Source organism: Eublepharis macularius, chromosome 14, assembly GCF_028583425.1.
Source record: "Eublepharis macularius isolate TG4126 chromosome 14, MPM_Emac_v1.0, whole genome shotgun sequence".
NCBI lineage: Eukaryota > Metazoa > Chordata > Lepidosauria > Squamata > Eublepharidae > Eublepharis > Eublepharis macularius.
Window position 1 is genome coordinate 35,290,707 of NC_072803.1, and position 72,089 is coordinate 35,362,795.

The 72,089-nt window shown below is 41.7% G+C and overlaps 2 protein-coding genes across 2 annotated transcripts; both read left to right on the forward strand.

Moving 5' to 3' along the window:
• Positions 1–1,324: 1,324 nt before the first annotated feature.
• LOC129341883 (neuropeptide FF receptor 1-like) lies at positions 1,325–9,807 on the forward strand. The gene is made up of 3 exons (XM_054997243.1): positions 1,325–1,637; positions 7,376–7,475; positions 8,922–9,807. Exons 1-3 carry the CDS (start codon positions 1,325–1,327, stop codon positions 9,805–9,807), a joined length of 1,299 nt encoding a protein of 432 aa, XP_054853218.1.
• Positions 9,808–48,697: 38,890 nt separating this feature from the next.
• On the forward strand, positions 48,698–58,925 carry LOC129342665 (small serum protein 5-like). Its single transcript, XM_054998543.1, has 4 exons — positions 48,698–48,745; positions 53,921–54,014; positions 56,194–56,326; positions 58,757–58,925. The coding sequence occupies exons 1-4, from the start codon at positions 48,743–48,745 to the stop codon at positions 58,866–58,868; spliced, it is 342 nt and encodes a 113-aa protein (XP_054854518.1). The 5' UTR covers positions 48,698–48,742; the 3' UTR covers positions 58,869–58,925.
• Positions 58,926–72,089: the final 13,164 nt, after the last annotated feature.

Sequence of the window (72,089 nt, forward strand, 5' to 3'; positions counted from 1 at the left end):
AGATCTTGCATTTGTAACGTTCCCAACTGTATGGAGGTCCCCTCTCATCCTCTCACAAGAAGCCATTGAGCTGGAAGAGAGCCCAGATATCTGGTGTCATACGAAGAAATATCAGCTTTCCCCTTGAGATTCCTTCTCTGTCCCCAAAACTATCACAAGAGCTTGGGAGAGCCCTGGCCAAACAGCTGCCACCAACCCCTAACAACTCTCCCCCCAAAATCCCCTTTATGCCAGAGGTGGGGGATGACGACAATAAACCAGGTGAAAATGTTAGCGTGAGTGAGCAGTCAGACCTGTGGATAGGATAGAGCACAATCACGATTTTTTAAATAAGCAAGAGCTTTATATACTACTCAGTATCAACACAGAATAGTAGAACAATACCTGTTACAAACAGGAAATAGTGTCTAGCAAAAGAAAGTAAAACTCAGAAAAGTAATTCAGAGTTTTTCCAACATCCAACCTTGCCCCTGCCTGTCTCTCTCTCTCTCTCTCTCTCTCCCTCCTCTCCTCTCCTCTCCTCTCCTCTCCAGCTGCATCAGAGGTTGCAGGTCCAATCTACTCTCTGGGGGCTTGGCTCCCTGCAACCCACCAAAGCCTCCTCGGCCAACTACAGAGTGCAGAGTCCTGCATTAGTGCACTTTGCAGTATTACACTCAGGATATGAAAATATATCAATATGGTCTCTGGTGACATCTCCAGACTGGTTGTCTCCAAACCCTGCACGTTCTCACCAACCCACCATATCCTCCCTAAACTCCACCCTCCTCTGGCATCACCTTTAAAATCTCCTAGCATTTGCTGAGGTAGTGCTGGCAACCGTAGCTTGAAATATTTAGATTTTCTGATAGGTAGGTAAAAGTAGTCCCTGTGCAAGCACCAAGTCATTACTGACCCATGGGGGGACGTTGCATCACGTTTTCTTGGCAGATGTTTGTTATGGAGTGGTTTGCCATTGTCTTCCCCAGTCATCTACACTTTACTCCCAGGAAATTGGGTACTCATTTTACCAACCTCAAAAGGATGGAAAGCTGAGTCAACCTTGAGCCGGCTACCTGAATCTGGTTTCTTCCAGGATCGAACTCAGGTCGTGACTGAGCAGAGCTTGGGCTGCAGTACTACAGCTTACCACTCTGCACCACAGGGTTCCTAGATTTTCTGATATCCATATGCAAATTTAAAGACAGGAAAGCTAGGTGGATATTTCCAAGGTCAATATTTAAATAGGAGCTTTGGGGAAGTTTTTTTTCCCCTCCAAGCCAAAAAACTGCTACAGCAATAATTTGTGAAAGGGTTGCTTTTGTTGTTTTGTAGATGAAACAGCATGAACATTACAGAAGTTGTCCAGGAGGAAATGTTGGCCAATGAAACTGGGATACAGATGGGAGGAAGACACCTCAACCGTACCCTCCTTCCTTACTACCAGCATTCCCCAGCTGTTGCTGCCATTTTCATCATTGCTTACCTAATTGTCTTTCTCTCATGTATGGCTGGAAATTCTTTGGTGTGTATGGTGGTGATGAAGAACCAGCGCATGCACACTGTAACCAACCTCTTCATCTTCAACCTGGCTATCAGTGACCTGCTGGTGGGCATCTTCTGTGTGCCAACCACTCTGATGGATAACCTGATCACAGGTAAGAGTTGTCCTAAAGGAGAAGCCTGAGAGCTGGATTTTCGGAAGCTCCATGGTCATGTGAATCCAAATTTGGGTTGGTAGGACTGCATTGGCTCTTAAAGCACACAACATAAGAAGCAGCCTTGATTTTTAAAGGAATGATGAGGGTGAGACGCATCTGACCTGTGAATTATTCAACAGTGGGCTCAAATATGACCAGATTTTGTGGGTCTTTGGGCAAGAGACTTCAATAAGGACATCCTCAGCTTCTAGCTCTGCCTTCCCAATTGCTGTAATTTCCCTGCTGAGTAGGGCTGACAGTTTTGGATTTTCAACTGGTACTTGGGTAGGGCCAGGAAGTAGAACCAGAGATACATCAGCGGGTTAGAGCCTCTCAGGGCCAAGCTACACATGACGAAAGACACTTGCCTGGCAAGTGGATTGAGTGGAGGGCAAGTGAACAGGGAGAAATACACTTGCTGTTCAAGTGTCATTCGTCATGTGTAGCTTGGCCCTCAGATACCAGTGAAAGAGGAACTAATAGTAATTTCAGTTTGCACCTGTGGTTTGTATCAACAGATAAAGGTGACTTGAAGCTGCATCCCTCAAAAGAAATGCCCAGAGGTACTGGACCAAGGGTCAGTCAAACAGCAAATAAAACAGCAAATAAAACAGAAGTCCAGTGACACTTTGAAGACTAACAATATTATTTACTTCAGCATGAGCTTTCATGAGTCAGAGTTCACTTTTTCAGATATATGAAGCTGTTTGGGAATACTAATGGAGAAAATTACAGGGAGAGGGGGAAGGAAGGGAGGAGTTGAGTCAGAGAGAGCCTTGCTATGAGTACCATCTTAAATCTTTCATATATCAAATCTTTCAGTTCCCTGTGTAAGGAAGTGGATTTGGTTGTTCACATAATAGCCGATCAGTAAGGATGCTAGGTTCCTGCCGGGGGCAGCGGATCTCCTGCCTCCAGTGTTGCCTGCTGCCATTCTGGCTGGTGACAGGAGAAAAATAAATTAAAAACACTATTGGCACAATGGCATTACATCACTTCTGGGGAAACTTGGGATTTATGTCAGTCCGCTCTAGGAATCTCTATGGTTTTACCACAGAGTTTCTGGCAATTCCTAGAGCAGCATGATGTCACTTCCAGGTTTTCCCCAGAAGTAACATAATACTACTGGTCCAATGGTGCCCTCCTAGTCCCCACCCTCTAGACTACTCCTGGTATTCAGCTGCTGGCTTAAAACCATACTGATGACAGAGGTCAGAGGTTCCAGCTTCTTGAGGCACAAATAAACAAAGTAATAAAGTAGGATAAATACAACTAATCAGGAAGGATCAGTTTGAGGGTTATAGTATGATAAAACATGCTAAGAGTAGCATATTAATGTTTCTCAAAAGTGGGTCCTTTAGAGCTATTAGAAACCGTGTGTAAGGAAATCAAGTCTCTGTTTAAGTCAGGATGACAGGTAGCTTCTATGAGTTCTAATTCAGCACTTTGGAGTTGTATATTCCACTTGAAGTTTTTTTAAGTAGAACAGTGGCCTCCAAATCTGCAAGAAGTCCTGTGCACAAGTTATATTGAATCAGAGATGGGCACGATCCGCATTACGATCGAAAAAACCCCACGATAATGGCGATCGCACGATCGTGACCCGGCGGATCGTGATCGTCCACGGCCAACGATCCAGCAATCGGGAGAGGCCTGGATCGTTGCATTCGGGCTCGGATTGGGGATCCAGATACTCAGGCACCAGCAATCTATTCCCCTGGCAACGGAAAAGCCTGAGCTCTGTTTGCCCTCCTTCTGTCGTCCTGGAAACCCAAATGGAAGCCCAGCTTTCCTTGATCAGCAGGGCTTCCTTTCAACCACGGGGCAGCAAAGCAGTCACAAGTTGAGAGAAGATACCCAGGGGAGGGAGAGGGAAGGGGGTGTTCTGTAGTCATGGGCACTCCAATCTCATCCCTGCAAACCCTGATAGGCAGCTCTGACAGTCAAACACAGACGAGCGGCCAGAGCCCCCCGCCCCCTGAGGGGAGGTGGCTTGTCGCTGCCTCCCCGTGCCCGCCAGGCCAGGCGGCCGCCAGCACCACCCACCTTCCCACATAATACCAGTGTGCCCCGCTTTGGCCTCCACAATCCACAATCCACAATCCACGATCCATGGCTCAGGAACTGGAGATGATCGGTGTGGTTCGTTAATTCGGGATCGTTGCTGGCGCTGATCCATGATCAGCTGGATCATTAATTTTTTTTGGATCATGCCCATCTCTATATTGAATGCACAAATAATCTGTGTATAGTGTACACTTGATTTTTTCTTGATATGTGTGTTACGCAATTGGGCTTGCCATTTGTCCACCCAGGCCCTCAATCTCTTGCCCTCAATTATTTGATGCTTAACCCTGTACCTTTCTTCTGCTGGACTGGGGACCACCAGTAAGAGCCCTCTCTTACCATAAGCAGGCAACTGGTAAGCCTAATTCCAGTGCAGCAAAGAGCTGCATAATGAAGTGGGTGTGTGAGAGCAGTTGTTACAGCTGTCGTTGCCAAGTGTGCTCTGTTATCACCCTCCTCACCTTCATGGGAGGGCAGCTGTGGAGGAATTATCTGTATGTGTCTTACAGTTTCTCATGTTTGTACAGATTTGAGCTCAACAGCCTAGCCCCTCAGCCCATGAATGCTGGATATGCAGTTTAAATGTATGGACTGTATGAAAATTATGTCTTTTAAAAAAATCTGGCTTTACTAGGAAAATTCTAGTAACCAGGCCAAATGTATGGCTATTGCACAAAGATTGTCCTGGCCACTGGCCTAGATGTAAACATAAATAAATTAATCAATTCATTTTGAATCAGTTGTTGTCAAGATTCTTGTCAGAAGGGAAAGCAAGTGGGAAGTTTGTCTCAAACAGTTTTCTGTCTCCAAAGACTCTCTCCCTTCTCAATCCAAAGGGATTCTTTAACTACTGCAGATCTCCAGCACCAAAGCCCAAGAATCCTAATCTTGGAGCCAGTCATGTTGAAAGATGTCTCTCTGATGAAGTGAGCTATGACTTAGGAAAACTTGTACTAGAAGGAACATTGTTAGTCTGTAAGGTGCCACTGGACTCTTGTTATATTCCCCTCTGCCTGTTGAAAGGTTGTTTAAAAAAAAAACAGGGATGTCTTGCTTGTTTCTTAGTCTAAGGAAGGTAGACGGATTCCCTCTGTGACTTCCACAGTTTGTTATCCTCACAAGGAGGCTGCCGTGGTGTGTGATAAAGCCTGCCTGGAAATTATTTGGCAACCCCAATCAGTTGAAACTGCAAAGGAGGCTCCTTTCCAACTAGAGATGATTAATTCGCCCCCTGAGGTATTGCCTCTGTGACAGTGCTTGGCCCCAAGTGCAGGAGTGTGCAGGCGCCGATTAATAAGATGCTGTTTTCCCTCATTGGTCTCTGTTTCTGACATTTAATTAGTGGACAGTTTGAAAGGCTTTTGCAAATCCATTATTTCTCCAGGAAGAATTTTTAATGCTTAACAGCCAACATTGGCCCCAAGCCATCAGTTCAGCAAGTAGCACATTAAGGTAACTTGCCACCAGATTTAGCCTGCACCTTTACTTGCTAGTAAAGAGAACTCAAATTCTGGAAGCACAGATAGGTTCCCTCTTGGCTGGCCCTGAAATATTCCCTTTTCCATGGGCTGGATTATTATTAAAGTGTCTGAGAAGGCAAGTTATCAACCCTTGTTGATAACTTAGAGCCAAGCTAGAAGTGACGCCTTACACAGGTTGGACACTTGTCAGCTTCCCTCAAGTCTTGATGGGAAATGTAGGTGTCCTGGTTTTACAACTTGGCTCTCCATTACAGGTGCAAGACCAGGATGCCTACATTTCCCATCAAAACTTGAGGGAAGCTGACAACTGTCCAACCTGTGTCAGGCGTCACTTGTAGCTTAGCTCTTAGTAAGGTGAGCTGGGCACTGACTGCAAATCACTCCCCAGCCTTCATCTATGGAACTCTCACAATTCAAACATAGCATTTCCAGCCTCCAGGTGGGTCCTGGAAATCTCCAAGAAATACAACTGATCTCCAGACTACAGAAATCAGGTCTCCTGGAGGAAATGGCAGCTTTGGGAGGTGGATTCTATTGGATCACAGTGCTGACCCATCTCTTCATTATTTGCCTTTCTCAGATTCTTTGTAGCAAAAGAATGTGCTAAATTAACAGCTTTTTATTGCTGAAGTACTGTCCGCACAAGAGGGGCATATTTCAAAGGCCCCATTTGGAGGGGAAAAGGCCAAAATGTTCTTTGACCAGGGTAACTCATGCAACATATTTGTCACATTATAACTTTCCAGGTAGCAGGGAAGTATTTTGAAGCAGATGTTTTAGTGGGATTGGATGCACTTGTAGTAGATAGATTGGGCCTGGCCTTTGCAGAACAATTTAAGAGTTTGGAGGTGCTCATGGACTTGGTCTTGCTATTTAAAAAGCAGTTTAGCATAGCGGCCAAGAGTGTCTTCTGATGGTTATTACTGGGCTGAAAGGCAGGATATAAATCTTTTAAATACATAAATACATTCTATCAGCAGCATCCGGTTCACCAACACTCTCTTAAACTCAGCCAATCTGGCTGTACTGATCCATGCTTTTGTAACCTTGCAGTTGGACTACTCTAATGAATTGTATGTTGGGCTGCCCTTGAATACAACCCAGAAAATTCAGCTGGTTTGGAATGCAACAGCCTGATTACAGTCAGGAGCTATACAACAGGAATGTATCTTGCCTATCCTGAAACAGCTACATTGGCTGCCAGCTTATACGCAAGTCCAGTTCAAGATGTTGGTTATAATCTTTAAACCTATAGTCTAGGACTCACATACCTAAAGGACTATATTCCTCCCACATGACCTTATACACTAACTATGGTCCCCAAGCTACCACCTCCTGGTTGTTCCCCCACTGAAGGTAGCCTTCTTCACTTAAAGAGTAATAAACTTTGGAATTCACTGCACTAGGATGATGACCACTAGTTTAGCTGACTTGAAAAGGGGATAAGACAAATTCATGGAGTTGAGGTCTATGGATAGCTAGGAGCCATGATGACTAAATGGATCCTCTCTGTCCAGAAGCAGTAGTGCTGGGGGCAACAACATGGGGAAGTTTTGACCATTGTGCTCTGCTTGTAGGCCTTTGGGGGGGATATTGGTTTGCCACTGTGTGAGGCAGGATGTTGGATTAGATGGACCATTGGCCTGATAATCTAACATGGCTGCTCTTGAGTTCTTAGCTTTTAATAGTTGAGGAGTCTTGAACCATGGAAACTATATTTAAGATTTTTAAGGGGCTAAGTGCACTAGGTTCTCTTTTTATTAGTAGAAAACAAGTTCTATTTGGATTTCCCATCTCAGGTATCATAATGTCTTTGGTTGATCAATGCAAGGACTTCTTCTGCCTAGTGGGGAAGCCAAGGGGGATGAAATTCTAGGAGCCAGGGTCACCCTGGGGTTCTGATGAATTGGGCAAGTAATGTGATTTGTTTCCATATGGTTTCTTGATTGGGTCTGAGTGGTGTGTGCAGGTTTAGTGTTTATCTGAGAGCCCGTGGTAGTTCTCAGCAGCCCTGTTCCTCTTTGTATAATGGAAATATTAACAAGCCTTATTGGGGTGATGATTATGATAAGGACAGCACAGGCATTTTTTAACAGTTAAAAATGATACAACAACAATAAGTCTGCTTATTCTGTCTTCACCCAACAGGCTGGCCCTTTAACCAGCTTGTCTGTACCATGAGTGGTCTTGTCCAAGGGATGTCTGTCTCAGCTTCAGTCTTCACCCTTGTGGCTATAGCCATGGACAGGTAAGGCTATTAACTTCTTGTAGGTGCTGCAATGAACAAGAAGATTCTTGTTTCCTACACACTGGATATCTAAGAGCCATGAGTTGGCTACCGAAATCTGGTTGCTTTCCAATCATGGAAATTTGACACAGTGAGGCACAAAGTATATCTTCTTGGTCATTGATGGGATTGATAGATCCAAGATGGACATGAGAAAACTGGACCCCAAACAAAGCTGTTAGGATGAAAAAGCTAATGCAGGAGGTGTACTTTCACTCTGAGGCAGGGAACCTTTGTTGCCTTGAAGCAATGTCCCTATCCCTCACTGTATAAAAGGATAGACCCACTTCATGTACTTACTGATAATCCTCTGGGGGGGGGGGAGTAAAAATGTGAGGGTAAGTCTCTTTAGTGTTCAGCATACTTAACATAATGTATAAAGTGAGTGCTCCTTATGAAAGTCTGATTTGTACAATTCACATCCCGTCCCCCTATGGGTGTGGCTCATAGAGGCTGTTTGTTCCTTCTAATTAGGCATGATATTTTCATCAATTTTTTATTGTCTATGTAATATTTCTCAAACTGGGGTCCAAAGCCTTTTCTGTAATGGCCCTATAGAATCAGCTGTCCTCTGAATTTGTAGTCCATGTACAGAGAATGCAAACGTTGTTCTTAACTTGCTTTTAAAGTGTAGCTGGTAAGGGTCTCACTACATTATTTTGAGGTGCTAAAAGATGGAGGCCTCCATGGGGCATTGGTCATCCCTTTAGATGGGCCTGTGTGCTTCATGGTAGGCACCTGTGAAGGAGGAGGGGAGCACTTGAGGGTGCACAAAAAAATTAATTGAAGCGGGGGTGCTAGGGTGGCTAAAATTTGGGAATGGCTGCCATATGTGGTCATTGGTTCCAATCTCCACATTTTCTAATTCAGAATGAGTCAATAATTGATATAGCCATTTTTGTTTCAGTTTTATTCTGTATGTTGGGTGTTTCAGCCCACCTCTTTTTTTCATTGCTATTGCTGATGATTCTTCTGTTTCTATTATCCCATTCTTATGCCATTTATATACAAACTGATGTAAAATAACATTGGCTGGTATTTCACCAATTTGCCCACCCAAGTTTGAAGCCTTCCTCCCTCTTAAGGAGACTTCCACCAGTGGAATAGCCATTTCCATTTGGTTCATTTCTCACAAGGCAGAAGTGGGAATATTGAAACATGGATATTATAATCAAACAGCAAGATTCGAGTTCAGAAGCACCTTAGAGAACAACTAGATTTCCAGAGTATGAGCTTTTGAGAGTTAGAGCTCTCTGACTCTAGTTGGTCTTTAAGATGCTATTGGACCTGAATCTTGCTCTTCTACTACAGACCAACACGGCTACCCATCTGAAACTGTAATCAAAGAAGCAAGCTCATGAAATTTCATCTCATACCTATTTCCAATTTCTTATGCTTCCTCTCCAGATTCCACTGCATTGTCCTTCCGTTCCGAGAGAGGCTCAGTGTTCTCAAGGCTGTAGTTATCATCATTATGGTGTGGCTCCTAGCCATAGCGATCATGTGCCCATCTGCCATCATGCTCACTGTCACCCGCATGGAAGACCATTATATGGTACTAAATGATGGGAAGAACAGCACCTACCCACTGTACACATGCTATGAAGCCTGGGCAGATAACAGCATGAGGAAGCTCTACACCACCATCCTCTTCATTCACATTTATCTGGTGCCTTTGACACTTATCATATTCATGTACGGAAGGGTCTGCCTGAAACTCTGCAGTTCGACGGTGCCCATCACTGAAAACCTGCCTTGCAGTGGTAGAGCCAACGGCACTTCTAAAAAACGCATTAAGGTCATCAAGATGTTAATTCTTGTCGCTCTCCTCTTCATGATCTCCTGGTTACCCTTGTGGACCCTGATGCTGCTGGTGGACTATACCAACTTGGCTGATGAACATCTAGACTTGCTGACCAGCTACCTCTTCCCTTTCGCCCACTGGCTGGCTTTCTCGAACAGCAGCATCAACCCAGTCATCTACGGATACTACAATGAGAACTTCCGAAGGGGCTTTCAGGCAGCCTTTACGTTTCAGTTTTGCTCCCAAGACACAGAGCATCAGGAGACTTACTCCGAGCAATCGCGGGGCCCCACAAGCTTTGGGATGTGCAACAAAGTTTTTGTGGAGGCGACTTCTTCTAATTCTACATCCTCACAGCCCCTGCAGAATACTGCCCCTCTGTTCTCTAGGATTATCCAACCCAAGTGCCCAGGTCTTGGCTTGGAAGACATTGATAAAATAATGACCTACCATGGAGTTAACCAGGCTTGGGAGAAGACAGATACATAAAACAGGAAAAATAGAGCTGGAGAAAGACTAATTTCTGTACAATACCACCTCCTCTTTCAATTTTTGTATTATGTAAAAAAAGGGGCAGGGGGAACTATCTAGGACTACTTATGAAAAGGGACGTTTGCTTATGGTAGTAGATGCAGCTCTGGGTTTTAAGAAGCTGTAGTTCTCCTGGTACATTCATTGGTAGTTGAGGGAGGCAGATGAAGCAGGTGAACAGAGATAACACCTTTGATTGAAGGTAGAGGAAACCATTTTTGAATGTATATTTAAACTCTTGTAAGTAGAAAATTAGCATGTCAGAAAGAAAGGCTCTAGCTTAGACCATTCCCTGATGTGGTAGCTTTCTACTTGAAGGGAGATTTTACTTATTTTATCCCCTGTATCTTCACAACAACTCTGTGAGGTAGGTTAGGCTGAGACAGAGAGAGTATGTCACCTAGTAAGGTTCATAGCTGAGTGGGAATTTGATTATGGGTCTCTCTGATCATAGGCTAACATATTTACCACTATACCACTCAGTTTCTGATATGATTTCCCGCCTGCAACTTGAATGTGGCACAGTCCAGTCTGCTACTCCAGGAAGACTCTGCCACTTCACTCCCACCTCATTCTGCTCCTTGTTTGTAGATGATTTATGGGAAATTAGGAAGTAAATGTAAGGTCTATACCTCTTTGGATAGAGTGTAGTTAGAAAGGTATGTTTGAAAGTTTGCTCATATTAAAAAGAGTATCAGCTGCAAAAAGAACCTGGAGTTCTACATGACTATAGCACTATATTCTCCATAAAAAATCTGGCAAAGCCTTCCCTGTGGAAAAGATCCTATGATATATTTACTAAGGAGTAACTCCCATTCAGAAATCCCTTTCCATTTCCCCCTGCAATTTTCCTTTTCCCCCTTTGTTTTCTTGTGTAATGAATGACTTCCTGGTCACTGGCTCCTTCCCTTCTCCTTCCAGCTTAATGAATGACTTCCTCCTCTTATGCAACTGGCTGAAGCTGGCTGGCTAATTATTTATCCTTGTTCCTGTGGATTGTGGGAGGTGTGCTTAAGAACTGCTTTTCTCTTTGCAGCAACTACTCAGTTTTTAATTCTTTTATTATTTTGATGCTGCAGTTCTGCAGTGATGATGACTATGAAATAAAAAAAAAATATTAAGCCTTACCGTTGCCATTTCTGACCCTTTCCTGGGGAGGGGGGAAGCACTAACAATTAACCATTTATTTCATGAATATTGCAAAATCATTCATTAAGCTGTCGGCAGAAGGAAAGGAGCAAACTTTAGTTCAGAAAAATGTCAACAGCACTTTTGCCCAGACAGATTGATAAAGCTGGCACTGCAGTTGCATTATAAGCAAAAAGCATTTCCAGATACCAAACTTTGGCCATTTCCACACACGTTGAATAATCCACTTTCAATACGCTTTAGTGCACATTTGTAACTGATTTTCCATGTGTGGAACAAAAAATCCACTTCTAAAGGATAACTAAAGTGCATTGAAAGTGCATTATTCAACGTGCGTGGAAACGGCCATTAAAAAGTCAAAAGGCAACAGGGAAAACTGGAATGCAGAATTCTCCATTAAAACTGCATGAATGATTGATGTCTATTCCGAACTAAATGGCTAGTGTGGAAGCAACCAGGGAGAGGGAAGGTTAAGCATTGCTTGCACCTTGATGCTCCTTGATAAGGCCATGCAGGGAGCTTTTTCACTTGGAGGTAGGGTGTGAATTCAAAATATGATCTGAAGATGCACATCCAAAAACTCTACCCACTCAGTGTCTCTCTATACAATACTTTTGACACATGTTCTTCATATGTCGGGAGATGCAATGTTAGCTGGGAAGCGTGGTTTTAACTGACAGAGCTGGTGGAGATCACTCTGGAGGGGACGTATTCTCTCACAGCCCTCCACCGCCTCTGGCATATCCCCTTCAGGAGCCTTTGCCCTGCTGAGGCTTGCTTAATTCAAAGTTTTCAGCAGCGAGAGCGGCAGGGTAAAACATCTGGAAGGAGAGACAGTCCTGCATGCCAGAAGTGGCAGAGGGCTGTGAGAGAATCCGTCCCCTCAGAGTGATCTCTGCTGGTTCTGTCTTTCAAAACTATGCCTCTTGGCAAACATTGCATCTCCTGACACTTGACAGTCATGCGCCCCAGCGTCTCATATAGAGAGACTCTCAGTCTATCTCCTTCTGTTTAATGTGCAGAAATGGAGGCCATAAGCTCAGTTTCTGGATCCATTAGCAACTTGAGAAGAAGCTCCTTTCCCCACCTGAGTGCTGCTGATTCTGCAATAACGCAAGCAAGAGTGTGTGTATGTTCTGGTTTCACAAAAGTTTAGCCAGTTCATATCATGTTGTACTGAGTGCACTGAATCATTCTATGAGAATCTTAACTGTTCAGTTCCCTGTCCCCAAAGTATGTTCCTAGCCCTTACGGTAACACAGATATGATGGAAACTGTATGGACAACACCTGCTGAAACCCGTAAGATTTGAATCCCGTGGTACATAAAGACCAACAAGATTTTCGAGGGTATAAGCATTCAAGAGTCAAAACTTGCTTCGTCAGATAAAAGTAAGAAGGAAGATCATGAGCCCCTGTAACCCACTCAAGATGTGGGAGGGTTGTAGTAGAGAAGGGAGTCAGGATGCAAAGGTACAATGGTACGATACAGCTTGATTAGAGCAGAAATTAGCATCTGTAGAGAGATAAGATTCCTATGTCTCTATTTAGCACCCTCCGGGCAGGGGTAGAAAATCCATTGTTCTGATTTTGTGGATGAGCTCAAGCTCTGCTGAAACCTGAAAGCCAGCCATTCTGCAGCTTAACAAAAAGAGAGAGGTTGATTACAAAGTTTTTCCCATTTACCTCTCTGCCCCAACTGCTACCCATCAGCATCTATATTGACTCTAGAAGAAGGCATCAGATGCAATGAGAGACTGCTTTTATTAAACTTGTATGTAAAGTTCTTTGTTAGCTACTTTTTTTCTTTTGAAAAAGCCAAGATATCGATATAGTGAATCAATAGTATTTTAGTGGCCTGATGGACCCCGCATGGCTCCTTCTTCCTCCTCAGAACTAGTAGAAGCAGGATAATTGAGGGAAAATATATATCAAAGTTTCAAAGTCAACTTTTGTTTGGGTATATCTTAAGTTGCTTTGGTACATTTGATTTTTTTTAGTGCTAAACCCACATAAGCATCTGGTAACTCAGCAGATAACTGTGGGATCCCACAAAGGACAAGTTGCACAACCCCAATCCCGCTCCCCCCGCCCCCAATCTAGCATCTTCCTCCAGAATGCAGCTGACTGTCACTTGGGTTTCTGCATTTGGAGGTTTCAAAAATCTGCTGAACTCTTGAACTGAAATCACTCATGGATTATTAAGCACAGGATGACTGAAATGCAATTGTAAAGCAACCTTTCTCTACTGACCCAGAAAACATGTAAAACTGCCTTCCCATTTTGCACGCATGTACTTCGTCAATAGCCAGAAGGTCTGAAAAGTCCCTGAAAAGGGGCACATGGCATTTTACTTCACTTTGGTTTTATTTAGCTGCTGAATGTCTGCAGCATCTCATTGTTTAATTGCTTTTCTCAAGCAATTAAAGGAAGAGGGAGGAATTAAAAATAGACACGACAGAAAGCAAAAGTACATTGGGCAAAATTCTCTTTTGGGACCATTAAAGATGTAAAAAGAATTCCAAAGGTCCAGCCAGCTGCAAGCTATGCCATTTAAAATGAGGGTTGTGTGTATGGCACAGTTCCATGGGAGCACAGTGAAAACATGTTCCCAGTTATGATTGTGAAAGTGTGTTTGCAAGTATGCACACAGTGTCATGTACCAGTGGAAGTGGGGAAGTGCAATATGTATATGCTTGTATAATGGGCTTGTATGTTATAGTGATTAACATTGGAGCCATGAGTTACCTAGGAAGTCTCAGTGCATCCAAGATATGGCCTCAGGCAAACTGGTGTTTTATTTATTTACTATCCAAATATCCATCATTATAACAGTGGAATGTGCATGTTCAGATATATGCTTATGTAGCAATGGATGGTGAGTTTGAATACTGGAAATTCCCCCAGTAGCTGGATGCACCAGTGTCCATCTCCTGCAGGATCCCTGCCAGTGATGGCCACCAGGCACCCAGTCATGTTTTGCCTTCAGACTGCAGCATTAGTTGCAATTGCAAAAGATTTCTGTTCACAGGAGTACATGACAATCACACCTTTATAAGGGAGAAAAGGCATAAAAAGATGCCAGTGGGGTGGGGGCTAAATCTGTTCCTGCTGCTATGTATCTGCTTCTAAGCCATCTCCGGTTTCCAGAGCCCCATCCTGCTTTCTATTTCTCAGTTATGTAGGAGGGATGGATTGTTGGGGGAATGGGCTTTCTATAGATAGATGATTTCATATTGATTCATTCCTCATAGAGAAATTGATGGCCAAGTGCCTACGAATAGGGCAGTGAAATGGGTTGCTTATGGAGTGTATTAGAGTTACCTCCATTTTGGGGACATTGCCCAGGCTTGCAGAAAAATATTACTTTAGAAATTAAAAAGTGGCTTAACAAGGGTCAGATGTGTTCATTGCTCTGCTGTGGGACTCTGAATGTCAGCTGAAGGGGCAAGGGAGATTGGAAATGAATGACCACTCCACTCGAGCCTCCAATAATTTATTGTACCCTGGAGAAGGAGATTAGGGTTGGAGTGCATGTGTGGGAGGGGGCACATATCCCCATTTCCTCACCCACCTCCCAGCTAGGAATGGTGTAAAATCTTAAGGGCTCTGAGTAGGGAAGCTCAAACAACTGCTGGGTCAGCTCATGGTATGTTCACCAGTTATGAAACGGGAACCAATTTTTCATCAATATATTTGGCTATTCATGAAGAGTTTGAGCCTGTTCATCAGGTTACTTTTCAAGTTTTCGTACAGTACAGTACCATCAACAACATTTCACACATGCACTTTCTCACACAATAGGGTGGGAGTCCTATTTTCCTCCCTTTCCCCTTCTCCATAGTCCTTTTGTTGTTGTTCAGCAGTGAGTTGTATAAATAAACAGTAAGCAAACCAGTCAGCCAGCCAGTGTTTATAAAGAAATATGGTATTCTTTAAAAGTCATCTTACTGTTTGGCTTTCATTAAAGTCTGTGTTATCAGTGGTTATTTCATGCATCCCCACTTTTACATGGTCTTATGGGAGATGTCATCCCCCCTCCATCATTTAATTACCTGAACCAACTATCTAGGACCCTGAGTAGAATCATCCTACCTACTGCACAGATGCAAAGGACCCTGCAATGCAAAGAAACGGAAGTCCACCTCCACTCCTGCTGCTCAGCTGTTTGACAGGCAGATGACAGGCAGGCAAAAAGACTGGAAGTTCAGTTTGCAGGTGATCACTACTCTCAAAGATGGTAATTGGCCTACTGAACATGTTCAACGTGAAGTTCACAGGGATTCATAGTTCTGACTAATTCAGAACTACTAGTAGGGATGGAGATGAATGAACATTAGAGAGAAAGCAGTCCTAATAGCATTCCTCCCAAGGACTCTTCCAACTGAGGAGACCATGCCTCTCATTTGTTTTAGTATCCTGGAATAGAGGCTGAAATTAGGGTGAGGGGATGCTTCCTTGACTCCCTATTTCCCCCTGCCCTATAAAACTCCCTCCAATAGCATAGTGAGGGAAAGGGAGGAATACCACATGCCTGTGCTGCAGGGCTCCGATTCAAGACTTCGTGAACAGCCTTCTGCATTCCTGGCACTACGTCTTGGGGTGATTGTGCAATAACACTACAATGCAGAGGCTCAGGCTCTGGACCAAGTGAGACAAAGCAGGAGCACTGGACTCTTGTGATAGGAGCAGGAAGAAAGGTGTCCTGATCACACATTCCCCCTCCCTGCAATTCCTAATTTGCAATTTTCAAGACGAATAGAATTGCCAGCCTGCCTCTGCTGGCATACTCAAGGTGACTAGCAAAGCAAAGCACAGCAAAACAAAACAAAAAGAAAAACACTACAAATTAGGACAAGTTTATTGTAAGAAACAGACACTTGTGATGGGGGAGGGGAACGCTGATAGTTGGCTTTGGACCCTCCTTTGATAACCAGAGCAGGGGGTGTGTGCTCTGCTTCTGCCATCCAGAACTGTGTCTCAGTTCCTCTGTGCCCCTCTCTCCAACTGGCAAAGCAGAGTTGATTAAATCAATACTGGCCAACCTTACAGGGCTGTTGTAAAGAGATTATTTATTAAAAATGTTATTTGTTTTGAAACTACATGCTGGTGAGTAAACAATGGGAGAAGACCGTTGTCTTCATGCCTGGCTGTGGGCTTCCTGGAAGAATCTGGCCAGCTGTTTTAGGAAACAGGATGTTGGTTGGACCACATGGGCTCTTAGTTTGAGGGGGCAGGGCCCTTCTTACTGATACGGACTTCATTTCACAAGTGTGAAATGTTTTTTCATTCCTGTGCAGAAAAGCAGGATGCTGTCACAAAAGTGTGGGAAATACTCAACTGTTCCTTGCCAAATTTTGCTGAGTGCCAGAATTTTTTTTTTTAAAAAAGCCCTTCTTACTCAATGAACAAACAGATTAAATGGCAGAATAAAACAGTCATAATTTAGATCATAAACAGGGCCCATCAAAAACAAAAGGGTTCTGTAGAACATTAAGAGACAACCCAATTTACAGTTTTATGAAATCAAACGTGTGTCATGCTGGAAGAGAAGGAATTTAATAACGATGTGGTGATCACCTAATATATCCGGATGTTGTTCACCCCCCTTCATGTCCTGCTGAGAAGAGAAGGGTGAGCTCTGACATTATGCTAGCTATAGAGTTTCATGAACGTTCCTCAGGAGGAGGAGTGAAGGACATTTTCAGACTTTCCATGTAATGGTGATCAGTTTCTTAAATGTGCAAAGGAAAGATCTGCAAAGAGTGTGTTGACTAAACATACAGCCGAAATGGAAACAACTGAGTACTCAGTTCTGCCTGCATTAATGCACCACAAACTCACATTGATTTAAAAGGGGCATACAACAGTCATGGCTTCCCTTATCATGGGGGCTGCAGTTTGAAGAGAGTGCTGAGAATTCCTCATTAGAGATCATGTTGCCTTCTCCGGGAATCTTAATTCTCAAGGTTCCTTGCGGGCACAAAATGATGTACAGTGCATTCCTAAACAGAGATACATTTCTCTAAGCCCATTGACTTCAATGGGCTTAGAAGGGTGTAACTCTGTTTAAGATTGCATCAGTAAATGAGCTGAATTGTCCTCCTGACATGTGGAAATTTAGCAGGTGCTGTTTTTCTTAGGATGATGGATAAGGGTCGGGAAAATCTGCACCAAGTAAAGCTTTTCCTATCATTGTACTCTTGTGCAGGAAATACTTTCCATGTTGATTTTGGTTTGTTTTGCAGTTGCCAAATGCACAGCAACTAGCTGCTATTTTTATTAAGGCAGCTTTACCATTGTCTCAGCTAGCAGAAATCAGCTTTGTTGCATGAAACTGGCTGGCCTGAGTATGCTGAATCATTCAATCAGTGCATCCTCATGGGAAACCCCAGAACACAGTTATTAGGGGACATAGAGGACTGGGTCATTTCCTCTGCCTGGACAGTTTATTATCGGCAGAAAGAAATGTACATCTCTGAGTTCTATATCTACATCCCAGTCTGTCTCTGTTTTTAGAAGTGTCTTCCCCAATATCCACACTAGCTGTGTATATCCAATGAAAGGGAAAGAAACAGAGAAATAGACACTTCCTTCAAGGTTAATAGCATTGAGGAGTGATTACCACATTCCCACAGAGCTTGGTGGGGAGCAACCAGGTATAATGAGCTGCAATCTTGATCTTTAGTTCACTGCAGCAAGAGCTTTGCTTCATTTTCTTCTGCAGTCTCCAGAGAAAATGATCTCGCAACCCTCTGGTGATGTAGGATTGCACCAAGCACAGGAAGATCTGTTAACTTGACAACCCTGCAGGCCACCAAGACAGCAAAAGCGAAGGATTGTTTGGAATATGATGAGAAACATTTTTCCCCCTTTAGATGAACAGACCCCTAAGTAACATGAGGATGAAGGAAAAGCCCATATCAGACAGGCTGCCTCATTAGTACATTGACTTCACAGAGACAGAAAACAAGTCTCACACAACAAACCAGGACTCGACTTTCATTCACTGTGTTGCCAACATCTCTTTGTCTTCCTGCAATATAAGCACCAGAATTATTTAGACTCATTTCAATCTGGATTCAGGGCTGGCTTTGGGGCAGATGTGGCCCCGATCACCCTGACTGATGAATTTTACCAGGAAAATGGTAGGGGGAGCGCATCCTTGTTGATTTTTCTGCACCTCTCAGTGGCTTTCAATACCATTAACCATAATATCTTTTTGGAGAGGCTGACTGGGCTGGGAGTAAGGGACACCATGCTTCAATGGTTCTGCTCTTAATTAACCAACCAGTCCAATCCCAAAAGGTGGTGCTGGGATCCCACAGGGTTCCATCTTACCCTCCCTCCCCCCCCACACACTATTTAACATCTACATGAAACCACCAAGAGAGATTATCCAGAGATTTGTAATGAGGTGCTGCTGATATGCAGATGACACCCAGTTTCTCCTCTGTGATTGGATGAAGACTTTTTTTTGTTTCAGTAGGTGTAAACCCAGTAAACTCTCATTGACCCTTCTCACTGGTTGTATGTATGTGGAAATGTGACATATAAACATTTTAAACACATTAAATAAATAAATAAATAAATAGCAGCTTAGCCAGATGGATCTGTGGAAGTGCCTGAAGAAGGTAATGATATGGCTGAAGGCCAATAAAATGAAGCTCAGTCCGGAAAAGACTGAGGTGCTGTTGGTCAATGGAGAAGCTACTCAGGGACTGCAGATTCAGCCTGTCCTGGAACAGGTTGCAGTCCCCCTGAAGGAGCCGTTTGATAGCTTAGAGGTGCTTCTGGATCCTAGCCTAGGGTTGAAAGTATACTACCTCTAAACATGGAGGTTCCATTTTTGTTACCGTAGCTAATAGTCATTCAAGGATCTATCCACCAGGGATCAACTTTTCTAAAATTAAAAAAAAATGCTTTAATTTTCTCTCAGAGATCCACATGATATGGATTTATTTTCCTATCATTCTATCTTGATTCACTGAAGAAGGACAAAGAGAGGCTATCCATTCACTGATGTGAATGAGACAACCACCTTAGAGGGAAGATCAGCAGAGCGAGCCTTGTTTTCAACAGCTAAAACAGCAGAGGCAAGATTTTAAAATAATATCAATATGTTCACATTTTGTGGAGGAACTTACTCAAAAGTCTCCTGAATCTGTCTGTATAGCTTATGGCATTTCCATACAAAGCAAAAGGAACAGAGGTCCATCGATGGCTACCAGCCATAATGACTGAAGGGAGCCTTAATCTACAGAGGAAGCAAGGCCTGGAAGACTGGTGCTAGGAGGTAGCTGCATAGGACAGCCTCAGCCTCTATGTCCTGTTTGTTTGGACTTTGTTTGGACTTCCAGGGCAACTTGTTGTCTGCTGGACTTGATGGATCACTAGTCTGATCTAACTGTTTGTTCTTATGTTCTTAAGGTAAGCACAGTGACTATTTATGGCAGCTGTACTTGGTCCTAAAAAGACATGGGCATGAACCACGAAAAACTGAACCGTGCGGTTCGTAGTTCATGGCGTTTTCACGAACCAGGAACCACGAACTCCCACAAACTGGGGCAAGTTCACAAACTGGTTCATGGTTTGTGGTTAAATGCTTAGCAGCGGCAGGAAAAAGGGCATTTAAACCCCCAGATCAGCTGCTTGTTGGGGAGCTGATCATTTAAACAGTGGGGCTGTTTAAATGGCTGCTCCCAGCAGTGAGGAAATGGCCATTTAAACTGTGGGTGGGGCTTGGCTGGCCGGCTGGGGTTTCTGGCTGGCCAGCCAGGCCCCACCCACAGTTTAAATGCCCATTTCCCTGTTGCTCCAAGCGGCAGGAAAATGGCCATTTAAACAGCGGGGCTTGGTTGGCTGGCTGGAAACTCCCAGCTGGCCAGTCAAACCTCACCCGCTCTTTAAATGGCCATTTAAACTGTGGTCTGGGGTTTGGCTAGCTGGCTAGGAACTCCTGGCCAGGCAGCCAAGCCCCGCTATTTAAATGATCAGCTGCTTGTTGGGGATCTCCCCAACAAGCAGCTGATCCATGGGTTTAAATGCCCCTTTCCCTGCTGTTTTGCAGTGGCAGGGAAAGGTACATTGCTCTTTAAAACGAACCCAATGAACCAGTAGACCAGTTCATGGAAGTTTGTGGAAACAAGCGTCTACGAACCACTGGTTCACGAACCACAAACCGAGCTGGTTCGTGGGTTTTTTTGGTTCATATTCAGGTTCATGCCCATCTCTAGTCCTGACACAGTCTCCCTAACAATGGAACACCTGTAGTGAAATAACCTGTTGTTGAATTTAATATATGGTTAAATGGCTTAACATAAGTTGGGAGAAAGTGTGTCCACCAACTATAACTATACATACTGTGTTGTATCATTTTTTGTTTTGCATAGAAATGTCCCCAACTATTCCTCTTGTATTTCATGGCCTTTTAATCCACTCTTTAAAGGGTTTCCCCTCTGTGAGTGCATGTGTGATTCATCAAGCGGTCGCTCCTCATTCCCTCATCCCAATTCTCAGAGGATTTAATTTTGGCTTCTGCCTGACTGCATCCATGAATGTTCTGTGTTTTCCCTGGATCTGCTACACTTTTTCTCAAACTTGTTTCTTATGATCTTTCCTGGAAGATTATGCCCAAGTGGGTTTGGGAAAGTTTGGAAGGGAAGATATGGTTGCTCATGTCTAGCACCCTTCCCTCACAGCTGGTGGGCTTTTTGCTGTGTGGGGGGGTGGGGAATGTTGGAGAGAAACACGGAGTAAATTTCTGCGTAGAAGCACTGTCGCCACTGAGACTATCTTTGCATTTCCAAGGGAAAGGAAACGGAAGCAAAGGATTCACCATTGAAAGTAAGGGAAGACCATCGAGGTGACAGTATTACCATAGAGAAAGATCACCCGACATTTTATATCATAGAGAAACATCGCCTGACATTTTAAGGGTAAGGGAAGCCTCAATCGCCCTTTTAACTGAGGGCAAACGTTTAAAAATTTTGATATATAAAAACAGAGACTTGAATTAAAAAGAAGACGGAGTTAAGAAAGAGAGCTGATTTGTGGGGACCCAAGGCAAGTCCGATGGCCTCCAAAAAAGAAAAGGACTGGCAGGTTGCCATTGAGAATTTGGATAAGAAAATAACAGAGGGAAATAAAGAGATTCGGGAGATGATACAACAATTACAGCAAAACTTAATGACGGAAATGAAAGAAGCGATTAAGTCGGAGATTACAGAAGTTAAAAAAGAGATGGAGGCAATAAAAACAGATTTACAGAATACCCAACGAAAGGTTCAAGAAACGCAACAGATGGTGCAGGACGGGGAGAAAAAAACGGAGGCTATACAGACAGAGACTGTGGCTATGGGCAAAAGAATGGTGATGATGGAATGCAAAGCAATGGACAGACAAATTTGTATGAGGGCGGTCCCGGAAAAAATGGATGGATCTGCTCTTAAACAAGTAGCTGAAATATTGGCAAAATTTTTGGGACAAACAGAGGAGGAAATGATGACTCACTTGGATATCGTGTATAGAGTCAATTCAAAATATGCAGAACAAAAGAACCTACCAAGAAATATTATTGTCCAATTGACCGCAAGGAGAATGAAGGAGGAAATTATTAGAAGGCACTTTGAAACTCCACTGGAAATAGCCGGGACACGGATTCGAATTATGAAAGAAGTACCACGTAAAGTGCTCCAGGATCGGAAAAAGTATAGAGATTTGACACAGAAGCTGAGGGCAGCTGAAATTAGATATAGATGGGAGCTGCCAGAAGGAGTGACTTTTGAATTCCAATCAGGGAGACAAGTGATTAAATCGAAATATCCAATGGATGTATTTCTGATGGAGAATGGAAAAGACTTTCCTAGCTCATCCAGGTTATAATTATGGAGTACAAATTAATTTCATGGAATGTTAATGGACTTAATTCACCCTCTAAATGAAAAGCTGTGCTACATTGGTTATCTAAACAAAGAAGTAATTTGATTTGTCTACAAGAGACTCATATTAGGGATCAAGATGTTAAATATTTAATTAACAAAAAGTTAGGAAAGCAATTTGTTTTGGCAACAAAGCAAAAAAAGAGGGGAATTGTTATATATATATATAAAAGAAGAATTGCAACCTAAATTAATAGTGTTTGATAAAAATGGAAGATACCTGGCTGTGGAATTTTCATGTAATGCAAAAAAAACTTTGGTACTTGGACTATATGCGCCAAATGGCTCCAAGGATATATTTTTTAAAGATTTACGAGAACAAATGGAGCAATGGACTTATGATCAGGTAATTATAGCTGGAGATTTTAATGGAGTGCTAGATTTGCAATTGGATAAAAGTTCATCAACAAGTAAAGCAAGGACAGGGAAATTACCAAAGTCTTTTTTTGAAATTCAGGAACAAGAGAACTTAGAAGATGTTTGGAGAAAATATAATCCTAAAGTGAAGCAGTATACGTTTTTTTCAACTAGTCACCAATCTTTTTCCGGAATAGATATGATCTGGGCGTCTAAAAAACTGGTAGTGTTTACAAAAGAGACTGATATATTACCGAAAGTTAGCTCGGATCATAATCCTGTGATGTGGAGATTTGGAATGAGACATAAGAAACGGAGATGGAGAATTAATGAGGATCTTTTGAGTGACCCAGAATGCATTGAGGTGCTTAGAAAAGAAACGAAGTTCTTTATTCAGTGTAATGTGGATAAAGGGGTGTCAATGCACATGGTCTGGGACACTTATAAAGCTGTAATTAGAGGTGTGTTGATGGACTTAAATGGTAGAGAGAAGAGGAAAAAAGAAGCGAAATTAAAAGAGATTCAGGAAAAAATTATACAAGTAGAACAACAACTGAAAAAGAGGCCAGGTAAAAAGAAATTGTTGTATGAAATAAAGTTACTGCAAGAACAAATTAGGGCTATGGAAAATAAAGAAGTGTAGTGGGAGTTGAAGAAAATGAAGCAAAAATCATTTGAAGGAGCTAATAAACCAGGGTGATATTTGGCGTGGCAATTAAAGAAAAAGAGAGAGAAAAGGACAATAAGCAGAATTATAGAAGAGGGGAAGGAATTATATGATCAAGGGTTGATTGAGAGAGCATTCTATAAATACTATACCAAGCTATATCAGAAAAAAATAGTAGATTATGAAAAGATAAGAGACTACTTTGATATGATTGATTTACCAAAGGTGCCGGAGAAGCTGAAAGAGAAGCTTAGTGCTGAGATAACAATAATGGAAGTGCTACAAGCAATACAAGCTACTACAGTTGGCAAAGCTCCGGGACCAGATGGAATTACAGCAAAATTTTATAAAGTGATGGCGGAGGATCTGAAACAACTGATGCAAAAAGTAATGAATGAGATATTGGAAGGGGTTGAGATGCCAGATACATGGAATGAAGCTAATATTACATTGATACCGAAGGAGACATTAGACTTAAGTAACGTTAAGAATTACAGACCAATATCTCTAATAATGACTATAAAATATTTGCAAAGATATTAGCGGAAAGACTTAAGGCTTGGTTAGTGGAATTCATAGATGAAGACCAAGCTGGCTTTTTACCGGAAAGGCAAATAAAAAATAACTTACGAGTGTTGTTGAATGCCATTGAGTATTATGATAAAAATCCAGGGAAGCAGGTTGGGGGTTTTTTTGTGGATGCAGAGAAAGCGTTTGACAATTTGAACTGGGATTTTATGTTTGCAACAATGGAGAAGATGCAGATGGGAGAGAAGTTTATACAAGCAATAAAGGCAATATATAAAAACCAATCTGCAAATATAGTTGTCAACTCAGATGTGACGAAAAAGTTGGAAATAAGGAAAGGAACAAGACAAGGGTGTCCGCTTTCCCCACTTCTGTTTGTAATGGTATTGGAGATCTTACTTAGGCAAATAAGAGAAGATAATTCAATAAGAGGACTGAGGACAAAAGGATTTGAATATAAAGTGAGAGCTTTTGCTGATGATATAATGGTGATAGTGGAGGATCCAATAGAGTACATGCCAAAATTGATGAAGAAAGTGAAAGACTTTGGAGATTTAGCGGGATTTGTAATAAATAAGGTGAAGTCCAAAATACTGTGTAAAAATATGACTAAACAACAACAAAAGGAGTTGATGGATAAGGTGGAATGTGAAGTAGTGAACAAAGTCAAATACTTGGGAGCGGAAGTTACTGCGAAAAATATTGATTTATATAAGAATAATTATGACAAGTTATGGCAACAAATAGATAAAGATATGATCAGATGGAACAAAATGAACTTGTCATGGTTAGGTCGCATTGCAGTAATTAAGATGAATGTTATTCCAAGAATGATGTTTTTATTACAGACAATACCTGTTGTTAAGGATAGTAAACAATTTGAAAAGTGGCAGAGAACGATTTTAAATTTTGTTTGGGCTGGAAAAAAACCCAGAGTTAAAATGAAAGTACTTTATGATGCAAAAGAAAGAGGAGGTCTACAATTACCAAATTTTAAATTATATCATGATGCGGTATGTTTGGACTGGTTAAGGGAATGGTTGTCATTGAAGCATTTGAAGTTATTAGCACTGGAAGGATACAATAAACTATTTGGATGGCGTGCATATCTATGGTATGACAAAGTAAAAGCAGACTCTATGTTTTTACATCATTATGTAAGAAGAAGTTTGTTTGCTGTATGGAACAAATACAAGAAATATATGGAAGAGTCTATACCAATGTGGATTATCCCTGCAGAAGTAGTAAATCCAAGAACAGAATATGCAGGGGAAGACTGGTTGATATATAAAGAGATTCTTGAGATAAAGCAGAACAATTATTTGCTTAAAGGCAATGATGAATTGCCATTCCAATATGGATGGTTTCAATATATGCAGATAAAAGACTTATATGAGAAAGACAAAAGGAAAAATGGTTTTAGATTACAAAATTCTGAGATTGAGAACTGTTTGCTTCAGGGGGGGGAGAAATAATTTCTAAAATATATAAGATATTACTGAAATGGTTTACGGAGGAGGAGGTTGTTAAAGTTCAGATGGTCAAATGGGCAATAAATTGTAATAGGGAAATTTCAATGGAAGCTTGGGAAAAGGTGTGGAAAAATGTAGTTAAAATTTCAGCATGTACCACTGTGCGTGAAAATGTATATAAAATGTTGTATAGATGGTATTTAACACCGAAGAAGTTGGCCAATGGTAATAGCCAGATGTCTGATAAATGTTGGAAATGTAAACAGCATGAAGGTTCATTCTGTCATATGTGGTGGACTTGTGATAAGGCTAAGCAGTTCTGGGGGGATATAGTAAAAGTTATGTCAGGTATTTTACAAAGGAATATAAATAAAACCCCGGAATTGCTGTTATTATGTATGAACCTAGAAGATTTTGATAAAATGGACAGAGTTATGGTGTTTTATATGATCACGGCAGCCAGAATGTGTTATGCACAGTTGTGGAAGACTCAGGAGATACCATCTATGGAAGACTGGATTTTGAAAGTTTTGAATATGGCAGAAATGGACAAATTAACAAGGAAATTGAAAGAACAAGAAGAATTGGATTATACATTAAGCTGGGAAAAATTGAAGAAATATTTGGAGAAAAAGTGGGACATGAAGGGGAAACTGTGGTCTTTGGAGAATTAAAGGGGGGATAGAAACTTACTTAAGGTCAAAAAGGGGTATATTTCATTGTATTTTATTGGATTAGTATGGAGTTATAGTGTTATAGTAATAGGTATTTAAGGAATAGTATGTTACACACATATATGTATCTTTTTTTAGTTAGTATATTTAGTAGTACTTATTATATACTTATATAATTTTTATATTTTTAATTAAGATAAGTAATATAGTAAGCGTAGATAGTTAAGATAAGTAAAGAGATTTGATTAGTATGCATAATATAGATATACATTATAGACTTTAAGAATTTATATGATATACTTTTTAGATTAAGTTGGGTATGGAAAATGCTGGGAGTCACTAGAAAAGGGGGGGGGAATTGTTATGGGGTATATAATGTTAATGATTTCTGTGTATGTTTGTGAAACCATCCAATAAAAAAAATTTTTTTTAAAAAAAATCTTTGCATTTCCAGTGGCGCTCAGAAGAGAACTGGGCGCTCAGAAGAGAACTGCGAAAGCTGCTACAGTTGGCTGACAGAAAATTCATTCCATGCATCTGATGAAGTGAGCTTTATGAAAGCTTCTGCTTTAATAATTCTGTTAGTCTTTAAAGTGGCAAAAGAATCTTTTATGGTTTTGCTGTAACATACAAATATGGCTTCCCCTCTGTAATTTGTACCCATATATGAAACAGAGAAGCTAAATTCTCATCCTTTAACAAATGCATCCGTCATAATGGTCTCTGATGCAGTTTTTAAGAAGAAAAGAGGATACTGCTGGGTTTCATGCCCCCATTACTGTCATGACATGTAGACGTTAACACTTCAACCACACCTCAACCTAGGAACAATTGAATTTCATGGATGTGTGAAGTGACATTTTGTGTCACCATTGAGGAATCTGGGGTTTCCCATGTGGCTGTAGAAATGTTAATTTGTTATCCAATGAACAAATCTTGTTCCCGGTACTGTTGCCTCAAATGGACACTTCCTCCTTTATTATACATTTAAAATATGATTATTTAGGCACAGCCCAATCCTGCTGCTTTATGACAGGATCCTGTTGGGGTTTTGGCCCGTCCTCATCAGTAAACACTTCTGAGGGTGATAAGCCTCTACAGGCTGCTTATTACAAAATACATATCAGTAAGTCTGAAGTTGAACTCTTATTTGCCTCAGAGAGGTTTCTTTTGTGTGTTACTTGACCCAGAAGAGAAGGACAAGGTTATCAATCTGCTCCGATTAGCTTACCACCTTCTTCTTGATGGAATTCTAAGCGGCAGATTCCCTTGTGGAAATGATTGAGGAACATTATCTTCCTTTCAGAGCCATTTATCCCCAACAAGACTTTTGGCAGGTCCACTTAAAGAGCTGGGATGAAAGCAGAATGTGCTGGCTTTCCTCACTGTCTGCCCTTCTGTTTTTGATCCCTGAAAAGAAATCAGGCTCAAGCTAAAGACTACAAAGTCATTTGTGTTGAATGAGGAAAGACACCCATGGAGGATATTTCTTGTATTCGCAAGATGGCAGTGAGAATGTGAAAGGAAACATGACCATTAAATGAGCTATGTTTGTGGAGGTAGAAGGGAGTCATGCCCAGTTTTATATGCATGTTCCCATCACACTTTGCCCAACCTCACTTTCTCTTGGGCTCTGCTTGCTTCAGCCTCTCTCTTTGCCTCCAGCCGCTGGGGCTCTTTTCTCTCATCTCAACCTAGGCTTCCTCCTTCCCTTCTAAGCCCCTTAGTGATCTGTCTCCTTCCCTTGGACCCTCTCTTTCACCACTGTTCCTTTCCTAGGTGACCTGTTTCCTCCATTCCCATGGCTTCTTCCTTTCTTCTATCCACTATTTTATCTGCCCAAGAGACTTACCAAAATGGCACCCTGCAACACTGTAACATCACTTATGGCTGTGCAACCAGAAAATAACATCACAATGTTGCAGGACACTCGAGGAATCCTAGAGTGCCCTGCAGTGTGGCAACATCACTTCCTGTTGTGCAGCTGGTAGTGATGTCATGGTATTGCAGAATATCATCCTCCCCATTTCTTCCCTGCAACCCTATTGATTGGAGGTAAAGGGCCAAATCAGTGGCCATCCCACCTGTACCCCTGAGTCTCCTTGCCTTCTATACCACAGCAGGCTCCCATGAAATAGGCAATCCAGGACCGCCCTGAGTGGACATGTCTACCTCCAGCACCCCCAGAATCTCCCCCAAGGATAAAAAAAAAAGCAGAATACCATCATTAAGCCTGAACCAGGCAAATTCCCCTGTAACATTCAATGTCAGAACCAACATCAATGGATACTGAAACCCAAGAGACAAGACCACTGAGTGGAGCCTACATGCAAGTCTGTAAGGGGACTGCCTCTGGAAGTGAAAGTTCACTTTAGTCATTATAACTAGTTGTATGAATCTGTATAATCCCTTTATAAATTCATCTTTGCTAGTGGCCATCACTGTCTATTGGCTGTGAACTGCAGCTAACATAAGGCACTCTCTACCCAGAGTAAGTAACACAATCCTTCTAGAACAATAGGCCTTATCAACTTGTGTCACCTCCATTTTATCTGGATTCCATTTTAGCTTGTTCTCTCCCAGCTACTTGGATATGACATCCAGGTTTTGGCCTGGGACAGAGATGGCAGCTGCTGGAGGCTTGTTTAAATAAATATAGAGCTTTGTGCCGATTGACATACTGCCAACATTGTCTGAAGGCTGATCTAATTTAATTGCTGAATATAAAGCATCAGGGTACAACTCAGAAAGTTTAAGCAAGACTAACTGGGAGAACATTCCCCTAGTTCATTTGTAAATGGAAACCATACAACAGAGTGATTAAGTCTGTCTCTATCCCATAGTCAGGTCTGAAGCCAGAATTAAATGGGTAAATGGCAGATGTGTCGCCAAGAAACCACATTTTTCTCACTGCTCTTTCTACTACCTTATCTAGAAAGGGCAAATCAGATATAGGCCTATAATCAACCTGTCAGGCTATGGAAACAGGATACGTTGAAGCCAATTCCCCACCTTGCAGCAAGAAATCCAAACTCTTTTGAATCAAGGTTTTCTATTGGGAAACCATAACTAAAGCGTATATATGTCCATGGATTACACAGAAGCAAAATAAAGCATCTGGCTGTACACAGAACTCTTGCTGAGAATGATGTATGGAATTCTTGCTACAAAGTTCCAGTCCCTCCCTGTGAGCCCCCCACCCTCAGTGCCCAACCAGCTGGGCATAGTCAGTGGGAGAGTAGGCAGGAACTGTCTCAAGGCCTCTGTGGCGAGCCATCTGAGATAAGCATGCTGTTTTCCCAGGAGCTGGACGGCCTGTGTGAAAAACTATACACACACACATACAGAGGATGATTGCAAATCAAGTGAAGATGGAGGGACTGTGGAGGGACTGTGGGCAACAGACCTGACACAACCAGAACTTTGTTGTCTTAAGATTTCTTTCCCCCAGCTTGATCATCACCTCCTTAAGAGGATTTAGGAAAATTCTTTCAGCTCAAGAGGCTTTCACAATGCTCACAAGAGTTGTCCTGGTCATCCCAACAACCAGTTAGGACAAGGTTCCAAATCACAGATGGTGTCCTTCACAGCTCCAAGGATTTCATCTGTATAGGGAGACCAATTTGAAGCTGTCCACTCACCTTTTACTAGATGGTATTTCTGATGCCTTGAGCAATCAAATTCTGTCCAGACTTTTTTCTTTCTTTCTGTAAATAACTATTTTATAAGGATATTTCAAGATCTAATCTAATAACTGGTAATTTCTGATGTATCTATTACAGCAATATCTATAACAACAAAGTTTGCAAATAGTATAGCTCTAAAATCAGTAAGTTCGATCAGCGCAAGTTCAACAATATAACAACTGAAATATAATTTTGTAAATTTAACTTCAGGTATAAGGAGTTTCTATGTCAATATGCAGTTTAGTATTTAAGGAATGTTTGTTCTTAAACTCTATTAAATATCTGTTAAATATCTTAAACCTGTCTATAATCTTGCTGTAGCTTAAACAAACTATCTCCTTCTATTTTCTCCCTTCCTTTCTCCCCGCTCTCTCTCTCTCTCTCTCTCTTTTTTTAAATAACTTTTTAAAAAATGTTAAATATAATTCCCCCACCTCCCTAATTATACTGTACTTAACAACTAATTATTAAACTCCTAAAAAGTAATTAAAACTCTATTTCAATGTTTCTAGCTCTGGTACTATAGTCTTCTATATTTTGAAACTAATTAATTAATTCAACAGCTAATTGAACAATATTTTTTAAAATAATTATTAATACAATATTTTGTTTTAACCTTTATTTTTTTTATTCTTTTAGTTCCAGCTTTATATCAGCTAACTGGTTTGATAAGGGCTGAATTAACTCAGACATCTGCACTACCAGCACTTGTTGTAACTTTTCAAAATGTTTATCAAGGGGCACAGATTGAATATTTACCACTGCGTCTTCGCCGTCGGCCATTTTGACCCTCTCGGAGCTGCGGCTTTGCTGCACGGCAGGAATTGCTTCTGGGGAAGAGGTCTGTAAGTTTTTGAGTGTTCTAGTTAGCGATTTTTTCTTCCCCAGTCCTTGCCCTCTAATTCCTTGCTTTTTAGAACAAAAATATGCTTTAATTTGCTTAGTTCCAGGCAGGGGGGAGTCGGAGCTCCTTCAACGCGCATCCATCCACTCAGAGACCGATGCCACGCCCCCCAGTTCTGTCCAGACTTGATCAAATTCTTTGGACTTGATCAGAGAGATTTTATCAGCAAAGTAGCATGTAAATCATCATGGCCGTTTTTACTCTGCTTACCAGCCACGGAACACCACACCGAGCTCCCGGAATGACAATGTCTTCCTAGTGCGATTTCGTGTGAGAACTGTTGTTCTCGCGCGGAATCATGCCAGGAAGATGCTGTCATTCTGGGAGCTCAGTGTGATGTTCTGTGGCTGGTAAGCAGTGTGAAAACGCCCCATAGCCAGTTGATAATTCACTCCTAACTTTGTTACTTTTACCTTGGAGTCATCAAATTCCTAATCACCCTAAATAATTGCACTGGATGCAATTCAGTTGATGTGATGATAGTGAAGAAAAAAACTTCATTCATCTCTCTCACCACATCCTTATAGGTTTTCATTTCTCCCATGTAGTTTGAACTGAATTGTTTTTCCAGATTTTTGACAGATAACTGTATATATCTGATACATCAAAAATCAAAATTCATCTTTGGCTCATGGACGTGTTATGGGATAAGATTTCAGACTATGCTCAGGATCACCTGTCATATTTCTGCAGCTAAAACTGATGCTTTTGGGGGGCTGGAAAACTAAGAACAGGAAATGGTTGCTGATTCCTGCTGTAATCTCTCCCTAAAAAACAAACCACAAGGGCAAGCACTTCCTGCTAACAAATCACCAGTAACAAAGGAAAGCAGCAAACAGTTAACACACAATTAATGTTGATATAGTGTAATATGCAAATTGATAAACAATGTACACAAATTGAAAAGAACAAAAATTGAAAAGAGCAAGTTGCAAATGCAATAATATGAAAAAGGCAAATTGCAAGTACAATGATAATGATAAGCCAGCACAATAATAATGGACCAGCATTCAAGCAGTTAATATTTGAAAAGAGCAAGTTGCAAGCACAATAATAATAATAAACCAGCAATCAAAAAATCTGTTGGTACTGTCCTTCATGCAGTAGGTTTATATACAGTTCATGGAATCAAAGGAATTTGTGTTGGGGTAGTGCTCCAATTAAAGATAACAAATGACTCTGTTGGAAAGCCGCCAACGGACGAATGCTTGCATCCTACAACATTTCCGTTTCACCAACCAGGCTTCCTCAGGGCAATAATCTACGATGACACAAAAACAATTAGCAAGACACTCCATTTTTTATCTTCATGGATTTCACCCCCGAACTTATAAAACACTGTACTTACAAGGAAACACACCCAAAATTTCTGTTACAGTGTAAATAATTCAATACAGTCCAACCAACAGGACAGGATACCACTCCACAATGGGAGAGCTCCGACGGGAAATCACCGCGTCGGCGTTGCCAATTAGCAGCCTTTTTGTAAACTGGAACCTTAAAGGTACATGCAGATATAACTGCCCATGGGGAGATTTAAAGAAACAGAGTTATAAAAAACAAGAAAGATCCATCTCACTATTCAGACCTCCTGGGGTGATGCTTTGTAACTTAAAAATGAATTCCATCTCCACTTGCAAGAGTTTCTGGGAACAGTCAGCTTGTACAGGCTGCTGTACTACTTGCAGGACCGACACCTTCATGTCTCTAGGCTCATGACCTGCTCCAATAAAGTGAGATACCAGGGGGGCTTCAGTATTCCGGGTTTGAATCCGTGATAGATGTTCTTGAATTCTCATCCTGAGGGGTCTAGTAGTGCTCTCTATGTAGCATAAATTGCAGATACACTGGATGATATACACTATATTCAATGTTTTGCAGTTAGAAAAAATAAGCACAGTGCGGATGGTCTTTAAAGTCGGATGATTTATGGACCTTAAATCAATCATAAGGTTACAAACACTACACCCCCCGCATGGATGGTGTCCACGTGGGAGCTCACGAGGTGGAGGGATGCTCCTAAATTCAGATCGAATTAAAATGTCCTTGATGTTCTTGGAGCGGTGATATCCTATGGCAGGGGGGCGCTCACATCCAGGGATTTCCTCTAGTAAATGCCAGTGGCATTTAATCACTTTGCTAATGTCAGATGAAACCGGCGAATAGTCTAATGCCCATTTTATCCTCATATCCACGTCCCTAGTTCTCTGAGCTAGCAATTCTCCACGTGTGGCGTGGTATGCATTGCTTCTGGCCAAATTAATGTATTCCGGTGGATACCCGCGCCCCAAAAAGGCGCGATCTAAAAGGTTAGAATGCCACTGGAAATGTTGTGTCTTGGTAGAGTTTCGACGAATACGCAAATACTCTCCCTTTGGGATGTTCTTATTCAAGTGCATAGGATGGAAAGAATCAAAGTGTAAATAGGAAAATTTATCCCTTGCTTTCCTAAATGGTCTCACTGCCAAGCTTGAGTCAGTGTTCTTATAAACCACTACATCTAAAAAGTTCACACATTGAGCGCCTCCCTGCCAAGTATACTTGATGTGTTGGTCTATTTGATCCATCCATTCCAGTAATAATCCAGCTCGCTGCCCATTGGACACCACCATCATAATGTCGTCAATGTACCGACGGTAAAAAAGAATATCTTGATAATAAGGATTGACTTCTGAATGTAAGGTGTAATCGCTCTCTATATAGGACATGAATATGTTCGCTATACAAGGGGCTGCAGCGCAGCCCATCGCTACACCCTGTACTTGGTAATAAAAAGTCTCATCAAATTTGAAATAATTCTTCTCCAAATAATGTCTAGTAAGTTAAGTAAAAAGGGAGTGGAAGGTCTCTGTGTGGTACGTGAAGACAGCGCTCTTTCCACAGTTCTCCTAGCCTCTTCATGCGGTATCGATGTGTACAATGAGCACACATCTGCTGTGACAAGAAAGGCGTTCACTGGAATTTGTATACGTTCAATCAGGTTGATGAGAGAGGTGGTATCTTTTAAATATGCTGTGGTGTTCTATACCAAAGGTTGTAGATGATGATCGAGATATATTGCAAGTGGTTCCAGCACCGAATTAGACCCGGACACGATAGGTTGGCCCGGGGGTGGAAAACCAGGTTTGTGGATTTTTGGCAACAAGTAAAAGACTGGTGTGCGGGGGTTCTTATTGATGAGGGCATCACGGGTCTTCATGTCAATTTCATTAGCCAGTAGAGCTTCATCTAAAACAATCCTAATGATATTCTGTATGGATTTCAATGGATTGTGGGCAATCCATTTATACTCCCTCGTGTTCTGCAACTGACATTCTGCCTCCTGTTGGTAATGAATAAGATCCAGTATCACAATACCCCCGCCTTTATCAGCTTGTTTAATCACAATACTCTTGTCACTGCGTAATGTGTTTAATGCTGTCCACTCTTCCTTATCTAAGTTGTGCAGTCTCACTCTTTTTTTCTGTTCAATGCGTTGAATGTCCCGCAGCACCACACAATTAAAACTCTCTATCCTCGGGTCAGATATAGATGGAATGAAAGTAGATCTGTGTTGAATTCCTCCTGTGGATGGCAAAGTGCCCACATCTCCAAAAAACTTTCTCAGTTTGATCAATCTAATTAATTTAAAGAAGTCTACTCTCATTTTGAACGGACAATAATCAGGTGTAGGTACAAAGCCAAGACCACCGTTTAAAACCGCACATTCGATATCCAAAAGGGGCCTTGAAGAGGGATTGACAACTAAATTCTCTGTCTTCCCCTTTTGTGGGTATAAGTCCGGCCTCTGGCTAAAAAACGATTCCTGGCTGGGAGGGCAGAAGCAGGAACTGTTCTGTTCCGAAGTATTCTGCTGCTGCCCTCATCCCCAGACGTGTCAGTCTCCGACGGTTCTGTGGTCTCAAATTCCGACGTTGCGTCCATGGTGCGTGCCCAAGTGACCCGTTTGACTCTTCTAGCAGTTGGCTCCTCCCTCCAAGTGTAAATCCGGCCAGAAGTATAATCCTTCTTGTCACGGTTAAATTTCTTTACTTTTAGCTCTTTTAATTTTGATTCACATTCTTTAACAAGTTGGTCGAGGTCTGTAGTTGTGGAAACCTTTTGGGGAAAGTGCATTTTTGAGGTTTGATGGCTCATAACACCACTTTTTTGGGAGTAATACCATAAAATTATATATCCATGGAAAGATAATTTAATCAAGAATGTAATGCAACAAAGTTTGTTCAATTATCTGTATTCTATCAAATGTTATAGCCAAATAACCAGGAAAAGGAAGCACAACTTGCTTAGGTTGGTATGAAGTAGCTTTCCTTCATTTGAATGTAGCCAATGAGCATGAGTCTTTAGAGAGCCAATCAGGTATCATCTTGTTTTGGCAATGAGCCAATCAGGTCATAGTAGGATTCAGCTATTGATATCATGTATTGGAGCTGAGAGGAGGTCATTTGTCAGTGTGTTATTTGATTGCTATCAAGTTGGTTGGTTTGTTTTGTGTTCTTTCATTTAGTGAGCTTGTAAAATGTAATAAAATTAAAGAAATGGCACAAAGAGTTGACTGGTCACCCAGAAAGCGATGTAAAATAGTACTATTAAGTGAACAAGGCGACAGTTATGAAGAAATTAGAAGAAAAATTGGTGGAAACTTAACCAAAGGTTAAGGTTTTTGAAGAGGTATAAGGCAACTCAGTCACTACAAAACCAGACTGGTAAAGGCAGGAAAAGGTGCACACAAGCAGGGATGATAGAAGAATTGAGAGACTGAGCCTAGGTGACAGAAGAAAATCATACAGAACAAAATGGCGCAATCATACAGAATGAAAATCATACATAACGAAAAGGTGCAATTCAATGTGAAGTTGAGTGCAAGGACTGTTCGGAGCAGACTGGAGGAATTTGGTCTTAATGCTAGAATTCCACAAAAAAAACCATTGTTATCTCTCAAACAAAGGTTGAAAAGATTAAACTGGGCTAAAACTCATGTTAAGTGGACAGCAGAACAATGGGAGAGTGTTATTTGGAGTGATGAGACCATAATCTCCATGTTTGGTAGTGATGGTATAAAACACGTGAGAAGAAGAATCGGAGATTTGTATCCCGATTGCATTACACCTACCGTGAAACACCCAGTTAGTGTTATGATATGGGGCTGTATGACATCAAAAGGTGTGGGCAGAATTTGCGTGATAAATGGCAATATAAATGCCCCAAAATACATAAATGAAATACTTGAACCCAAATTGAAGGCTTCCACACGTGATCTTTTCCAAGAGAATCAAGCATTTATATTTCAACAAGATTCAGCTCCATGTCATGTTGCTGCTGTGTGCAAAAAGTGGTTTCAAGATAATCATATTCCATTGTTGGAATGGCCTGGGAATAGCTCAGACCTTAACCCCATCAAAAATCTATGGAGCCGACTAAAGAAACTGGTTAGTGAGAAGCAACCCAGCAATAAAACACAATTAATAGAAGCAATAACTCAATCTTGGTTTCACATTATAACAGCTGCAGAATTTAAAAACTTGGTTCACTCCATGGGAAGGTATTGTAAGGTCGTAATTAAAGCAAACGTTACCCAACTAAGTATTAACTAACATGGTGAGAATTGTTGTATAACTCATTTTTTCTGTGTTTCAATTTTCTTCTTTATAACTACTGTTCTAAAAAAAATTTCCTTCATAAAAGTAATTGCATTACATTCTTGATTAATTTATCCTTCCATTGATATATAATTTTATAAGACATTAAAATTTTACAAGAACAGTTGACAGCAATGAATAATAAAGAACTGGAATGGAATCTGAAGAGAATGAATCAAAAGTTGTTTGAAGGAGCAAATAAACCTGGGAAATATTTGGCATGGCAATTGAAGAAGAGAAAAGAAGAAGAGAAAAGGCAATAAATAAAATATGTGAGGATAATAAAGTATATCTGGAACAGACTGCTATTAGTAGAGCCTTCTACAAATTTTACGCTAAATTGTATAATAAAAAAGAGGTGAATAAAGATTCAATAGCGACATATCTGGGGAAAATGAGGCTCCCAGTGATCTCGGAAGATTGGAGAAATAAATTGAATAGTGAAGTGACAGAGGAAGAGATAAGGAAGGCAATACAGTCAACAAATCTGGGTAAGGCGCCAGGGCCTGATGGACTCACAGCTAAATTTTATAAGGTAATGGTCAATGAACTGGTGTCATTCCTAAAAGAAGTGATCAATGGTGTTATGAGAGACCAAAGAATTCCAGATACTTGGAGTGAAGCTAATATATCATTGATCCCTAAAGAAGGACAGGACTTGACTAACGTCAAAAATTACAGACCTATTTCCTTACTTAACAATGATTATAAGATCTTTGCGAAGATCTTAGCGGAAAGAGTAAAGGGATGGCTATCTGAAGTTATTGGGGAAGAACAAGCTGGTTTTTTACCAAATAGACAAATCAGAGACAATTTAAGGACAGTTATAAATGCTATTGAATATTACGATAGGCGTTGTGATAAGGAGGTTGGGTTCTTCTTTGTGGACGCTGAAAAAGCATTTGACAATTTGAACTGGGATTTTATGTTCGCCACTATGGAACAGCTACAGTTGGGAGAAAGATTTATCAGAGCAGTAAAAGAAATTTACAGAGACCAGAGTGCAGCAATTGTGGTGAATGACGAGGTGACTAAGAAATTGACTATAGGCAAAGGTACAAGACAAGGTTGCCCGTTGTCTCCACTGTTGTTTACGATGGTTTTGGAAATTTTGATGATACAGATCCGAGAAGATAATGCAATCCGTGGAATAAAGATAAAAGACTTTTCCTATAAGGTCAGAGCATTTGCAGACGATATAATGTTAATTGTGGAAGATCCAATTGAAAACATGCCAAGGGTAATAGAAAAAATCACAGAATTTGGAGATTTGGCAGGTTTTTTTGTAAACAAAAAGAAGTCAAAGATACTGTGTAAAAATATGACTAAACAAAAACAACAGCAACTTATGGAAATAACAGACTGTGAAGTAACAAATAAGGTGAAATATTTGGGAATTGAACTGACTGCAAAGAATATAGATCTATTCAAGAACAATTATGAGAAATTGTGGACTCAAATAGAGCGAGACTTGATTAAATGGAATAGATTGAATTTGTCATGGTTGGGAAGAATTGCAGCAGTCAAGATGAATGTGCTGCCAAGAGTGATGTTTTTGTTACAGACAATACCAGTCATTCGGGATTCCAAGCAGTTTGAGAAATGGCAGAGAAAGATATCGGACTTTGTTTGGGCAGGCAAAAAGCCTCGAGTGAAAATGAAAGTGTTACAGGACGCGAAAGAGAGAGGCGGAATGCAACTGCCCAACCTAAGACTTTACTATGAGGCAATCTGCTTGGTTTGGCTGAAGGACTGGATGATGCTTAAAAATCGCAAATTGCTGGCCTTAGAGGGATACAAAAAAATATTTGGATGGCATGCATACTTATGGTATGATAAAGTAAAAGCGGACTCTATGTTTTTACACCATTACATTCGGAGAAGCCTCTTCACAATATGGAAAAAGTACAGAGATTACCTACAAGAAGGAATTCCCTCCTGGGTGGTTCCTTATGAAGCGATAGATCCGAGAACTGTTGATAATGAACAACAGTGTTTAACGTATAAGGAGATAACACGAATAGAATTTTCTAAATTAAGAATAAAGACGCAAGAAGAGTTGTCTCCAAATTATGACTGGTTTCAATATAGACAGCTCAGAGACCTTTATAAATCAGATTGTGCCAAGGGAGGGATAAGAATGGAGAACTCGGACTTGGAGGAAGTAATTTTACAAGAAGACAAAAAGGAAATTTCAAAGGTCTATAAAGTGTTGTTAAAATGGTATACTGAAGAAGAGGTAGTTAAGGTGCAAATGGTGAAGTGGGCTATAAATTTTAATAAAGAAATAACAATGGAGGCGTGGGAATATTTGTGGAAAAATACTTTGAAGATTACGACATGCACTAACATTAAAGAGAATGTCTATAAAATGATCTATCGTTGGTACCTGACACCAAAGAAAATTGCGCTAGGGAATGTGAACACGTCTAATAAATGCTGGAAATGTAAAAAAGCATGAAGGATCTTTGTACCATATGTGGTGGACTTGTGAGGTAGTCAGGCAGTACTGGGGGGAAATAATAAGAGTAAGAAGTGAGATTTTACAGTTTCAAGTCAATAAGAACCCAGAACTCCTGCTACTGAACTTGGGAATGGAAGATATTCCAGCACAACATAGGACATTGCTTTTTTACATGACAGCAGCGGCTAGACTTTTGTATGCGCAAAAGTGGAAAGTACAAGAAGTGCCAACTATCGAGGACTGGATTCACAAATTGCTGTACATGGCGGAGAGGGATAAACTGACAAGAAAACTAAGAGACCTTGATCCAGGACAGTATAACACAGATTGGGAGAAGCTGAAACAATATTTGGTGAAAAAATGGGAGGTGGGAGGAGAACTGTGGCAGTTTGAAAATTACTGAAGAAAAACAAAAGAAGAGAGAAGTGACTATACCGGGGGGAGGAGAGTTAAAGAAGAATTACTAAGCAATTATTCTATTTGATTATTCTATACAGTATTAAGTAATAGTTATTATGTGATATATAAGAATAGAAATTAATTAATTAATTATGTTGCTGGCAGATAGGGGTGTAATTGAGAATTAACAGAATTAAAATTCATGAATACAAGAAGGGGGGGAATGAGAAGTAGCATATAGAATATAGGTTAAATTGATTGACTTATGCTGAAGGTATTTTTGGTTATAGCGATATTTAGAAATGTGCAGAACATGGGTCAAATTGATTGACTTATGTCGAATGTATATGGTGTTTATAGGTATATTTAGAAATGTGTAGAATACGAGTCAAATTGATTGACTTTATGTTATAAAGATAAGAGATATAAGAGGAAGTAAAGAGTAACATACAGAGTATAAGTTAAATTGGTTGACATAAATGTATTCATCACTTATGAGTACTCAAGTTATGTATAGGGAGGGATAAATTGTTTGTCCCATATTGATGACATTAGAATGAATAAGTTAGAGTACAGGATATTGAGAATATTACCAGTATTATTACTATTGAATAATATGCCAGGAATGTATTAGTTAGTTGATAAGTGAAGGGAAATTGACTTAGCACTGTGTTATAATAGACTAGCTTAGAAGAGTGTGAAAGTATATGTTTAATTGACAAAATAAGTTGAAATGAGTAGGGGAAGAATAGACAAAGGGTTGGAAAACTGTTGGAAGTCAACAAACGGGGGGGAAAGGGAGGGGGTTAGAACTGGAATATTAAAGTAATTTGATTGTTATAAATGACAAAATATTTCTAATTCCAATAAAAATTTAGATATATAATTTTATGATATTACTCCAAAAAAAAGTTGTGTTATGAGCCATCAAACCTCAAAAATACACTTTTCCCAAAAGGTTTCCACAATTTTGGCCACTAGTGTAGAGTCGGAGGACTAGCAGAAGGAGGGGGGGAAGTAGCCACAGGGAACCTTCATCTGCTTTGAGCTTTTTTGTAACTATCTGTCTTAACAAGGGTGGCGTGAGAGCATGAAACTGGCAATACCAATAAAGAACTTTAACTCCTGAAGTCAAGTCTTTTGAGAGTCGCCTGGCATCCTTGCACCAACTTCATGACAAATTAGAAGTTTTGCATCTGCTGGAAGATCATATGGATATTGAAAGGAGGAATTGTAAGCCATGATGCTAAAGGACCATGCAAGTGAGGCAAATGATGGTATTATTTCTATGCAAAACTCAAACATGTATAAGAAAAATAATGTGACAACAGTGGTAACTGCTATAATACATATATAGTTACATATATAAGATTTTAATCACTCATTTAATCAGGGCTTTTTTTCAGCAGGAACGTGGTGGAATGGAGTTCCGGAACCTCTTGAAAATGGTCACATGGCTGGTGGCCCCGCCCCCTGATCTCCAGACAGAGGGGAGTTTATTTTTATTTTTTTTTAAATTTATTAGGTGAGAATATTAATACATACAACTTTCAAATAACATCTCAATATCATTTCCCCCCCACCCTTTCCCTCCCCCCCTTTTTTCAGGTCTTCCAACAGCTTTCCAACCCTATATCTTAATCTATTCCTAATCTATCCCCTTTTTCTGTAACTCATTATATCATGTTTACATTCTGTTTTGTTAAACTAAACCCTATCCGTTAGCTTCAAATCTATTATTATTAGCTTAAAATCTATTATCTATTACTATCTGTTAACTTCAAATATATTTAAATTTAAGCTAACAATTAAATAAAATATCTACTTTATTAGTTTTACCAATATCTATTAACTCCAAATCCACTTAAATTTAGTCTAACAATTAGCTAATACTTCACTTCATATGGTAAAGATTCTGTCTCTTCCAATAAAAAAGCCATTCTAATAATTTTCAAATTGCCATAATTCCCCTTTCACGTCCCACTTCTTTTCTAAATATGTTTTCAATCTTCCCCAATCAGTAAAAAATTCTGTTAAGTTCTGATCTCTCAGCTTTCTTGTCATTTTATCCATTTCCGCCATGTACAGCAATTTATACATCCAGTCTTCAATAGTTGGTATTTCTTGCACCTTCCATTTCTGCGCATACAAAAGTCTTGCTGCCGTCGTCATGTAAAATAGTAATGTTCTGTATTGCATAGGAACATCTTCCATACTTAAATTCAGTAGCAATAGCTCTGGGTTCTTCTTTATTTGGGTCTGCAAAATCTCATTTATTACTTCTAAAATATCTCCCCAGTACTGTCTAGCTACTTCACACGTCCACCACATATGGCACAATGATCCTTCATGCTTTTTACATTTCCAGCATTTATCTGACATGTTTGCATTTCCAAGCGCTATTTTCTTAGGCGTTAAATACCATCTATAAATCATCTTATAGACATTCTCTTTAATACTGGTACAAGTTGAAATCTTCAATGTAGTTTCCCATAAATATTCCCATGACTCCATTGTTATTTCTTTGTGACAATTGATTGCCCACTTCACCATCTGTACTTTGACTGTGTCATCCTCTGTATACCACTTCAAAAGTATTTTATAATTTTTTGATATCTTCTTTTTACTTTCTTGTAGTATAGTCTCTTCCAATTCTGAGTTTTTCCATTTGATTCCTCCTTTTGAACAATCCGAGTTGTAAAGGTCTCTAATCTGTCTAAATTGGAACCATCCATAACAGGGAGATAATTTTTCCTCCGTTTTGATTCTTATCATTTTTTGTTCCATAATCAATATCTCTTTATATGGTAGACATTGTTCTTCATTATAGATAGCTCTCGGATCGATCACTTCGAACGGTACCACCCAAGAGGGGATACCTTCACCCAGATATTTTTTGTATTTTTTCCAGATCGTGAAGAGGCTCCTTCTAATATAATGGTGCAAAAACATAGAGTCAGCTTTTATTTTATCCTGCCACAAGTAGGCATGCCATCCAAACAGCTTCTTATAACCTCAGACAAAGGGGAGTTTAGATTGCCCTCCATGCCCCTGGAGCGGTGCGGAGGGCAATCTAAACTCCCCTCTGTCTGGAGATCAGGGGGCGGGGCCACCAGCCATGTGACCGTTTTTGCTGAGGGCAACCCACTGAGTTCCACCACCTCTTTTCCCAGAAAAAAGCCCTGCATTTAATATATGCTTGAATCAAATAATCCTGAGAGAGAGAGAGAGAGAGAGAGAGAGAGAGAGAGAGAGAGAGAGAGAGAGAGAGAGAGCAATTATGAATTCAGCCAAATTGCAAAGAAGGATTTGGAGCTTTTTGAGAGACTATAAAAATCAAAACAACAGTGTGGGTCTGTATTTTGCACAGCCATAATTAATTGTTAATGGACCATTATCAGATCCTTCTAAGAGGATACAACAGGGTAAGACAAATACCTTTTCTGTTACAATTAGTGAAGCATGTTGATTAGAGGTAATTATGGTACAAGGTGATTGATCCTGAAGGTTGCAGATTTACTGCCTGGTGAACATAACCATTACCTCTATAAGGTATCAGATGGAAAGCAACCAGTGGAGCTGGATGGGATTGCTTGGTTAAAGAGGCAGTCACCCCTTGATTAATAATGCTTGCACATTAGCATTTCTCATTAATAGCTTTTCAGGGGCTGGGGTGCTCAGCTTAAAGGACTTAGATTGCGACAGTACAGTCACTGTGACACTGAGAGATCTGTGTCTTTTGGTGCTACACCTCTGAAGATGCCAGCCACAGCTGCTGGCGAAACGTCAGGAACTACAATGCCAAGACCACGGCAATACAGCCCGGAAAACCCACAACAACCATCGTTCTCCGGCCGTGAAAGCCTTCGACAATACAACCAGAGTATACTGATTTATTTTTTAATTTATTTTTTTATAATATTTTTTATTTTTAATTACTAACATCCAGACTACAACCAAACTACAAACAGAAAAAGGAAAAGGGAAACAAGGGGAAAGGTAAAAAACAACATAGAACATAAACTACAACTACAAGTATTGAATTCCCTTCATAATACAATTCTTTAAAGTTAAACTTTCTCATATGCTATTAGATTGGCAGATCTTATAAAATACAAACTACAGTCAGGATCAGGTCTTCTCCCCCCCCCCCCGCGTGTAGGTCTCAATTCTCTCTGAACAGCTACACTAGCTGCACTCACTCCCTCCTCCCCACTCCCCCCTCCAGATTCTGAATCTTCTTCTTGCTGGAACTCTTGATGATTAAGCACAAAATCCCTCAGCTGTACTTCTGATGTTATCTTGTAGGCTTGGTCTTTATATCTAAACCAGATGCCTTCCGGAAATAACCATTTATATTTTATGTCACACTTTCTCAGAAGAGCTGCAAACCTTTTGTATTTGAATCTTCTCTTCCGAGCTAAAAATGGAACGTCCTTCAGTATCTTAACCTTGTTGCCCAGAAAGTCCAAGTCCACATTAATCAAATTGTATAAGATGGTGTCCCGAGTCTTCTTAGATGAAAAATCAATAATAATCTCGCGAGGCAGCTGACGCTTTCTTGCATATTTTGAAGATGTCAGGCGGACTTCCAGAATATCGCTTTTTCCTCTTCTTTAGTTGCCTTTGCGAATGACGCCAAAAGTTCCGACACCAAATCCTTTAAATTTTCACTTTCCCCCTCCTTCACATTCTGTAAACGCAATACTGTCTGAGCACGATCCACTTGTAGTCCTATCAATTGATTCTCCAGAAGCTTTACTTCTTTATTTGTAGCTCTCATGAGTGTTGCATTTTCCTGGGCAGATTTCTCTGCTTCGAGCGCTACCTCTTTAATGGTTTTCACTTCATTTTCAACTGAGCCAACCCTTTGTCTGATTTCATTTAGCTTGTCAACAAAGGGCTTCTGTCATGAGTCAGCCCCAGCCCCGGCTGGCCACCTTACCTATTGCTTCAGAGTCCTCCTCAGAAGATGAGCAGGAAGGGCCAGAAGGGTCTTCTCTAGAGCCAGAAGCCCCTGCAGAAGCTATTGGAGAGGAAGAGCAGTCAGAAACCACTGCTGCTGCTCCAGGAGGAATTCAGCAAGAACAGCCTGGAGCTTCTGCAGAGACAGTCAGGGATGAGGAACAGCCAGAAACCTCCACAGAGGCTGTAAGAGACAAAGACTCCCACAGGGCAAAAGCGAAACCTGAGCACCTGGGGCCAGCTGAAAGGAGGAAACATAGAGATAAGTCAGCTCTGTTGGATAGGCGAAGGAGCACCCGTTTACAGGCGCAACACCGAACTGAATTGTTAGAGAGAGAGGCAACAGCTGTTCCTCATTAGGACAGCATAAAAGGAAGACGCCGAGGAAACCAAGCGTGGAAGCAACTCAGCTCGCCACTCCCTGCTACCAGAGCTCTACGCCTGGACGCTCTTGCCCTGCCTTGTGCCCTGCCCTGCTGTTGGATTGGATTTTGACCCCGGCCTGCTTTCTGACTACTCTTCTGCCTGCTCCTCTCTCTGACTGACATATTGGCTCTGACACCTGACCTGACTCCTGGACTACTGACTTCCTGCCTGTTGTGTTCTGCCCTGCAGTACCAGTGGGCCTCCTGCCTGCTGTGCCCAGCCCTGTGCGCGACAGCTTCATAGCTTCAACGACCGACCGTTTAACCACCTCTTCAAGAGTCTCTCCCTTCCCCAGCAACGCAGCCGAAACCGATTTGCCCACCGCGGGGCTCTGCTTTTTCGTCGCCATCTTAGGGGAGTGGGGGGGAGTCCGCCAACTAGGTTCCAAAACTCAATGAAGGGGAAGATTTCCGAACCTTCTTTAGCTTCAGCTCCCACCAATCCTTCGCATATGCTTAGAATAACAGAAGGGATCTGCTTACTTACAGGTTTTCACCTTAAATCTGCTTGTTGCCGTTCTCCATGGCCCGGCAGCACGCGATGTGCTGCGCAAGTCTGCTGGCCTCCATAGGAGCAAACGGGCAATTTACCCCCTGGATCAGCTTCAGGGGGCTCTTCCCGCAGCGCTCCGGACCCTGGCCCCCTAACTGGGAGTCCTGGGGGTTAACCTTCGCAGGTCAACCTCCCGGTCAGGCTGCTCGGCCGCTTCCTCCCAGACCTGCGGAGAGGAGCATCCAACATGGCCGGGAAAACGAAACCGAATCCAGAGTATACTGATTTAATTGATTTGTGACTAATAGAATTGTCTATTTAAACAACGGCCTGCCAAGTGAAGTGCCAAATAGTAGTGTATTCAGCTGTATTTGTGACTGGTGAACATGACGTAAACTGAACTGGCAGGTGTTCAAGCATCCCTAGTGTAGCAGAACCACAAGTGACAAAAGGCACAGATTGGACACTTGTCAGCTTCCCTCAAGTTTTGATGGGAAATGTAGGCATCCTGGTCTCGCAGCTTCACTCTCTGACTGCTGTCCAATGGACTTTTCAACTGTCACTTGTCCAACATTCCGCCAAGCTGCCTACATTTCCCATTAAAACTTGAGGGAAGCTGACAAGTGTCCAATCTGTGCCTTTTGTCACTTGTGGTTCTGCTCGTAGATTCCTAGACAGAAAAAACCATTTGGTAGAGGAATTTTGTATCCTTCTCTTATAGTCTTTGCACTGAGTGGGACTTTTGCTTGATTAGCCTTTGATTTCACTTGTGATATAAATTGTTAGATTAGAATTCCTGGGATACTTAGTCAGGCATTTCATTAATTACATTCAAAATGCACATCCTTATTTGAAAGAGGTTCTGGAGAAGGTTAGGAGAAAAGAGGCTCCTTACTGTGCAAACCTTGAGGAGAGAGAGACCAAAATCCTGAAAATGAAGCTCAAACATGAAACCTAGAAACTGTGCTTTGTGTACAGGTATCCCATGTTTCCATGAAATACAAACCTGGAATTGTGTTTGTAATCCAATGGATAATTAATTTAACTGCTTGGTATTCTGTTGCTTAAAGTTATCTCTGCCTTGGTACTTTTTGAAAGAGTTATTAACCCTCCCAAGGAAAAAAACCCAACTACACTATTTGGGAACTGGAGTCAAAATTACCCCAGCATATAGCTCCCCCAAATGGAAACCCTGATAGTTCTCTCAATCATGGCATTAGCTAAAAAATCAGACCTCAAGAATAACTTTTCAGCAATGCAGGCCAAAGAAGTGTAAAAAATGGAATCGGGGACAAAAATACCCCTCCTTGAAAACATCAAATCTTCACAGAAATGTAAATGGGGTAAAATTGACCCCCACCACTTTTAAAGAACAATACAGTTTATTTTAAAGAAAGCAATCATTTTTAACTGTTTTAACTGCTAGCCTTCTTGTAACCTGCCCTCAGGCTGCACCTGTTGGAGCCTTACAATTAAGAGCTCTTCCTGAATAACAAAAGGAAATAATCAGCTCAGTGGAGAGATGGCCAGGGTCATCTGACGTTCCAGACTGAATGACTCCTTCAAGTCTGGAAAATGTGAAGAGGTTCAAAGGATGCCTACAAACATTCCCTGGCTTGGATTTCAGTGGGCTAGAATGGCTCGATTTTTTAAAATTGCGATACATTTCAATTTGAACAAGTCTATTGGGGGCCTTAATGACCCCATTTGATGAACCTCAAACTTAAAAAAGAAAGGAAGTGTGGAGGGAAGAGAGGGACTTCAGAGTATTGGAGTTCATTGAGGAGAAAGCATAACAAGAGATTGGTGTCTTTAGAAAGTTTTAAATGTGTAAACCAATTTTTTTCAAAGACTTCTGAGGTCAAAATAACCCGTTTCCTTGGGAGGGTTAACAAAGATTTCTGTTTTGCTACTTCCATTGTATAGATTCATTTAAGAAGAAGCAGAGACCTTACTGGGTTTCAGATCTCCATTATCTTCACAACATGAGCACATTAACACTGTACCCACAATGTAACCCAGAAACTATTGAATTTCATCTATGGGTGAAAATGATATTTTGAGTCACCGTTTAGGAATCTGAGGCTTCACTTGAGGCTGCAGTAATGTTAACTAACCAGCCAAGAAATATCTGCTATTTCTGGGACTTTTAGCCAGCACTAACATTTCCTCCTTTATTAGATAAGCTGTTTAAATCATTTTTTATTTTAGGTGTAATGGATTGATGTCATTCACTGAAAGAGATGGTCTATCAACTGCCCCTCATCAGGGGTTGTATTAAGACATGCTGAGGCCCCCAAGTTTGAGAGATTCCATGAATGAAATCCTGCCCTCAAGTCATAGTTGACTTATGGCGATGCCTGGTGGGGTTTTCAACGAGTCAAGGCATAGGTAAAGGAAATCAAATCAATATATATGTATTGATTCTATGCCTTGACTCTTTGTATCTTTCCTACTCGTGTGGCTTCACCCCCTTCTCTGCATAATCTGAGTAGGCACCTCTTATTTTTATATTTGGTGGGGTTTTTGAGGTAAGACACAAATGGAGGTGGTTTCCCATTGCCTGCCTCTAAAACCCTGGTCTTTGTTGGAGGTCTCTCATCCAATTATTGACCAAGGCCGACTCTGCTTAGCTTCTGAGATCTAATGAGATCAGCTCTCCTGAACTATCCACGTAAGGGCAAGGGGTCCCATAGTATTACCAAAAATGTACATTGAAATTTAGTCAGATTTTGTTGTATTTAAAGGCCCCTCATAATCTGATGCCCTAAACCATGAGCACCATGGCATCTGCTGGTATCATACTTGGCAGCCATTCAAAGTTTTCAGAAAGTGGGTGGGGCCAGGCAGGTTCCTGCCTAGCACGGCTTCTGATTGGTCATTGCAAATCTGTGCAGATTAAAATAATGTTGCTTTGGCTGTAGCTTCCACCATAATGTTGTTGTTATTCTCTCACTTATTCCTCTTTCCCAGTGTATTTTTAAAATTACCCCTCTTCTCCCCAGTACTTGGACTTCCTCTGGGTGTATGTGTAGCTCTGTCTTCCACAGCAGCCATTTTGTGGTTGGCTCCACCTCCCCTGGCAGCTATTTTGTGGTTGCACCCACTGCCCTTTGTCAGAATTCCAAAGGTGCTCACAGTCTCAAAAAGGCTGAGGACCCTCCCCTAAACTGTAGCTTACTTAGCTTGTGCGTAAATCCAGCTCTGCCCTGCATTTCTGTCTTAGGTCATAAATCTCATGGGAGCTAAGTACATAACTTCTCTGAGAAATGGTACAAAAATATATTGCTTACAGTCATTTTGCTTTTGCTGAAATTCTTTGATACTATGCCTCCTGACTGAGCACCAATGGGTAGAGGCTTCATGCAAGATTTCCAGTTGCATGAGCTAGGTCTGGGTTCTGCCTACCTGGTAACAGCTATCTCTGTTGATTCCAATGTGGGATTCCAAGAAGCAGCTGGCCAGCCATTGCAGAAAACTTTGATTTGATTCTAACAGGCTCTTCCTGTGCTCTCAAATCTGCATCATTCATGACCCCCTTAGTTGTCTTTTTTTTCTAAATGGAAAAAGCCCAGAAATAGAGTTGTGACGATTTAGGTGGAGCCCAAAGGCAATTTGCATATCTGCTGATTCTCCTGAGAAATTTCATCAGTCTCTCAACCATGTTTGCTTTTTCAGCCCTTTCCCATCAAATAGTTCTCAGTTTCCTGTCATTCTCTCTCTTTAGTGGACAAGGTGTTTCAATGACTAAGTTTCCCTCATTTGGCCAACCCACCCTTAATCCTCTTTGGGGGTTTATCATCACGTCCCATGGATAATTTACAAGAAGATCTTGATTTAGCACTGGATATGTCCTTATCTACGTTCATCTCTGAAAAAAAAATAAGACTCTCAGCTATTGCCTTTATCACTGTACAAAACAAATACCAGTTTAGTCAGAAACAAATATTTAATTCTTGTCAACTTTCTTTTTGTATATTAATTCATCCAGAACAGGAGGGCAAGAGAGCTGTTTCCCTCAGTTCAGCCACTCCCACTTTTGGTCTGTATAAATTTGGGTTTCAGATTTCCCACAGACACTTGTCAACGAATCTGATTCTCCCAACAAAGGCTTTGGTATTGCACAGCAAAGATGGTAAGCATGAAGGTTTTTTGTGTCTCATTATGGTCAACCATTTCTTTGATCTGGATGGGATAAAACTGATGAAAATGTTGAACTTATAAGGTAGATTTACATGGGGCAGCTGAAAAGGGTTTCCTGCTTTAGGGGAAAAGTTATTTCAGACATTCCATGTCTTCTCTGTGACTCCTAGCCCATCTCTACACCCACCCCTCCTTTGTGTCACATTTGCCAGTGTAGAACTGCCAGCAATGCAGAATCTTTGCAAATCCAGAGTCTGGCGAAGGGCTATACAAAGTAGCTATATGCAAATACAATTAATTGGCATAATTGTTTTTGAGCATACAATTCAGTTTTCCATGGTGCTGATTCCCTCCCCTCCCCCATAGCTCCCAGGACACCACCGATCCTGGCTGTTTCTTACAATATAATATATGGTTTTTTTAAAAAAGCCTTTTGGTGTTTTTAATGTGTGTGTACAAGTGAAGAACTAAGAGCCAAGCTACAAGTGATGTCTTACACAGGTTGGACACTTGTCAGCTTCCCTCAAGTTTTGATGGGAAATGTAGGCGTCCTGGTTTTACAGCTTGGCTCTCCATTACAGCTGCAAGACCAGGACGCCTACATTTCCCATCAAAACTTGAGGGAAGCTGACAAGTGTCCAACCTGTGTCAGGCATCACTTGTAGCTTGGCTCTAAGCAGAGCCCTCCAGGATTAGACAAATGGTCTGTCTAGTCCAGCATGTTTTTTCCCATAATAGCCAGCTAGATGGCCCTGAAGACCCAGGAGTAGAGAAGCCAAGGCCTGTCCTTGCTGCTGCCCCCAGCAACTGACATTCGGGCATATACTACCTCCGAATATAGCAGTGCCATTTAGCTGTCATAACTAGTAGCTATTTCCATGCATTTGTCTAATTCCTTTTTAAAGACACATACAGTACCAGCCTAAGCAGAGCTGCACCATTCTCAGGACATCAATGGACATAGAAAGGACTGTTCTGTTAAGCTGGCAGCAAGTTCCACAAATGAATAATGAACTGTGTGAAACATCCCAAATCTACTGCCAGTCAGTTTCACTGGATGCCCTTGAGCTCTAGTATTTTGGGAGAGGCAGAAAAAGTTTGATCTGTCCATTTTCTGCAGGCCGCAAACCATTTTTATAAATCTGCATTATGATGACCCCCTTAGTTGTATTTTTTTCTAAATGGAAAAGGACCAGAAATGGAGATATGACAGTGTGAAGTTTAATTAAAAAACAACAACAACATATAAATTCTCTGTGTTCAGTTCCCCATTTACATTCTACACACACACATTTACTGTTCTTCCTCATGCACACCTCACCTATTTCACATTGCTTAGAGCTTAACTTTACATTGCAAAGGCTTCTTGTCCCCCATGTGCCTGCCCCAATCCTATCCACTAGATGTGTGTTTGGTGTTTGGAAATGAATACTCAGGCATGTGAGGGCTTGCTTCGAGTTGGGACTATGGCATGCACCAAGAAGGATACCCTCCTGCCATTTTTCTGACTTGAAATAGGCCCTGGGAATTGCTTTCTGCTCCACTGAAGAAACGTATGTGTAGCCAATAAGTTCATGTCCTCAAGGCAGCAAATAAAAACTCCACGGTGCCATTTCAGATCAGGAAAATGGCATAGGAGGAGGCTGAAGCCAACATACTATAGTCCTGATATAAATTGGGTCCCCATACACCTAGGAATTAAGTTCTGAGAGTGGAACTCCCAGAGTACAGCTGGTTGACAGGACTGGAGCCAGGGCCAGTGCCAGGGTTTCTGGCGCCTGAGGCAAGATACCTACTTGCGCCCCCGCCCCCTGCTAACCAATTTTTAAAAACAGAAGAAATGTAGGAAAAATGAAAAGCATAAAACTTGAAACGTTTTACATTTTTAATTTAATGTTTATTTCTTAATTTAAATTTTAAATTTTAATTTTTTAAATAAGTGTGAGAATAACAATAATCTTTGTTTTTCTTATTGTGAAGCAAAAATCTATTTTGTGAGGAGAAACAGCGACTTGCATTGAAGTTTTGAGCACACCTCCTTTTTGTATGTTTGTGTAAAAAAGTTTCCCTCTCTCTTTCTTCCCACCTCTCCCTGAACCCAGAGACTCTTGGCAGTAGAAGGAGGGCTTCTCTTACAGGGCCTGCTTGGAGGAGAGAGATGTTTGGAAGGGGGAGACTGAGCTGAAGCCTTCTGTTTCTCTCCGACCCTCTCCAAGCCTTAAAATATTGATCACCTTTGTCAGAGATCCTTTTTGGGAACTACCCTCCATGCTCATCCTTCTCCCCACCCCCCTTGGGTTTGAAGTGAACGGCAGCTGACAGCTAAAAATGTGGTGTATGAATATTGAAATAAACTATTGGGGGAAAGGGGGAAGGTGGGGTGATATATATAAACTAGGAAATGAGAGAAGGGATAAAGAAGGGGCGCAGTGCAGGGCGCTGCTCTGCTGGAGTGAAGGGGGAGCAGCATTGAGATCGGACAATAGCAAGGGGGCGGAAGAACAAAAGGGAGAAGGGGGAGGAAAGTAATAGAATTTAAAACAACAACTTTAAACCCAACAACAGTTATTTGCTCCTACCTGTTACACCGGGACTGAAAGGGAATTATGCGTGTCTCACCTCACTTCCTGCTTCCTCTGTGGCAGTGCACACACAACCAGCCACTCTTTCCACCAAAAGCAGCCCCCCCCCCCAAATAAAAACCTGAGGAATGGTGAGAAGTAGAATTGATGCCAGCCGGGGAGGGGGAAAGGGATGTACTAAAAGGAATGACAGGATTGCCCATTGGAAATAATGGGAGAGGCTTGAAGGCTCACTGAAGAAAATGGGAGCCAGGAATGCCAATTTACTTGCATGGGCTCCATTGAAATGCATCAAAACACAATAAAAGAGCAGTAGTGAAGAAGTGAGCTGTGGGTCATGAAAGCTCATACCCTATCACAAATTTTGTTAGTTTTATAGGTGCTACTGGACTCTTGTTTTTTTCTACTGCTACAGACAAACACGACTACCCATCTTGATCTATCAACACAGGCCCCAGAGTAGAATGACAGTCCCTGGGAGAAGAATCAGTGGTCTGGGACTGGAATGGCAGTGGGTGTGGAATGACAGAGGGTGTCATTCCAGTCCCAGAGCCCTGACCCTATTCCCAGGAGCAGTTGTTCCACTCTTCGACCTGTCATTCCAGTCCCTGAGCGCAGGTTCTATTCCTAGGGGCTTTCATTCCACTCTGGGGCTGTCATTCCAGCCCAAGAACACTTCTGCTACTCCCAGGGGCTTTCAGTCCATTGTGGTGCCTGTAATTCCATTCCAAGAATGCTTCTCTACTATCAGAGTCTGTCATTCCACTGTGCAACCTGTCATTCCTTCCCAGAGCACAGATTCTGCTCTGAGGAGCTGTCATTGCACTCTGGGAGTTGTCATTCCAGTCTCAGAACACTTCTGCTCCTCCCAAGGTCTGTCATTCCAGTCTGGTGCCTATCATTCCTGTCCCAGAATGCTTCTTCTACTCCCAGGGGTTGTCATTGCACTGTGCTTTGGGGGATATCCTTCCAGTCCCTATTCCAAGGACTGTCATTCCACTTTGAAACCTGTCCTTCTGGTCTCGGAGCACAAACTCTATAGCTAGGGACTGTCATTGCACTCTAGGGACTGTCCTTCCAGTTCCAGAGCACTGAGCCTATTCCAAGGACTGTCATTCCACTCTGAAACCTGTCATTCTGGTCCTGGAGCACAAACTCTATAGCTAGGGACTCTCATTCCACTCTGGGGGCTGTCATTCCACTCTCAGAGTATTCCATCTGGTCCCAGAGACCTTTATGGAAAATCCATTCCACATTTTCTTTGCAACTTTTTTTCTGTTTTGATGCATTTCAATGGAGCCCAGGCAAGTAAATTGGCATCCCTGGCTCCCATTATCTCCAATGGGCCTTCAAGCCTCTCCTATTATTTCCAATGGGCAATCCTCCTGTCATTCCTTTTAGTACATGGCGGGTGGGGGGGGGGAGCAAGAAAGAAAGGAGGGCTCAAGGGAAACAAAAGGTCAGATGGGAGCTTGCTGCTCCCCAGCCAGCTACTGTGTCTCTTGCTCGCAGAAGCTTCGCCCAAGGCTTAAATTGAGAGAGAGGGAGAGAGCGGAGGAGGAGGAAAAGGGCAGAGAGAGAAATGTCCCCGCTGATGGGGCTGCACTCGAAGCTCTTCAGGTGCTGGCTGAGTGGGAAGACAGGGCTGCCTTTCGGCACTCCAGAAGAAATGCCTTGCACCAAGAGAGGAGAATTCCTGCGCAAGTGCATGGGAGCGCACACACTGCAGGGAACTTGGTTGTTGGGGGGCCGGCACGGCACCTCCTTCAGAGTTCAGCAGCTAAGGCGGGGGCCGGCTCCGCCTCAATGGAAGCGCCGGCCCTGACTGGAGCAGACAAGGACATTGTAACATATAGTTAGGTCCATGTCTTAGCCTATCATTCTGTGTTCGTCCTGTGTGCTGACAGGTTTCTGAAATCTTCTGAGAAACTGGCACTTTCATACAGACTGTAAGATCTGATCAAGATGGGTAGCCATGTTAGTCTGTCTGTAGTAGCAGAAAAGAGCAAGATTCCAGTAGCACCTATAAGACTAACACAACTCGTTTTATAGTTGTATCTGAAGTAAGCTGTGACTCACAAAAGCTCATACCTTACCACAATTTTGTTAGTCTTATAGGTGCTACTGGACCCTTTCTCTTTTTACTGTAAGATCTGAGTAGAGCCAGCAGCTACCAAGGATTCATTCCAATCATCTCGTGCAGCCAGTATCTCGTTTTCAAACGATGCTGCATGTCTTTGAGCCTCCCCCCCTTTTGTGACACATTCATAGGAGTTTGGTGGCAAATTGGCAAGAAAATGTTGCTTTTCCAAATCTGTGTGTTTTAATGTCGCACCCTATTTGTATGTGTATGACCACAACCTTTTCCTTGCCAATTATTTTAAATTGACATTGTTGTCAAAAATAGATATAAAGAGAAACACCATTTCTGAAGCAACCTATTGAATACTATGTCTTTTTATGCACTATTTTTTAAAAAATGTAATTGATTACAAAACCTTAATGGAGATGAGAATAGAAGGAGCTTCTCAAATAACTTGAAGTTGTTTCTAACTGTCTCTTATTCATTTGTTGCTTCTTTTCAGAAAGTTCTTCCAATCCTGACCGTCTTATGCATTACCCTGGCCTTGTGCCATGGAGCTTGTTTAGTGGCACCACCCCAACTAACCATAAAAGATGGTAATGTTATCAAAGGGCAGAAGATTATTTTTCAGCTCAAAAATGTGATTTTGGCAGAATGAGGCTGCATGTATGTCCATACTACTTACTTACATCAATATGATCTCTTTTGAGTGTAGTATAGCGGCGAGAATGTAGGGCTCGGATATGGGAGGCCCAGGTTCATATTCTTACTCTTCCATGGAAGCCTGTTGGATGACTCTTTCAGCTCAACCTACTTCACAGAGTTGTTTTTGTGAGGGCAATGTGGAGGAGGAGAGAATAATGTTGGAAACTGCTTTGAGTCCCCATTGGGGAGAAAAGTAGGGTATAAATATCAGAAGTAAGTGTCATGGCTTCAACCAGAGAATTTTAGGAATTGTGGTTTTGGTGTAGTTGTTGAAGCATGACCAAATATCTTGAGTTTTCACCCATTTAGCTGCTGAAATATGTGAGGCAGGGCACTTATCCTGAATGAGAAAGCTGTTCTCCCCTCACATATATCTATGGATTCCTGTCCTATTCTTTTTATGCTAAATGACCAACACATGTTCACCATTAAATTGAAAACTGGAAATATCACCATATCAGTGAGAGCCAAGCTACAAGTGATGCCTTACACCGGTTGGACACTTGTCAGCTTACCTCAAGTTTTGATGGGAAATGTAGGCATCCTGGTTTTACAGCTTGGCTCTCCATTACAGCTGCAAGACCAGGATGCCTACATTTCCCATCAAAACTTGAGGGAGGCTGACAAGTGTCCAACCTGTGTCAGGCATCACTTGTAGCTTGGCTCTGAGTCTACTGGGTTAGAAATTTAGAACACCATCTTGATAAAACTACAGTTCCTTGGGCATCCTGTAGTGATGAAATGACTGTTAAGCCCAGATTCTACCACAGTGTTATGATGGGTGGAGGCCTGATAGCCTTGCCAAGTCTCCTGCTGTGGCAGAGGAGACTGCCTGCTGGCAAATTCCTTTGCCCTAGGAGATTTTTTAAAAATAAAATGTCACTACAGCACTTCTGGGTGCAACCTGGATGTTGCCTCTACCCTCATCCCCATGACCCCAGCCCCAGCCTTCCCAACAGTTGCCAGGTTCAGCTTGTCAACCATATAATAGGTTGGGTTGCCATCTCTGGGTTGGAAAATTCCTGGAGATTTGGTGGCAGAGCCTGAGTAGATCAGGTCTGAGGAGGAGAAGGAACTCAGCAAGGTATATTGACAGGATCCACCCTCCAAACCTGTCATTTTCTCCAGGGAATTGAGCTCTGTAGTCTGGAGATGAGTTGTAATTCCAGGAGTACTCCAGGCCCCACTTGGAAGTTGGCAACCCTATGCACTGTGCTTGCTTGTACTATGCCTCCAGCTAAGCAAAGTATCCAAGCAATGTGCTTATATGTATTGTATACATTTTAGAGTTGCCATTTGACTATCTCAGTGGGGAAAAACTGGAGTGGCAAAACAGTGTAGAGAGACAACACTTATGATTACATAACCAAAGTGATGTCATTTTGTCATGGGGTGTTCTAGTATTCACCCCAAACTCTATGGCAGGGATCCCCAACCTTTTTGAACCTGTGGGCACATTTGGAATTCTAACATAGTGTGGTGGGCACAACTATAAAATGGCTCCCATATAATGGCTGATGTAGGAGACAGAGCCAGCCTCAGTCACACAGTGAAGATCCTTGTGCTAAGGAAGCAATTTCTGCCAAAGCAATGTTTTAAAAAATCTGCATAGTCAGTGACCAATCAGAATGACCATGCTTTGCAGAAGTCCCACCAAGCCCCACCTACTTTCTAAAAACACTTGGTGGGCCCAAACACTTGGGTGTCATAGGGGCACAACTGTGCCCACAGGCACCATGTTGGGAACAGAAAATCCTGTTCTATGGATTTTGCTGGAAATGATGTCATGTGGGACAGTTTCCCAGGGTTTGCCAGCCAATATGTGTATTGGGTAAATTATGTATATATTATAAGATTCAAGTCCAGTGGCATCTTAAAGACCAACAAGATTTTCAGGGTATAAGGTTTTGAGAGTCAAAGTCTTCAGATACCATATGTGCACACTGTGTAGTCTTTGCTTTGGCATTTCTCCCAATTCCTCTCTGATTTTTAGGAATTGGTTTTTATTGACATTTGGACGTTATGGCATTACTACAAATAAAAATGACAGAGATCCTCCCTTTACCCCAGGTAAAATTGTGGATCCAGACGGCTGTGTTGATCCTTTTGATGGGAGTAAACATCCTTTTCAATCTGAGTGGAACACAGAAAACTGTCATATTTGTTACTGCGATAGTAAAGGAGAAGTACAATGCTGTTCCAGGTAAGCTGGAGCCCAAATTTGAATGTATCTTGCCCCAAATTGGAGTTTTCCCTCGCAGAGAGAGCAGGACAACAGAGTATTGGATGGATGACTGGTATCTGTCATAGGCTGATGGAGCTTCTGTTTGTGTTGTGATTAGACATGGGCATGAACCCCCCCAAAAATATCGAACAGGGAGCTTTGAGGTTTGTACAGTTTCACAAACCATGAACCATGAACCATGAACTTTCACAAACTTGCCCCGGTTCCCAAACCAGTTTGTGTGGTTCCTGAAAACATCACTTCTGGGGCAGCAGAAGGTCTGCAGAATAGGCATGTGAGCTTCCAGTTTCCCCCTTTTAAATGCCAGCTGCTTTTCAGCTGATGGGAAGGGAATCCTCATCAGCTGAAAAAGGCTGCCGGCTGTTCTGCTTCCCATGTTTGCAGAAGTTTGCTTATTCCCTGCTGGCTTTAAAAGCCAGGAAAGGGCTAAATGGCTGGTTTTCCCTTCCTCCTTTGGGGTATGCACTCTCTCTCTCTTTTTCAAAGTTGCTGCTGCTTCCCTGCCACTTTGTTTCCAAAGGGCTGTGCAAAATGCTTGAGTTTTTTCCTCTTTGCAAAGCCTGAAACGTCTTGGAGGGAGGGAAAAACAGCTATTTAACCCTTTCTTGGCTTTTAAAACCAGGAGGAAAGTGCAGTAATGTTACAATGTTGCAATGCTACAATGTTATAACATTGCTATACTTTCTTGCCTGGGTAGGGGGGAAGTGTGTGTGCATACCCCAAAGGAGGAAGGGAAAACCAGCCATTTAGCCCTTTCCTGGCTTTTAAAGCCAGCAGGGAATAAGCAAACTTCTGCAAACATGGGAAGCAGAACAGATACTGAAACACTTTAAAGTTCCAGCTGGCATTTGAAAGCAGCAACACTTTTCTTGCACGCAAGAGAACTGTTGCTCCTTTCAAACGCAGGCACTTTTTTCAGCTCATGGGGGATCCCCCTCCTGTCAGCTGAAAAGCAGTGGGTGCACACCTCTACTGCAGAAAGCTCATCTCTGGTTGCCTAGGAAACTGATTGATCAGCTCAAGGCTGTCTGCAGTGATGAACCAAAAACGAACCAAACAAGCCAACCTAAAGTTCATCCTGGTTTGTCAGAAATGGGCTCTGACGAACCGCTGGTTCGTGAACCATGAACCGGCCAGGTTTGTGACGAATTTTGGGTTGTATTTCAGTTCGTGCCCATCTCTAGTTGTGATCCCTCATTAAGAAGAAGATATGTAAATGGCTCAGATGGCAAGCAGAGTTGTGTAATGGTTAACATATTTGACTAGGAGATCTGGATTCATATTTTCTCTGCAGCCCTGTGGTTGACCTTGAGCCAGTCACTCTCTCTCAGACTAATCTACCTCACAGGGCTGTGGGAAGATAATCTGGAAGAAAGGAAAACCTTGTACTATATGAACCTTGTATCCTGCCCTTGGAGGAAAGATAGGATAAAATGTAATCAGATAGATAGACAGATATGCTATTCTGTGTATTGACCTACATTGTTTCTTATCCTCAAAACAAGGAGCAAACATCCATTGGACAGCCTTGAAAGGAAGCTTGTCTCAGGGCTGTTTTCCATTGGAGCCCATGACATGAAAACACATTAAATTAAACAAGGGTTGGACTAGATGACCCCTAAGGTGCCTTTCAACTCTGCAAAAAGTTCAGAAGGCACCTAACCTCCCTGTCCATGGAATGTCTGTACACTTTCAAATTCAAGGGATGAGCTTCCATATAAGTGAGGGATACTTTCCAGGCAGATTTGAGGCATGATGTCTTTTCTTCAATATTCAGCTAACTTATCACTAAGGCCACTGCCTCAGTCTCTACAGGTTTCTCATGCACACACAAAACTACAGTCCTATGCATCCTTTCATGGGTGTAAGAACCACTTAACTCAGTGAGATTTCTTCTAAGTAAACGTGAAAGGTATTGACTGTCACATAGTATCTGCACAGAAGGTGGATTTACACACCTTCTGTGGATTTACACACCTTCATTAACCTGAGATTTAAAACCAATCCAGCACGGGAGAATTAAACACTGAGTCTGGGAACGAGCACAAAACTTGATAGAAAGATGCAGAACTTCTTTCAATGCTAGAGCTCAACTCTGGAAAGGATGAAGAAACAATAAAATAATAGCTGCGAGGTACAGAAGTTTCCTTTCCCTCTCTACCCAGTCATGTTGCTTTGTGATCCAGTCCCATCTGGTCTCCAGAAAAGTGGTGCATATGTTTCCTAATTAAAACAAACAAACAAACAAACAAACATCTTTATCATATTCCAGAGCTGCTTTATAAGGCTAAACTTGCTAAATATGAACTGCAAGATCAAGCAAACAAGCATGTTGCAAATTAATAGAAACCTTGTTTTACACCTACCTGCTTTTGTCCTTTGCTTTAGATATGGCAGTATCGCAGTGGCTGAAGGATGCAAAGCAGTTGTCGACCCAGAAACATGCACATACAAATTCTATAAGGCTGATGACCCTTCAACACCATGCCCAGGGTTTTAAATCCCAACTTTGTTCCCTTCATATATGAAAACGGAATAAATCACTTCCTTCCACCTCTCTCTATGTCTCTTTCTCCTTTCTTCAATGAAAGTTAAAAGGATGCCTTTATTCAGATTGTTCAACCCCCCCCTCCCAAACCAGAAAGATTTCTTCTGATTGAGAGCCTGTGAACATTATTATTTCTCTTAAGGTAATTTTAGGCAGGTACCCATGCTGGTCTGTGTAGAACAGCAGGATTTGAGTTCAGTGGCACCTTAGAGACCAAGATTTCACTGCAAGCTTTCAAGACTCAGAGAGCAACCTTGTCTATCTTGACACATTAGCTAGCTTAACACAGCATCTTTCCATTTCCCCTCAGGATTTAGCATCTCTAGGTGGGACTAGGGTAAAATTGTACACTTCGTTAGACAAATTTAAACTCACCATTACTGCATTGTGTTTCACCATCTGCTGAGCAGCAGAACAATAGAACATGGAATGCTCAGGAGTAGAGGTGGGCATGGACCAGGAAAACCCCATGGACTGCTGGCCTGTGGTCCATCAATTTTCACGGACCACAGACCACAAAATTTTCATGGACCACCCTAGTTCGCGGACTGGTTCATTGGTCCATGGTCCATCACTTCTAGCAGCCCTGACTCTGCCCCCTTCACACTCAGAGAGCCCAAACTCACAGAGATCTTCAGCAGCCTCTCCTCCAGCCACCCTCCAAGTTTGGTCATGATTGCATTTTGGACGACCAAGTTACAGACCCCCAAACAGGCCACCCTCAGGAGACTTCCAGTAGATACTGAAGTCACAAATGCTAACTGACTTGCATTGGCTAGCAACACCAAAAAGTTGCAATGAGGCAAAATCAAACAGGAAAGGGTAGGGGAAGAGACCCCTTACTCCCCACACAGACAGCTTCCCAGTTGTTGCCTAGAGAATTAATTCTTACTCCTTGTTTGCATAGAGAAGAATGGGAGCTCTCTGGCTGGCAGGCAGAGCTGCCTATCAAGATTTAGAGGGCTAGGATTGGCTGCAGAAGACCCACCCCTCCCTTGAAGAATGGGAGCTCTCTGGCTGGCAGGCAAAGCTGCCTATCAAGGTTTTGAGGGCTAAGATTGGCTGCAGAACGTCCACTCCTCCATTCTTGCTCCTTGCTCCATAGAGCAGAATGGGAGCTCTCTGGTTGGCAGGCAGAGCTGCCCATTAAGTTTTTAAGGTCTGCAAAAGGTCTGTAGATGTCCCCTTCATTGCCTAGGAAATTTATAGATCAGTGCCAGGATATCTGGACTCACAGACCACGGACCAATGGACTAGCCCAAATGGACCAAAATTCATGAAAAAAGTGAGTCCCACGAACTGTGTTCATGAACCACAAACTAGGCTGGACCATGCCTAATTTAGGTCTGTTTTCCGGACCGTGCCCACCTCTACTCAGCAGTTGATTGGGATCACACCACAGAGGATGTGCTAAATCGATTTCTTGTACCTCTCCTAAGAGGGCTTAACTACATGTTATATTTTTCCTGGGTCCAGTTGGCAGACAGGATTGAGGGTACCATGTTCAGAACTCAATTCCCAGGTGTGTGGGAACCTGATATGGGCTGGGGCCATGGCACACATGGAAAAGGGCCTTACACCTTCCCCCTTGCACTGTTTTCTGAACCTGAAATAGCCTTGGGAGCTGCTATTTGCCCCTTTGCAGAAACTAAAAGTGTACCAATGAGGTGCGCGTCTTTTGGAGGTCAGCTTCCCCAATTTTTATCTCTTCAAGACATTTGCTTGGGTGGAACCTCTGAGATTTTGGTATTCCCTGGCAACTTTCTACTTTGCCTCTGATTGGGCTGACCCTGCTTTGGGTCTTTTCATCTCTCACATTTGGATAAGGAACTCTCTAAATACCAGGCTTCTGTAACTGGAGTCTGCAGTCTCATATACTGAGGTTGATTAAGATCAGGTGTAAGGGGGGCAGTGGAGGCTGCACAAAATCCCAGTATGTTTTGGAATCCTTTCTTGTGTTAGAAACTTCTTTGTAAGTGGTGAATCAGCACAGGAAGCCAAGAAGGACTGGAATGATTTACATTTATAATTTTTAGTTCCATTAATCCTGCAGTGTTATGATGACAGGACTACAAAAGGTTATTTTCCAAAGTCGTGGTAATTGGGCTCTGGAGTCACCTATCCCCACAAATGTTGAATATCTATGAAGAAGCTATTGATAGATCAATACAACTTACATAAACCAGCTGGATATTTGTGAGTTTACATATTTTAGGAATAGAAATGTAAACAGTCAGTCTACCAGCTTCCATTCATACTACTGGAAATGTTAATTTGATACTAATCAGTGAATAATAAATCTTTTCATTACATCAAATGAATTCTAATATGATGGATTATAAATGTCAAGGTACCAATAACTGTCCTTTAGATCTTGTTTTTTGCACCCCTCATAACCGTTCTCTTTTCTTGCTCATTTCCACATGCACAATCTATTTCTGTATTAAGCATGGCATGTCCTGAAAAAAAAATTTGGCACCATATGTGCTCATCCATGATTAATGCTCATCTTCTGAGGCCTTGCTCAACATATCCTGCCTTCAGAAGCACCTAAGGACAGGACCTTTTCTATAATTGCCCATGGAATGCCTCCCACCTAACTTTCTACCAGGCACCAAATCTGTTTATCTTTTGGTACCTGGCCAAAGTTTTTTCCCCTCTTAAATTAACCCAGCCTTTTTATAAATAATTGATTTTAGAGGTGGTCTGCCTGTAACTGAAAGGTTGTGGTTTTAGAATTTGTAGATCTTGCTTAATTCAACTTTTTGACTGTATGCTGATTGCTGTTTTTAGTTTAGCCTGCTTTTAATGTTACTATATTATATCTTTATGCTGGGATTTGCAGCTTTGTTTTTTCCCACTGTTATTTAACTTTTGTTTGATTTATTGCATTATATGATTTTATTGGACACCTTCTTGAACAATTTGGAAAAGAGGTCTATAAAGGTCTACAAATATATCAAAAAATATGCATAAATGTATGTAAGTCCAATTTCTTGTTACCTGACCTACATAATCCAAGGGCATTTGTGAGGCTGCCACTTCTCAACTTCTCCACTTTCACTAAAGTTTTATCAGAATGTCCTAATTTGGGTTTGGCCTCCTTTTCTTGTTCATTGATGAATACTGAAGCAAGGTAAGGCAGCATACAAAACAAACAAAAAATGATGAGATTCTGAACGTTACAGTTACTATTTTTTCCAAAATAAGTACTTGATTATCAGAAGCAAGTATTTTCTTTAGCACATGAACGTTCACCCTGTACTGCAGGCAGCAGAGATACTATCGTTCGTTCAACCTCCCCTCCTTGTCTACTTAAATGGGGGCTGTGAATTCCCCATGCACATTTGCACAGTGTGTCCCTTTGCCACTGGAGCTCTTTCTCACCAAGGAGAGTGTTGGCTGAACTTTGACAAGCCAGGATGGTAAGCATTCACTACACCATAGTATTTTTATTACTTTTAAAATCTGGATTAGACAAAAATGTCACATATACTACAGCGGTAAAGCAGATTTATGCAGCACAGCAGTAACTGGGTTCAGAATCCCAATTCTGAACCATATTATTGTGGTGCTATGTAAATCTGCTTTACAAGGTGCCTGCATGTGTCTCTCTGTCTTGTCCCATTTGTGCCCTACAGAGAGGCAAGGGACTGTCACATTTCTATCTGAACAGGGCCTTCTGCAGATACCACCCTGCAGCTGGGCAAAATCAACAACCAACCATACATGCACTTTCTCTGTGATAGTCCTCACTTCCTTCCCAAGGAGGCAACAAAATCTTTCCACAAACTATGCAAAATCAAATTATTCAGGAGAGCGTTTTTTACTCAGGTAATAGGGCTGTGCTGTAAGAAATAGCTCAGAGAGATGCCTTGGTAAAGGACAGGGACTGTAGACTATTCTTTGAATACTGTCTGTTGATGTAGATATGCGCCTACTGGGTGGTTTCTGCATCATTAAACATGTCGATGTATTGTAGCACTTTTGGTGCTACACCTCTGAAGATGCCAGCCACAGCTGCTGGCGAAACGTCAGGAACTACAATGCCAAGACCACGGTAATACAGCCTGGAAAACCCACAACAACCATTAAACATGTCGTGTTTAATTACTTATGCTTTGTTTCAGCAAAGTTTTATCTTTATGTTTGGATTTATGCTTGTTTTCAAATTTCTGCAACCCATACCCTATTGTGTTTGTTTATCGAATGTCCCAGCTGTTGTTCATATTGACTTGCACTGTGTAATCCGCTGGGGGGTTCAGTGAGAAAAGCGGACTGCAAACAAACAAAACAAATATGAGAAGGAGTGATGATACACTGATGTTTCTGAGGTAACTCATCAAATCTCATTGCAAAGTCTTAACAGAGCCAGTCTAAAATATATTACTCCCCCCAGTTGCTTCTCTTTCAGAAAACCCTCTTCATCTTGATCATTGTTTCCGTGACTATACCCTCAAGACATGGATCCTGCATCAACAACCTATTTGAAGCTGATTTGAAAGATGGTAATGTAATCAGATATCCTATTAATTAATTAATTCATAGAAAAAAATTGCTCTGGCAGAATAAGATAGCACATATAGAACTAATAAGGGTTCTATCTTTCTCCAAAAGACTACTGGGAAGTGTAATTTGATGAGGATGCTGAGAAATTTTATAGCAAATAGACTTCTAGTTGACAGGTGATTTGTGACAAATGTGAGAAAAGAGTGTTAAGAATGAGAGTGTTGTTCTCCATCCATGTGTCTCTACCATGGGGTAGGGTTGTCAGTCTCCAGGTGGAGCCTGGAGATCTTCTGGAATTACAACTGATACCCAGACTGAAAAGATCAGTTCCTCTGGAGAAAATGTCTGCTTTGGAGGGTGGTCTTTATGATATTATACCCCACTGAGCTCCCTCACCTCCCCAAACCTGTTCTACCCAGGATTCACCACCAAATCTTCAAGAATTTGCAATCCAGAGTTAGCAACCCTACCTGGGGAGAGGCCATGGCTCAGTGGGAGGGCATCTTCTTTGATTGCCAAAGGGCTCCAAGTTCAGATTCCAGCATCCCCAGTTAAAAGGTTGAGGCATTGGGTGACGTGGAAGACCTGTACCTGAAATCCTGGAGAGCAATTGCAAATCTGAGGGGACAATGCTGACCATTAGAGACCAACAGTCTGTACCAGCATAAGGCAACCTCATGTGTACCCTGTTACATCATTTTACACATATAGGAACTAGAAGTGTTGCTTACTATAGTGTGCTTGATTCTGACTGTGCTCTTTGTTTGCCCATTCCCTGAGGAGAGGGAATGGCTGGAGTAAAGATTCTGTCACAGCATCTCAGGGTATGATAGAGACTATTGTCTGAATTTGCTTGCTTTACAATTCCAGTTCACAAAAAAAACCCTCTATGCAATGTACTTGTGTTAACTTTTTGCACATGGTTAGAGGCAGAGCCATAATCAGAACACTGATGCAAAAAAGAAGAGGCAAGATGCACATGCCCAACTGACAATGCTATTGGATGCTCCTGCACTTACAACCCAATCCTCTGGGCCAGTGCCTTTCATATTTCTGTGGACAGGGACTCCTTCCTATGATAATTTGTCTTTCATGGAAACTCTGTACATTCCAGAGGATTCTGGGAAGTGATCTAAAGTTCATACAAGACAATTGGGGAGTTGCCCAGGTTTCTTGGGCATTGCCGCCACGCTTGCATGAGTGTGCTGCAACACAGGCAATATCTTCTGTGATGGCATATAGCAAGGAACAGTAGGGGTTGGCAAGCTATCTATCAGGTATGTTTGTTTCCCTGTGCTTATCTTTTGCAGTGCTCCTGATAAGATTCCAAAGAACACCGTTTGTAAACCTTTGTTCTGTAAACCTTTGTTCTTAAATAAGGTGGAGTGTGCGATAGAAAAGGTTTCCTATTTTTTATAAAAAGCACTGAAGGAGGTTGCCACATGGAAAGAGAAACTCGCTGAAGTGCTTACGGCTATACTGAGTTAGTCTAAGTCATGATAAGCATGATTGCAGTGCAGAATCATCACCGTTGTGGGCGAGAAAAGAGAGTTCAGCTCGGAAGCAAAAGAGCACAATGTACTTCTTGCCTGGTGCAAGGAATCTGCTGTCCTGAGAACAGACAGAAAGAAAAAAGTCAGTATGTTGACTTCCACCTCAAATATGCCCAGGGCATGGTGAAATCTTTCTTTTGGGTTATGCTTCATTACAGATGTTGCTAAGGAGACGTGAATAAATCTCAAGAGTCATTATTTCATATCAAACAAAGAATATAAAAATTAGAGCAACTGCATTCTTTGGATCATCACAAGCTACGAGAGCATATAACTGTGCAATGTGTTCGCCTTCAGCAAGATACAACCAGTAGTTCTGTAACTGTAATAATTGCAAATTAGTAACAAACTCCAACATGTAAGATTATAAACTATGATTGTGTGCCTTTTAGTGCCTCCCTTCAGGGCTGGAGGACAGAGTTTTGGCCCCTTTGCTGAGTAACACCACCTCTGACGTCTCATGAGGGGAAGGATCTTCATGAAAGGGTGGAGATAGACAGGGAGCAGGTGTAGCTTTGTGGGGCTTTCAAAGGAGCTAGAGAATGGGCCAATGAGAATGCTGTCAGCTGCTTTCCACTAGCCATGAGGGAGAAAGCCAGGGGAGATAGGAGGAGAAAATAGGACCTGAGAATCCCCTCCCATCTCTGGGCTGAGGCCTTGTGGGTTCCACACAAATGTGTACGTTAGGCTTACAGAAGATCACATCACAGATGCCTTCAGTCCCCACAGAAAGGTAAGAGAGAAACAGCTTATTTCTATCATGCATAACATGATAGAAATTTGAGCAATTTGAGCACCTGCTATTGCATCACAGATTCTGGTAAAGATACAGGGCAGTTTCTTGTAGAAACAACATTATGGTTGATTCCAATATTTTATGGCAAACTCTTCATTTAAGAAAGTAATTCTTATGATGCCTCAACACTTTACCGGCATGTAACATGTCTCAGGAAATGAAGAATGTCATGCAGATGTTAGCTGAGTGTAAAACTCAATTTTATATTTTAAATTCCCCCATGGAACTGGCTATCCTTACTGCTAATGAAAAGGTATTGGACAACATTGGTCCAGGATCTGAAGATTTAAACTTTGGCATAGAGGCAGTTCCTGATATAGGAATGATATACAAGCCAAAATTAGGTTCCGTGGCCAAGGATATTGGTTAATTTTGTGTTGTGGATAAGGGAATGGCACCCATGAACAGGGTCAGTACAACCTTGTAGGTTCTGGAAAATGACCACATCTCTGAGAGCTTCCATGTCAAGACATCTTTATCTTGGATGCATAACCTAATAAGGCCATGTCCTTATTAAGACAAGCAGGAGAATTGTTATACTATAAAGAGGAAATTAATGTGTTGGAAAGCAAACAAACACTGCCCATTTTAAGAACTAGACTTGTATCTGAGGGCCAAGCTACACATGACGAATGACACTTGAATAGCAAGTGTATTTCTCCCTGTTCACTTGCCCTCCACACAATCCACTTGCCGTTCAAGTGTCATTCGTCATGTGTAGCTTGGCCCTGAGTTAGCTCAACAGAAGAAGGTGTTCTGATTGTTGCAGAAAAGGAAGATAAATCAGCCAGCAGGCTCTCTGGACTTCACCTTTAAAAAAAAGAGAGAATAATAAATTCCACCTGCAAAAATTAAGGATACCTATGCTGTTCTTCACAATTTTCATTTTATAGGAAGTACCCCAATCTCTCAGCTGAAGAACTGAGTAGTCCACATATTTTTTTAAAAAAGAGTCTAGCCTATAAAATGTATGGAAACAGGCCAAGGATGTAATGTTGAGCTTTAACTATGATCAAGGATTGGTTAAAACTACAATTTAAATAAAGGTCTGCCACTTATAAATTCTGGAATAAAAGATACCGTTTATTCAACTTAAACAGTCTTGTCTCATGGAGTCAAAGGAAGCCAACCCCCATTTCAGAATTCAGAGTAACTTATCTCATGAGAACTTAACTCATCCTGTTCTCCAGTATATCTAACTCTCAACATAGCCCCATCTGTGGATATTTAAATCTGCAGTTTGGGGCAATGTAGCAAAACCAGAGACATTTCAACAAACATAAGGGAACCCCCAGGTTTGCAGAAAAATCTGAAAAGTTAAACAAAATGGGGGGAGTGGTTGAATTCCCCCCAAACAGGAGCATTGTTTGCATTTGAGCAGCCAATGCTCCTCCATTGGTCTGGCAAAAGTAGAATCAGATAGGCAGAGGTGGTAGCACTGCAGGCAGAGGAGAGAGGGGTTACAGCCAGAGCAACAGGGAGAGGGATGAGTGACAGGCGAATGAGCACTATCAGGGGAGAGCCAATGGGCAATCAGCAGAGTGCGGGAGGGGTGTGTGTGGCTAGCTGGGTATGCAAAATGGCTGGGGAAACATGGGCAAGCAGCCAGAGTGGTGGGAGGGGCAGATGAGGGAGATTTTATGTCCCAGATGAGTTCCTTTGTGGGTCTCTGTGGAGCTACTGCAGGGGAGTTGGAGCAGGAGCCCAAGCAGTTACCACTGCTTGAGCAAGGCTGGCAGAAGCAATGGCACTGCTGGCGGACACGTAAGTAAGCGGGTTGGGTGAGTGAAATTCCCATGCAAGAATATTGTTGGTCCCCTACTTTTCCTACTCTAATACCATTAAATTCCAAAGAAACCCAGATTCAGATTGCAACAGTGGAATCAAACTTAGGTTATTGTGGTCTTCATATCTAAAATCTCTCACAAGCACATAAAGAAGTGATCAGAAATATTGCTTTCACATATAGCCATAATCCAAAAAATCAGAGAGAGATTTGACCTTTCCCAAGGAAAACTGCAATCCAATAAAGAGTGGAACAGACTATTTTCTCATTCTCCTCTCTATCAAAAGGACAAATTGAACAGGCATGGTTTTGACTCAATAAAGTTGAAGCAGAGAAGGGTCTGGTCTTATTTGATTTATTTTCCTGGAATGTGGTGGGTAGGTAAAGTAAATTAGTGGACAAGGTGTTCAGAAATATTAGATAATATGTCTGCAAATATGTGGGCCGAGCAAGTTTTTTCTACCACAATATCAATTCTATATTGAATTTGTAAAGAAAGTGGGTAGGGGAAGGTGATGTTCAGGTGGCTCAGCAATTCTGATTTCTATCAAGATTCATGTATCGGTATTAGTGCTGCTGAGCCTTATTTCTTGCACCAATTTTCCAATCTCTTTCTAAAATAAAGTAACAATAATTCCTTATATTGTAGTAATATGCCCATCCCTGACAGGGTACCTGATATCGACATAAGATTCGTTAATCTCTTGCACAGAAGCCAAAAAAAGCATAGCTGGATGAGGACTGGGTAACCTCTACAGGTGGACGGATGCTTCTGTTCCTTTTGCCTCCCTCTATAATTGTCTTCTGCCACCAGGTGAAGACTTTTCCTTTTCATTTGGCATTCCCTCTTTAAGCCTTCTTCTTGTTTATGTGTTTTGGCTATTGTGTTTTTAATTAGGTAAAGGTTAGGACATCGTATCACAACGTTTTCCTGGCAGAGCTTTTATGAGGTGGTTTGCCATTGCCTTCCCCAGTCATCTACACTTTACCCTCAGGAAAGTCGGTACTCATCTTACCGACCTCGGAAGGATGGAAGGCTGAGTCAATCTTGAGCCAGCTACTTGAACCCGGCTTCCACCAGGATCGAACTCAGGACGGAGCAGAGCTTGGGTTGCAGGCCCTGTGTTTTTAATTATTTTATATATATATTTAAAGTTGTTTAAAGTTTTTATCATTTGCCACCTTGGGTAGAAATGCGGCATAGAAATGGTTTAAATTATTTATGTGTTTGCATCCTGCTTTTCCCCATGGCTCCAGGCAGCTTGATTAACACTTAACAACAATAAAATGCCAAACTTAGTAAAGCCAAATAAAATGCCTGTAACCTACACACCCTAAGAAGATCTCGTGAACACAATAGCCTTACAGTCACATTAAACAGTGCAGTACTAAGCTGAGTTACACCCTTTAAGTTCATTAAAATGAAACGGTTTAGAAGAGTATAACTCTGCTTAGGGCTAGACATGGGCACGAACAGCATTACGAACAGAAAAAAACCACTAACAGCCCTATCTGCTGTTCGCGAGCAAGCTGTTCGTGAGGCCCCATCTTAAACAAACAGGTGATCATTAAAAACCTTGTTCGTTGCCTTCGGCAGCCATTCAGCAAGCCAGACAGTCTGGGGCCTGCTGCAATCAATCCCCTTGGCAACCAGAGGGAGGGAGGGACTGAACTGTGTCTGAACTCCTTCTGGCTTTAACCCTTCAAAGTACTTCCAGCAGAGAGTCCCGTTTTTGCCACTGTGAAGAGAAAATGACAGCCAACAGGGAGACCCGTGGATCATGCCTTTCCCAGGTGCAATCTCTCTGAAACTTGGGGGGTCTTCAGAGGACAGTGAGGACTATGTCCCCTGCAAATTTGGTGGGTATTGGACATTGGGAAGGTCAGTTTGTGGGATGTTTAAAGGGCTCTGCTCCTTGCATGTGGCATGAAAGGGCCCTTTAACTATCAGCTGGCAGGCAGCAGGCAGATAGTTTAAAGGGATCTTTAAAAGGCCAGGTAAGTGGGTTTGAGGGGAGGGTGGCTAAGTGGGAGGGGTTTGGGGTGGGGGTGGTTCTGGCCCCCACGAACAACGAACATGTCAGGGAACAGTCCATGTTTGTCCATGTCCATTGTTCGTGGATAGCACCGAACGACAAACAGGGTGTTCGGGGTTTTTTCCCATTCGTGCCTATGTCTACTTAGGACTGCACTGTTCTGATGACATTTTATGCAAATACCGAAATAATCCCTTAAACTGAAATCCCCCAAACAAAAAGAAACCACCAGTTATTTCTTCAGGACTATCTTGGGAGGTAACACAGGACTAAATTTGTAGAAGGTTTCAGAGAGATATACCCTAGAGCAGCGATGGCGAACCTATGGCACGCGTGCCACAGCTGGCACGCAGAGCCCTCTCTGTGGGCACGCAAGCCAAGTCGCCGGATCGCTAGTTCCAGGGCTCATTTGGAGGGGGAATGCTGGGAACAGCATTCTGAGCAGAGATCACATGGGTTTTGGCCCTGCCCACATGATTCCTTTTCCTCAAGGCTGCCTCCCTGCTGCTCGTCTCTTTAGCAGCAGGAAGTGGTGGCAGCAGCCAGGCTGCTGGGGCTGGCTTTCTAAAGAAGAGTAAGCTGCTTTGATTTAACTTGCTTTACTTTCAGTTGTGGCTCTTGAGCCAGTGAGAGAGAAAGAGAAAGAGAGAGAGAGAGAGAGTGCTTGCAAGCAGGGCTGCTGGTCTAAAGAAGGGCAAACTGCTTTGATTTAACTTGCTTTACTTTCATTCGTGGCTCCTGAGTGTGTGTGTGTGTGTGTGTGAGAGAGAGAGATGTTAATTAGTTGAGACAACTGTATACGTTTTTTTTTAACTAAAACCTCAGTATTCAGGTTTAATTGCAGTGCTGGCACTTTGAAATAAGTTGGTTTTGTGTTGCAGTTTGGGCACTTGGGCTCAAAAAGGTTCGCCATCACTGCCCTAGAGGATAGATTAAAGATAGGGAGGATAGATTGAAGACAGTGGGAGCTAATGGATGTAGGACTGGACTCTGCTTTTCTTCTGCATTAAAGATATTTTTGTCCTTATTGCCAGAAATGTAAACATCTGTTTTCCCACTTGCTGAAAGTGATCTTAAAATTGGGCCTGGCAATCAGGTTCTTGATTTATTTATTTAGATATTTATACCCTACTTTTCTCCCCAGTGAGATCCAAAACAGCTTACTACAACATCATTTTTCTCTCCTACATATTATCCTCACAAGAACAGCCCTGAGAAGTGAGGGTCAAACCACAGGAGACAAAATACACTTGAATCACACTCAAATTACACTCAAATATACTCGAATTACAAAATACACTCAAATTACCCATGTAATTCGAGTGTATTTTGTCTTGTGTGGTGAGACCCTAAGGCTGAGAGAGAACGACTGAGCAAAGGTCATCCAACAAGCTTCCATGGCAGAATGGGGATTTGAACCTTGGTCTTCTAGATTTTAGTCTGACACTCTAACCACTACACTACACTGAAAATTCCAGAGCCCCTTTTAGTTCCAATGTTATGACTTTAAGCCCTGACAATGTTCAAAGGAAAACTATCGCTATCCAGAAAGAGAGAGAGAGAGGCCATTTCCACACATCTTAAAAATAGCACTACACTCACCAAACACTGGCGACTTCTTCATGCAATTTTTGACGGACACAGGCAGTTATGATTCTGTTTTCGTGGCACCATGAAAACAGAATCATAACTGCCTGCATTTTTAAGATGTGTGGAAACAGCCAGTGAAACCTCCCTCTCAGTGGTCCATTCTTGTCTGTCTCTCCCTTCCTCCTAGCTCTTTCCCTTCCTCCTAGCTGGTTTCTTTGTCTGTATCCCTACATTTTACATGCTGATGTTTGTGCAGGTTTTGTATTCATGGTGTCCCACACCACACATCCATGAGCATGTGCAAGAAGTTAATTTTCCAGCATGCACTGGAATATCACAACAAAAATTTAGAACCCTATATGAACACTGTATGAACCCTCAGCTGATGTTGACAATTGAGATTTCCTGGTTTAATCAAAACACTTTGCAACACAGTTTAATCTTTCAGGGTGTTGGATATTCTTGGCAAAACCTAAACTGTTCCATCTAGGAAGAGGTCCTTAACAGCAAGATTTATTCTGCCTCTTGGGATGTTTTTGCTTTGTTTTAGATATGGTGGTACTGCTGCTGTAGATACTCCAGGATGCAAAGCAGTTGTTGATCCAGATACATGCACATACATGAACCGCAAGACTGATAATCTCTCAGCACCATGTGACTGACTTATTGACAGTGTTTATAGTCTGCATTTCTCAAAAATGACTCAGGGTGGATATTATAACTAATGCTTAATGACTAAGGTTTGCAAAAACTCATCCTAATCTCTACATATATGAGAACCTTAATAAAACAATTACTTGTATATCTCTGTGTCTCTTGCGCTTTTCTTCTCTAAGTACTTTTGATTCTCCAAAAGGGAGAGAGACCTTTTCTGACCCAGGGCCTCTCAGTATGGTGGATTCT

Excerpts from the sequence above, each read along its gene's own strand:
- LOC129342665 (XM_054998543.1), top strand. Across the intron at positions 54,015-56,193 it reads CCAACTAACCATAAAAGATG|GTAAAATTGTGGATCCAGAC; the intron begins GTAATGTTATCA and ends CCTTTACCCCAG. Across the intron at positions 56,327-58,756 it reads GAAGTACAATGCTGTTCCAG|ATATGGCAGTATCGCAGTGG; the intron begins GTAAGCTGGAGC and ends CCTTTGCTTTAG.
- LOC129341883 (XM_054997243.1), top strand. The coding sequence starts at position 1,325 with ATGAACATTACAGAAGTTGTCCAGGAGGAAATGTTGGCCAATGAAACT. Across the intron at positions 1,638-7,375 it reads GATGGATAACCTGATCACAG|GCTGGCCCTTTAACCAGCTT; the intron begins GTAAGAGTTGTC and ends TTCACCCAACAG. Across the intron at positions 7,476-8,921 it reads GTGGCTATAGCCATGGACAG|ATTCCACTGCATTGTCCTTC; the intron begins GTAAGGCTATTA and ends CTTCCTCTCCAG.